General features: G+C 36.7%; 1 non-coding gene across 1 annotated transcript; it reads left to right on the plus strand.

Moving 5' to 3' along the window:
- The first annotated feature begins 40,605 nt into the window (after positions 1–40,605).
- LOC141709451 (small nucleolar RNA R71) lies at positions 40,606–40,712 on the plus strand. The gene has a single exon (XR_012570026.1). It is a non-coding gene; the product is annotated as a small nucleolar RNA R71 (small nucleolar RNA).
- The last annotated feature ends 31,377 nt before the right edge of the window (positions 40,713–72,089 follow it).

Raw genomic sequence — 72,089 nt, forward strand, 5'->3', positions numbered from 1 at the left:
AGAAGGTGCCACTAGAGTCTGTTTAAATCCCTTATTCAAATCTGTATCTTTTTGAGAAGATGCGGAAGTGACCAATTGAGTGGTCAGCTCTATTTTCTTCTTTTAGGCTTCTTGACCAAGTGACTCTCTCTCTCTCTATCAATAGCTCTCTCCCCACTCTCATTAATAACATTGAGGTTTACATGCTTTCTATTCTTTTTACTAACTTCACCCTTTTGAGAGGATAAAGCACTTGGTGTACTAGCATCTAAATATTTTGAAGACGTGATTTAAGGCAAACATTGTAAACTTATGAAAAAAAGTTTACTGACCCCTAGTCTCCAATGACATTGTGAGCCTTGTGCTTAGTGTACTCAGGATCAGACTCCCAACATCCAAGTGTCTGTCATAGGCCATTGAGAAGACAAGTTTTTGAACTACACTAGAAATGTTGTTAAACCCAGTCTAACCCAGTCTTTTTGCAGGTGAAAGCCCTACACTCAGTGTCAAACATAAATGACCATTCCTTCCTGAGATGTTTCTTGTTCAGTTTGGATATATCAACTTTATCTCCATAATTGATGAAATCCATGAATTCCATAATCTCCTGAGAGGTAGAAGCTGTAATATTGTTCTCTATGGATATCCCAAGAACAGTGTTTAAGTCAGCTGCACCAAATTCCACTTCTACCCCTATTATTTTGCAAGACACCATTACTCACATAGCTTGATTTTTATCTATTATGGTGGTGAGAATTTCACTCCCCCAGAATTCATTCAAGACTTCCCAGTACATAGTGGGGTTTGCAGTAAGAGCTCCTGCAAGATATGAGTCGAAGAATGTTAGGTATGAAATGCACAAGAGGGGGGAGGGGGTGAATGTGTAATTCTTGATTTTTCTTGATTAAAATAAAGTTATGTGTTTGACTTACTTTTGAACTTAACAAATTATTTAATATTTGTAGTGATAATTAATTTACCTGTAAAAGACACATAAAGAATTATCAAAACTTACTTGATCTTTATATTAAAAACCAAATATGTCATGCCATAAATATGTATTCTTAAATGTTTACTCAGCTACTTCTTGAGAGAATATAAGAAATCCTAGATCTGTTTGTTAATCCTGAACTAAAGACCCGTGACATATTTTATTGATCAACATGCACAGTTTAAAAAAATTGTACTAAAATAGAGTAACATATATTCTAAAGTCCTTTTGTCTAATTTTACTTTGAGTGCTACAAATCTGCACATAATCTTCTAGGTCTGTGATTCTCCTTTGTCCAATTCATCTTGGCCCTTGATCTTACACTCCTCAAGCTGTATTTGTAGACTACCCATTTCAATGATAAAATGTTTTATTGACTGATAATCTTGAATCTTCAGGGTTGATGCATTCTGTAATTTGAAGTTTTTATAATATTGTCTAGAGATGTCTGTATTGAGATGTAGAATTGCTTGTCGATATCTCCACTTCTCTACATATGTGAATGGCTTGTCAATATCTCCACTTCTCTGCATGTGTGAATGACTTGTCAATATCTCCACTTCTCTACATGGATTTTGACTTGTCAATATCTCCACTTCTCTACATGTATTTTAACTTTTCGATATCTCCACTTCCCTACATGTGTTTTGACTTGTCGATAGCTCCACTTCTCTATAGGTCAAAATGACTTCTCTATAAGAAAAGAGACTTCTCTACAAGTAAAGAGACTTCTCTATATACTTCTTGGCATTCCTTGATCTGTGACTTCTTAACATTTGACTTAGAACATTTTTCAACCTATAGCTTTATTCTTTACCAAGAAGTTTATCTTCATCCCGAGGCATGATCAGGCTTGATCTTCTTTCAAAGATTTATTCCTTGCTTGTTGGTTGTTTACTAAAAAATACTCCAGTCTAGTCTATAAAAAACATTTTTACAGACTCGAGAAATATAATTACAGATTACATAATATAACAAGTGAACTAAATATTATGATTGTCAAAGTGACTTAGTCTTGTTATGTTAAGACATGTCTTGCACAACAATCTCGCCTAATTTGTGAGAAGATCACTAGTCACAAATTCATGCCTGATAAAAACTAATCCCAAGTTAAAGTTGAAAGATAAACAGAAATACAAGGTACAAACTGTTATACATAAATTGTCACTTTAAAATTACAAGAAATGTTGAGCTTACATAATTAGCAAAAATCTTCATAACATGGCTGAGATCTAATCAAGTCCTTAAGCCTTAAAAGAAATTCCAGTTCTTCAATGATCTCAGTCCCTCTAAGTGCTTCCACAATGTTAGATATTGAGAAATACAACACATGGGGGGTGAATGTGTTTCTTGGATTTTATTTCTCTTTTGAAAGTGTTTGGATTAATTTGAACAAAAGAAAATATAAATTTGTAGAGATACATTGTTTGAAGGTAAACACAAGACAAGATATCAAAAACTCACTTTATTGTATTAATCAAATTTGTTTTGCTACAAATTTGTGTTATTAGAATTAAGAACTCAGCTACAAATCTCGAGAGAGAATACAAGATTTTTTATATTTTTTTATTCCATCTAAACTAAGGACCCGTGTATGCTTTATAGACTAACATCACGGGTTTACAAAACTTGCACTAAAATATACTAACACAGTTTCTAAAGCTATCTTATCTATTTCCTTTTCTGGTGTTACAAAATCTGTGTAGAATCTTGTAGGTCTGTGACATCCTTTGTCCAGTGAATCTTGGCCTTTAATCTTGTATTCTTCAAGATGCTTTTGTAGTCTTTCCAATTCAGTGAATGAATTATTTGTTGAATGATAATCTTGAATCTTGAACTTGTCTGTATTCTGAATTTGAGATAGTTTGTTGAGATCTCTTTTTGTTCTTGTTAGGAATATGTTGTGAACTTGATGATAAGTGAAATGAATCACCTTAGTAGATTTAACTTAGTGAATCTTGTAGTACTCGACGGATGATCTAATATAGTCCCGACGGATAAACTTTACAGTCCCGACGGATGACAGATTAACATCCATCGAGTGGGTAGCTTATGTAATAATAAGAACTGTAGCAGTATTAGTCAAGTAGGTTGCTAAGGGTTCTGTCTGTCATGTTGACTACTATATTGATATGCAGAATAGGTTGATTAATTGTAAATATGAGATGTCTTGTAATTCTGTATAAGTGAAATGGAGTCAAGTGACAAATAGACACCCGACGGATAATCTACAAGACTCCCGACGGATGAACAACAAAGCTTCCCGACGGATGACAAGCATAGACCCGACGGATGAACAAATTCAAATAGTTGTTGACAGTGACACCACAGTCACATACGTCGGGTGTTTGCAAAAGGAATGTGGCAGCCTAATAAGCATGAATTTGAGAACAAAGAAGCATTACCATTACCATACAATTGTGAAGATATTCAAAGATGCTGGAATAGAGTAGTGAAGTAGCATGAAGTTAGACTAGATATGTTTTGTTTTATTATCTAGTCTTATTGTCATGTAAAATTAGTGATATATAAACCAAGTGTAGCAAGTAGAATAATTAACTAAACAGATACATTCTCAGAGAAACATATCAAGCTATATCCTGTAAGCATTTCTCTGTAGTTTAGTTGTTCAAACTTGTAAGCAGCTATGAACTATCCAAGCTTCACAGGGTTCTCATTTGATATATATATATATATATATATATATATATATATATATCCGGTGGATACTTTCAAATCCACCAGAAAGTTTTAAAAGCTTTTGTTTTCATTACTTAGTGTTTTGATTTCCATCATCTTTTTATTCCACACAACTGCTAATCAAACACTGTTATATTTATCAAGTTACAACTATTTTAAAATCTGAAAAAGTAGCCAGAATTACATTCAACCCCCCTTCTGTAATTCTTGTTGTTTTGTTAGGGAATAACAATTGGTATCAGAGCAAGCTCTTGAAGTACAAAGAGTGTAAAGATCACAACAAACAGCAAAATGAAAAAGGAGGATGTTGGAGTAAAAAATCTATTTATGGACAAAGATAAATATCACCACTGGAAGGTGAAGATGCACCTACATCTTCTTTTATAAGATGAGGCCTATGTGGATTGCATAGAGAGAGGTCCTCATGTACCAATGAGAGCTGCAACTGGCAATGAGCCATATGTTCCAAAACCTAGGCATGAATGGCCAGACCCTGATATTGAGCAAGGCAGAAAGGATAAGAAGGCCATGAACATATTATTAAATGAAGTTGATGATGATATGTTTGATAACATAATTAACTGTAAAATAGCCAAAGAGGTTTGGGACACAATCCGGATTATTTGTGATGGTACTGAGCAAGTAAGGGAGAACAAGATGGAGCTACTAATTCAGCAATATGAGCATTTTCACTGTGAAGAAAGTGAGTCTCTCACTGATAGTTTTAGTAGATTTTAAAAGCTACTAAATGCTCTGAAGCTGCATGGAAGAGTCTATCAAACAAAAGACTATAACCTCAAGTTCCTTAGATCTCTTCCAAAGGAGTGGAAGCCAATGACAGTCTCATTGAGAAATTCACAGGATTACAAGGAGTTCACCTTGGAGAGACTATATGGCATCCTGAAAACTTATGAGGTTGAAATAGAGCAAGATGAGAGGATGGAGAAAGGAAGGAATAAAGGAGGGTCCATAGCATTGGTTGATGAATTAGAAAATGAGAAAGAGATGAAGGTAGAAGCTGTTGAGTCTACATCAAAGGTCTGTGAAAGCAAGGGTAATGGGCTGGTAGCTGAAAATGAAGATCACTTGAGCCAAGATGCCATGGATGATATTGATGAACATCTAGCATTCCTATCCAGAAGATTTGCCAAGCTCAAATTCAAAAAGAATTTTGGAGCAGCCAAGCCAAATAGAAACATGGTGGATAAATCCAAATTTAAATGTTTCAAATGTGGCTTGACAGGGCATTTTACCAGTGAGTGTAGAAAGTCTGATTCTAGCAAAAAGAAGTTTGAGCCTATTGATTATAAATAGAAATACTTTGAATTGCTCAAACAAAAGGAAAGGGCTTTCATCACACAGGAGAATGATTGGGCTGCAGATGGATTGGATGAAGATGAAGAACAAGCTACGTCAATCTAGCCCTAATGGCCAAATCTGATGAAATAAAAACAAGTTCTTCAAGCAATCAGGTAATCACCACTAACCTAGCACATTTATCTAAAGCTGAGTGTAATGATGCAATAAATGACATGTCCACAGAATTATATCATCTGCGTGTCACTCTTAAGTCCCTCACTAAGGAAAATGCTAAAATTAAAGAAAACAACTTATTTTTAAGTGAGAGGAATAATTTGTTAGAGTCTCAGTTCATTGAATTTGAAAAATTGAGAATTGAGTGTAAGATTGCTAAGGATGAATTAACCGAGTCCTTGAAGAAAGAAGAGATTTTAAAGAAGCAGCTTGAATGAGAACAGGAAGTGATTAAGGCATGGAAATCATCCAGAGATATCCATACTCAAATCACCAAAGTTCAAGGTATTGAGGCCTTTTGTGATGTAGCCTGGAAGAAGAGTAAAGAGAAGCTTGAGTCCAATTTGGTTGAAGGATTGCTTACAGATGTGGACTCGACGGATGATGAAAATCATCTGTCGGATAATCAAAAAGATTATCTGTCGAGTGATAAGGAGCCACATCCGTCGACTGTGAGTAAACCAGTTAGCAAAGTTAAGCTAGCTAAGTTAAATGAGAAATATGGATCAGTTTCTAAAAACTTTATTCCAGGAGAATCAAGTCAAGTCAGGAAGGAAAAGAAAGTTAATGTTGGTCATCTGTCTATCAAGCAATTGAATGACAGATTAGATAAGATTGAGGTTAAAACATGAACCAAAAAGAAAAACAATAGAAATGGGAAAGTAGGAATTAACAAACAAAACATTACATACCTGATAAATATGCTCCAAGAAAAATCTGTGTTAAGTGTGGTAGTGTTAATCATTTGTCTGTTAATTGCAAACTTGCCATGCCTACTCCTATGTCTTCACCCTCTTCTTTTCCCAACATGACTGCCATGCCTACCATGCCTATAAATGCTATGTCTGCTCAGAATATGAATGCACAATGTGCTAATATGCCATTTGCACCTAATCCTTATTATGCTGCATTTAGTATGCCTCAAATGCCATTTAGCATGCCTCACTGGAATTACATGTTTGCAAATAACACGCCTTTTCCTTTTAATCAAAATATGCATGATAATTCTATTTTAATGACTGGTTTCAAAGGTCCAACTCAGATGACTAAGGATGAATCGGAAATTCCCAAGTCAAATGAGATCAAACCTAAGAAACCAAAGAAGAAAGCTAACAAGGCAGGACCCAAAGAAACTTGGGGACCAAAATCAACTTGATTTGATTTTGATGTGTGCAGGGAAACATAAGGAATCTTTGGTATCAGGATAGTGATTGCTCAAGGCACATGACTGGAGATTCTACCCTACTCATTGAGTCAAGGAAAGAGCTGGCCCAAATATTACTTTTGGAGATGACAGCAAGGGTTATACTATAGGATATGGCTTGATTTTAAAAGACAATGTCATCATTGAAGAGGTTGCCCTAGTGGATGGTCTGAAGCATAATTTGTTGAGTATCGACCAACTTTGTGATAAGGGCAACTCAGTAACCTTCAATTCAGAAGCCTGTGTTGTGACAAATAAAAAAGAGCAACAAAGTGGCTCTCACTGGAGTGAGAAAAGGGAATGTGTATTTTGCTGACTTCGACTCATCAAATGCAGAATCTGTCACTTGTCTTCTCAGTAAAGCAAGTCAATATGAAAGTTGGCTATGACACTGTTAGGTCACACACACTGTAGAAGGAGGTTGAATACAGTGTTTATCACAATCAAATCGAATTAAAGAACCCAAGTAACATAAAATAGATTTTATTCAACACAATAAACTCTATTAAAATATGAAACTGTCCTCTCTCAGTGATGAACAACTTATCACGAGAGCTGCTAGGGTTACAATAAATAATAACTTTGATTATGATAACACATCTAGTGTAAACCCTATGTCTGTGTTTATATACTACACAGTTACAAGATAATCTCTAATTGATATTGAATATGATTCTGTATCCTAAAATATATCAATTAGATATCTTCTTTTCCAAGTCTTCTATTTTCCATAGAAATCTTCTCCATGCATATCTCTTCTTTATTTAGTCTTGATCTTCTTTCCTTTCAATCAGCCTTTCCTTAACTGTTCGTCCTCCCGTACTTAAGTTCTGATATCCATCTTCTAATATTTATCTCTTGATAATTTAAGTACTGATATCCTTAAGTTCTGACTTCCAGTAAGTGCTGATTTCAGTAAGTACTGATATTTCCTATTTGTTAAGATCTGAAAACTAAACATGAAACACATTAGACATGATATCTCAAATATATCTAACAATCTACCCCAACTTGTAAATTAGTATAATATACAAGTTCAATATATATTTGATGATATTAAAAACATTAAGTACAAATGCACATGAGAATTTGACTAAGAAACTACAACTTACAGTACTTGTAGATTTTACCATCCTTAAAGTCTGATATCAGCTTTAGCCTGTATGTTCTTCAGAATTTAGCAGTTACAGTCCCTGACTTGGCTTCATTATGTGATCCCTTTAATATCAGTTATTGTCCCGAGATAATTCTTCAAAAGACATCTCTCAGAATATGTAAGTTTATTCAACATCCTCCTTTTGGCTTCTTTTAGCTCAGCTGTATCTTCACTTATCTGAAAGATAGCAGCTCTGAGATCATTGATCTTTGCCTTTCTTATATCCTCATCAAGTCTGATATAATAGGCTTTGTCTGATTCTATGTTGAATTCAACAGCCCTATAACCCAGAAGGTAGTAACAATCTTTGTAGAGTTAGGCTTCATTTCAACAATTTTTCCATCATGAGCTCTGTACTTAGGATAGTATGAGCTGTCAGACTTTTTCCTGTAAAGTTTCCTCTGTCTCTCAATATTAGACCTTAAAAATTTTGCAGCATCTTCTGTAGACTTGTTCTTTACTTGAAGCAAATATAGCACATGTTCCAATTCTTCATAGTACTTCAAGTTAATAGCATCCTGCCTAATCTGGAATACCCTCCCATCTGTCATGAAATATAACATAACCTGTTCTTTTAGTGCAGAGTGGTAAACCATCTATATAGACTCCAATTGATCTAATCTTTCAGTAGTTGTGCCTATTCCTGGTTCAGACAGAGATGTAGGATCTAGAGTTGTGTTGCTTACTCTTCTTTCATTAGCATTTCCCAAACCATGTTACGACCGTCATTTTATGTAATATTATCTGTGGATTTTGTGTGATATTAAAGCCGTAAGTGAATATACTTAAGGGATGTACCTTGTATGAATGAAAAATTTCTGCATTTTAAATTTGCTTTATGTAGTATATGATTTTTCAAAGCAAGAGTTTATTTATTTCCTTTATTTTTATAAGGAATATTCTAAACCTTGGAGAAATCTTCTTTTAAAAGTTATTTTATTCACAAATTTCAAAAGTGATTTTATAAAATTTCTAAAAATCCAAGTTATTTTATGGTATAAATTTTATAATTTTTGAACTTGTATTTTATTTTATAAAAATAAATCTTTATAAATTTTATTTGTTATAATTATCAAATTACATAAGAGACCTTGCATGCAAATCACCCTTCTATTCTCTCAAAGGGCAAATAAGACTTTTCCAACTCCACTAACTCATTTGATTATTACCAAATTACTACATTAGCCTTGCATGCAAAATGGCCTAACTTTAGCTAAAGGACATTTTTGTAAGTTCTCACTTTCACTCATTATTTGTCAACCAAAAAGCATAAAACAAAAGTTTAAGTGGGAGAAGTCATTCCACTCATTCCACACTCCAACACCCCACAAATTTTTCTCCTCCCCCCTCCCACCCTTGCTCTCGGCGAAGGCCAAATTCCCCACCCCCTTCCATTTTTCAATTCATTCTTCATCTCCCCAAGTGTAAATCTTTTACCTACATTAATCTTATATACTTTCCAAGTGTTTTGTGACTTGGAAGTTGAAGTTCCATGGATGCATGTGTAGTTCTTATGTGATCTCCAAAGAGAAACTCTTGATTCTTGTGAATTCAAGAGCTCTCTATGAGATATATTATGTATATGTGCTAACTAAGTATTTTATGGAGATATCATGCTTTAAAATCCTTTGCATGCTACTGAAATTTCATTATATATTTATGTTTAGCCATGCATGCTAGTTTTAAGACATTAAAATGATGATCAACCATGTTTTACATGCTACTCTTTTCGAAATCATGTTGTTATGTTTAAAAAATCTATAAAGTCGAAATATGTGTGCTTAAAATAGATTGTTTCCATGAGAAATTTCTTATTAATAGTTAAAATAAGTTATATTTCATGATTATTAAGGATGAGTAATAGGTGCAAGTCGATTTTGCAAGCATTTAAAACTTTATGCCTAGCAGAAATCTTGTTATGTGTTTTCCATGAGTTGCATGTCATATTTTTAGTTGCATGTTGTTAATTTTTGGGCATGGATGATCTCCCCTCCTGTTGAGACACTATTTTAGGACATTAAGACACTAGGTTTGCTTTGGAAAGAGTTGGGTGCTTGGTTTTTAAGTGGGAGTTAAGGTGGAAAGGGATTAGTTGGTGTTTTCATTTTTCCAGATTTGATGCACTAGTTTTTGGGGAAGTTTTGAATGAGCATTTATTGTGCACTTTGAGGCCCAAGCTACCAGAAGTTAGTATTGGGAGTATATAAAAGGTTTTAGGAGTTGGTTGGAGGTTTGCATGTCGTTTGGTTAGGTGCACATGTAGAATCACAAAATCTGTCCAACAGGGGAGTGTTTTGTTGCAACTTAGAAATAGGGAGATTTGACCATGTAATGGGTAGGCCCTCATTAGGCCCTGTTGGGCCTTAGTTAGAGGGAGTGTCAGAGAAGTTTTTCCAGCCATAGTTCATAGGATATGAGTTAGAACCATGTGTCACAATTTAATTCAAGTCAGGGCATTTTCTGCCCAAGAAAACAGGGGAACCTTGGACTTTAAGCTTAGGCCCAAGAAGGCCCAAGCCAGGCCCTTGAGCCACATCAAGTTTGGGAGATGCCCTAAGGTCAGGAGAGTCTTGTGTAATAGTTTTGAAGGAAAACTTGTAGTTTAAGAATGTCTAATGCACTCAAGAAACCATAGTTGTAATTGTGAAATTAACACCAGTGAGCACTTTCACTTATCACATAGTTTTAGAACACTTAGGAGTGAGATTTAGGTTGACCACCATAGTTGTAAGATAGTATGTCAGTAGAACAAAAGGCCCAAGTGAGGGTCAATAGGTCTCGGATAGTTTAGTAAAGGCACATCGAGTTAGGAAGCCAAAATTAGAAGACTTTGTCTAGTTTAGCGACCAAGTGACTTGAGTTGGGGGATCGAGATCATCCAAGCCTAGTGTTGCATTATAGTGCATATGGTGTTATTTGGTATTAATATATGATATGTGAGTATATGTGGCTACGTGTGTGCAATTATATTTATAAGGTGAATATAAATTAAGTGCATATAGGCCTAAGTGCCATCCGTATTTAATTTTGGGTTGTAAATAGGTTAAGTTGGTTAGAATATATTATAATGAGGATTATTATTATTTATGTAGGATCTCGAGACGAGGGTAAACTTGCCATAAAGGTCGAGTGAAGCTTCCAGTTGCTCCTACCAGTCAGACCAGACCAGCCTTTCTCAAGGCAAGTGATTCAACCTATCTTCGTATTCACTGCAATTGTGTAACAAATATTTCATATATATTGACGCAACTATCCTGAGTCATTTTGATATATTTAAATCAACATATCTTATGTTCATCTTTGAATCATATAGAAATGCCATGAACCCTCGAGTACGTATTGCAAAGTAGTCTTATCATGATAGTATATTAAAGTAAGATGAATGCCATGATAAAATAAAGGGTTGTTATAATATTTCATTGATCCTCTTGATTAACATGCTCATAATTCCTAAAGTGTTAATATCTCACCTTGATGCTTGAACCCCTATAGAAACTTCACCTTGATACCTAAAAGCCAGATATTTATCAAAGTTGTTCCTCCTTGATTGATACCACTCTTTCTTATCCTAAAGCTTAACAATTCTGATATATCCTGAGTTAAAAATCATTCTTCATACCTTAATACCCTTAGTATTCATGAAGCTTATCTTCTTGATGATCTAGCACTTGCACCTTGACGAGAAACCATTGCTTTAAGCCCAGTTTGGCACTACCCCTTCATAATATCCAATAGCCTCACTAAACTTCCTTGTCCAAGTTTTATATATGAAATCCTTTCAGTTACCCTAATAGAGTAAAGATCAGTGGATCATGGCCCTGAGATTTAGTACCATATTTCCCGTGTTTTGAGTTAAACTATAATCCCTTGATAAAAATGTTTACTGTTAAAAGAGATTTTGGTCATAAATGGCCATCAGTTTTTGAAATAAATAAAATGTTGATTTTCAGTCCCAAAGGGGGATAAATGTTTTCTTTGAATAGTGGATCTGGACTGAGACGCGAGTCCTTTCCACACTTATATTAGGCTTAAAAGTTGCCTAGGGATCCCAGTAATGTTTTAGAACCCAGCGAGGTTCGGGATTACTTCGCGGCTGATCACCGGCTGTAATCCGTAGCGTCATAAAATGATTTTGATTAAGATATGATTTTGAAATTGTTTTGATACAAGCAAAATGATGCCATCACCCATAGTTTTATCTCTCGTTATCATTGGTTATGTCTTCCCATTGTCATTCTTTAATTTATATCTCGATTTATGTTTTGTATCGTACTGTTTAGCACTTGTTGAGCATTTGGCTCACTCCTTGATTTACCCTGATATTACAGCTAACAGCTATGGTTAGATTCAAGCAGACTGCCCGTAAGACCTGTGATGCTGATGCTTATGTTCGAGCTCAGGTAGAATAAGAGATAGTAGTTTTGTGTGAGGACTCGCTATTTAAAATCAGTTGTAATAGATGGTAGTGTTGGGCCGTTCCAAACCTTAAACTGTAAGATCTCGGAGTTGGTTATGTTTACTTCTTTTTTAAAAATGTTGTAGTAGTTATATTTAATTTGCTGTTTAAGTTGGGGGCATGACAGGTTTTGGTATCAGAGTAGCGGTTTAGAGTCCCTGGACAGCCCAATTAGGTTATAGGATATATGTGTAGGTTATAGATAATATGCGAGAGAGTAGGTTAAGTAAATTTATTATTTATACTCCTCTTATTGGTTTGTCAGCAAAGGGCGCATTCCTCATCATCCTCTGGGTCGGACGACACTATTGCTTTCTCCGTGTATGCTGAGTTGAGGCGCGAGTTCGACATGCTTCAGGGCAAGTACGACCGACTGATAGACCGACTGAAGAACGTGTACCCGGACAACCGAAACTATGAAGGGAAGCCCAAGGAGTAGATGACTGTGAGACTTAATTCCTTGGTTCAGTACATCAACACTAAGCTTGAGGAGATGCCAGCGCACCGGGACCGCACCAGCCAGTATGTCATTCAGATGGTGGCGGATGAGCTCCAGAGCATTGTGAAGACGCTTCGAGAGGAAAAGACTACCAAGCCCCGTTCAGATGGAGTGGAGCCTTAGTTCTTTCCATTTACCTTTCATGTTGTTGTACTATCAGACTCCGTAGAATCCCCAGTTATTTCTGTTGTTTCCTTTAAATATGCCTGTTGATCCTAGAATTAGACTTTGTCCTAATCCAGATGTATTGTGACCTTTAAATTTCAATAATCATGCACTATTGTTCCATTTGCTCTCAACTGTTATTTTACGCTTTTATATGCATCGCCATATCTGCTTAATTTAAAACTTGACCTCATATGTAAATAAGAATGCCACGCGATACCCTCGAATTATTTTATCATTCATATCTATTTTGATATAACTCTTATTTCAGGATCATGCCTCCCAAAAAGAAGAACCCAACAACCACATCTACCACAGACCCAAATATTTTTCGACTACTGGAAACTTTGCAACAGCAAACCAATGCTATAGCTCAACAACAACTAACTCTCCAACAACGAATTGAAAACCAAGATAACCGTGAACCACACCAACCACCTGAACCACCAGTACCACCTAGACAAGTTGTCACTTTCATGGCATTTCAGAATGTGAATCCACCTGCATTTCATGATACCACTGATCCAGTAATAGCTAACACATCGATTAAGGAGATGGAAAGGGCTTTTGAGTTGGTACAGTTAGGAGACGATCAGAAGATGCCATATGCTACTTACTTCTTGAAGGGCGAAGTCATCTATTGGTGGGAGTCAGTAAAAGCTATGGAAGCAACTCAGCAGGTTTCTTGGGAGAGATTTAAGAAGTTATTTTTGGACAAGTATTACTCTAAGTACATGCAGAATCAGATGAAGCTTAAATTTCTTGAGTTGAAGCAAGGGAACATGACTGTACTGGAGTATGAGAAGAAGTTTACTGAGTTATCAAGGTTTGTGACAAAGTATACCAGCACTGAGGAGGAAAAAGCAAAGAAATTTCAGCAAGGATTGGAGCCTTGGATCAGAGATAGGGTGGCTATGTTTGAACTTGAAACCTACGCGGGAGTAGTACAAAAAGCTGCTCTGATTGAGAATAATGGGATGCAGTCAAGGAAGGAAAGGGATAACAAGAAGAGGAAGGTTTCGTTTTATGGAGAAAAGTCTGAAGCAGGAAGTTCACAAGATCAGAATGTAAAGAGGATTGGATTCCATAAGGGCGGAAATTTTTAAAAGAAAGGAAATTTGGGCAAAAGGCAAGAATCGAAGGGGAACAATCAGGCAAGCCAAGGGCAAGTTGGAGAAAACAAGTTCCAGAGACCGGAATGCAAGCACTGTGGAAGAAGGCACCCTGGAGTATGTAATAAGCTGCGCATGACATGTTATAGGTGCAATCAGAAGGGACATTTGGCAAATGAGTGCAAGATACCAAGCCAGGAGTTACATGTTACAAGTGTGGGAAAACTGGACACATAGCTAGGGAGTGCAAGGCAACCGGACCAGTCAAAGCTCTGATGAACGTGGTAAGTACCGGTGCGAGCGTGCCAGCTGAGGTATTGGCATTACCTCCACCACCTACACCAACCCCGCAAGCAACAGCAAGGACATTTGATCTGAAGATGAAGGATGCTGTTCAGAATTCTGAGGTGATAGCAGGTACACTTTTACTCAATAATGTCAAAGCTAAAGTATTGATTGATTCGGGAGCAACAAGATCTTTCATATCAGAAACTTTTGTTGATAAGCTTCAATGTGATAAAATGATTTTGAGCGAGGTAGTAAATGTGGTAATTGCGAACCAAGAGAAGATTTCTGTGAATCAATTCTATCCGAAGTGTGAGATTGATATTTCGGGGTATAAGTTTTCAGCCAACTTGATACTCTTCAAGTTGGGAGAGTTTGATATAATTTTAGGTATGGATTGGTTAGGAGAGAATAACGCCCAAATTAATTGTAAGACCAAGAAAGTGTATTTAAAGGCGAAGAGTGGAGATAAGGTAGTATTTAAGGGGCAGAGGCAAGAGCAACTATTTCTTACAATCGTTCAGGCTAAGAAGCTACTTAGAAAAGGTTATTAGTCGTTCCTAGCGTATGTAGTGGATTCAAAAAAGGGCAACCCCAACATAGAAGATATCCCTGTAGTTAACGAGTTTCCCGATGTGTTTCCAGACGAACTACCAGGCTTACCACCAGATCGATAAATCGAGTTCGAGATCAACCTTGCTCCAGGCACGGAACCAGTTTCAAAGGCCCCATATAGAATGGCTCCAGCAGAAATGAAAGAGTTGGCGAGCCAGCTACATGAATTGTTGGATAAAGGAGTGATACGGCCAAGTACGTCGCCATGGGGATTACCTGTTCTATTTGTAAAGAAGAAAGATGGGAGTACGCGGCTATGCATAGATTATCGGGAGTTGAATAAGGTAACGATCAAGAACCGTTACCCGCTACCAAGAATAGATGACCTTTTTGACAAGCTGAAGGGAGCAAAATGCTTTTCAAAGATTGACTTGAGATCGGGATACCATCAATTAAAGATCAAAGAAGAAGATATTCCCAAGACAGCATTTTGGACCAAATATGGGCATTATGAATTCCTAGTAATGCCGTTTGGATTGACCAATGCCCCAGCCGCATTTATGGATATGATGAATCGAGTATTTAAGAAGTATTTGGACAAGTTTGTCGTGGTATTCATTGATGACATCCTTATTTATTCTAAGTCGGAATAAGAACATAAACAGCACCTCTGGATAGCATTGGAGATACTTCGTCAAGAAAAGTTGTATGCCAAGTTTACCAAATGTGAGTTTTGGTTAAAGGAAGTTCAATTTTTGGGGCATGTCATTGGAAATGAAGGAGTTAAAGTGGATCCGGCAAAGATTGAGGCAGTTATGAGTTGGGAGAGGCCAAAGACTCCTACGGAAGTGCGAAGTTTTCTAGGATTGGCAGGATACTATAGAAGGTTTGTCAAGGATTTTTCAAAAATCGCCACGCCATTGACCAAGTTAACCAGGAAGAATCAGAAGTTCGAATGGAGTACAGAATGTGAGGATAGCTTTCAAAAGTTGAAACAGAGATTGGTAACAGCTCCGGTGTTAGTACTACCAGATGACCAAGGAAACTTTGTGATATTCAGCAATGCTTCACATAAAGGATTGGGTTGTGTGTTAATGCAACACAGTAAGGTGATCGCGTATGCGTCAAGACAGTTGAAACCGCATGAGTTGAAGTACCCGACGCATGACTTGGAACTAGCCGCCATAGTATTCGCACTTAAGATTTGGAGACATTACCTCTACGGAGAGAAGTGTGAAATTTACACAGATCACAAGAGTTTAAAGTACATTTTCACTCAGAAGGAGCTCAATATGAGGCAAAGGAGATGGTTGGAATTGATCAAGGACTATGATTGCTCGATAAATTACCATCCCGGAAAGGCGAATGTTGTGGCCGATGCACTAAGCCAGAAAGGAGAGATTGAATATGATGGCAACACCAAAAGAATTGTCTGAAGAGATTAAGAAATTTGGATTAGAACTTTGTGATTGTGGAAAAGTTGAAGAAGTCTGTTGTGCAATGACTTTTCAGGCAACACTGGTGGAAAAGATAAGGAAATATCAGGAAGAAGTAATGGAGAAAGAGAAGAATCAGCTAACTGGAGAAGAGATTGGCACTCAAAGGGATGAACAAGGTATACTAAGGTTTTCCTCAAGAATTTGGATTCCTCATGTACCTGAATTAAAGAATGAGATCCTGCAAGAAGCCCATAATTCAAGATTTTCAATCCACCCGGGAAGCACCAAGATGTATCGGGACTTAAAGCAGAACTTTTGGTGGCAAAATATGAAGCGAGACGTGGCGGAATGGGTTGCGAAGTGTTATACTTGTCAGAAAGTGAAGGCAGAACATCAACGACCAAGCAGATTAATTCAGCCCCTAAAGGTTTCAGAATGGAAATGGGAAAATATTGCTATGGACTTTATAGTGGGACTACCGCGAACGAAATCCGGACATGACGCTATATGGGTTATAGTTGATCGTCTTACGAAGTCGGCGCATTTCCTTCCAATTAACGAGAAGTCCTCATTGGACAAATTGGTTCATGTTTATGTGTGCGAAATCGTACTAAGGCATGAAGTACCCGTATCAATAGTTTCAGACAGAGATCCCCGATTTAACTCGAGATTCTAGAAGCAATTTCAGGAATGTCTTGGCACGAAGTTGAATATGAGCATGGCATACCACCCGCAGACTGATGGTCAGAGGGAAAGGACAATTCAAACAATCGAAGATATGTTGCGCAGTTGTGCAATCGATTTTGCAGGAAGTTCGGACGACCACTTGTCGTTGATTGAATTCTCTTACAATAATAGCTATCATTCCAGTATCGATATGCCACCATACGAAGCTTTGTACGGGCGAAAATGTAGATCACCAACAAGTTGGGATGAAGTATGAGAAGGAAGAATTCTCGGCTCGGAATTGGTACAACAGTTGCATGACACAGTCAAGTTAATTCAGAAAAGGTTACTTGCTGCTCAAGATAGACAGAGGAAGTATGCGGATCCCGCGAGTAAGGATGTTCGATACCAAGTTGGTGAAGCTATTTTCTGAAGGTGTCACCAAGAAAAGGGTTGTCTAGATTTGGCAAGAAAGGGAAGTTAGCACCTAGATATATAGGTCCTTTTGAAATTTTGAGTCAAGTGGGGAAGGTGGCCTACGAGTTGGCCTTACCACCTCAGTATCAGTATGTGCATAATGTGTTCCATGTGTCGTTGCTTAAGAAGTACAATCCTGACGCTAGCCATGTGATAGAATATGAACCTGTAGAAATTCAGGTAGACCTGTCGTTTGTGGAGCAACCTGTCAAATTACTCGACTGGCAAGTAAAGAGTCTTAGGAATAAGTTGGTAAAGTTAGTGAAAGTACTTTGGAGGAACCCCAAGGTCGAAGAATCAACCTGGGAGTTAGAGTCTGATATGCGTTCTCGGTATCCTCATCTGTTCTCTTATATTCTGGGGACAGAATCCCTTAAGGGGGAGAGGATGTTACGGCCGGTATTTTATGTAATATTATCTGTGGATTTTGTGTGATATTAAAGCCGTAAGTGAATATACTTAAGGGATGTACCTTGTATGAATGAAAAATTTCTGCATTTTAAATTTGCTTTATGTAGTATATGATTTTTCAAAGCAAGAGTTTATTTATTTCCTTTATTTTTATAAGGAATATTCTAAACCTTGGAGAAATCTTCTTTTAAAAGTTATTTTATTCACAAATTTCAAAAGTGATTTGATAAAATTTCTAAAAATCCAAGTTATTTTATGGTATAAATTTTATAATTTTTGAACTTGTATTTTATTTTATAAAAATAAATCTTTATAAATTTTATTTGTTATAATTATCAAATTACATAAGAGACCTTGCATGCAAATCACCCTTCTATTCTCTCAAAGGGCAAATAAGACTTTTCCAACCCCACTAACTCATTTGATTATTACCAAATTACTACATTAGCCTTGCATGCAAAATGGCCTAACTTTAGCTAAAGGACATTTTTGTAAGTTCTCACTTCCACTCATTATTTGTCAACCAAAAAGCATAAAACAAAAGTTTAAGTGGGAGAAGTCATTCCACTCATTCCACACTCCAACACCCAACAAATTTTTCTCCTCCCCCCTCCCACCCTTGCTCTCGGCCGAAGGCCAAATTCCCCACCCCCCTTCCATTTTTCAATTCATTCTTCATCTTCCCAAGTGTAAATCTTTTACCTACATTAATCTTATATACTTTCCAAGTGTTTTGTGACTTGGAAGTTGAAGTTCCATGGATGCATGTGTAGTTCTTATGTGATATCCAAAGAGAAACTCTTGATTCTTGTGAATTCAAGAGCTCTCTATGAGATATATTATGTATATGTGCTAACTAACTGTTTTATGGAGATATCATGCTTTAAAATCCTTTGCATGCTACTGAAATTTCATTATATATTTATGTTTAGCCATGCATGCTAGTTTTAAGACATTAAAATGATGATGAACCATATTTTGCATGCTACTCTTTTCGAAATCATGTTGTTATGTTTAAAAAATCTATAAATTCGAAATATGTGTGCTTAAAATAGTTCCATGATAAATTTCTTATTAATAGTTAAAAGAAGTTATATTTCATGATTATTAAGGATGAGTAATAGGTGCAAGTCGATTTTGCAAGCATTTAAAACTTTATGCCTAGCCGAAATCTTGTTATGTGTTTTCCATGAGTTGCATGTCATATTTTTAGTTGCATGTTGTTAATTTTTGGGCATGAATGATCTCCCCTTCTGTTGAGACACTATTTTAGAACATTAAGACACTAGGTTTTCTTTGGAAAGAGTTGGGTGCTTGGTTTTTAAGTGGGAGTTAAGGTGGAAAGGAATTAGTTGGTGTTTTCTTTTTTCCAGATTTGATGCACTAGTTTTTGGGGAAGTTTTGAATGAGCATTTGTTGTGCACTTTGAGGCCCAAGCCACCAGAAGTTAGTATTGGGAGTATATAAAAGGTTTTAGGAGTTGGGAGGTTTGCATGTCGTTTGGTTAGGTGCACATGTAGAATCACAAAATCTGTCCAACAGGGGAGTGTTTTGTTGCAAATTAGAAATAGGGAGATTTGACCATGTAATGGGTAGGGCCTCATTAGGCCCTGTTGGGCCTTAGTTAGAGGGAGTGTCAGAGAAGTTTTTCCAGCCATAGTTCATAGGATATGAGTTAGAACCATGTGTCACAATTTAATTCAAGTCAGGGCGTTTTCTGCCCAGGAAAATAGGGGAACCTTGGACTTTAAGCTTAGGCCCAAGAAGGCCCAAGCCAGGCCCTTGAGCCACATCAAGTTTGGGAGATGCCCTAAGGTCAGGAGAGTCTTGTTAAGAGTTTTGAAGGAAAACTTGTAGTTTAAGAATGTCTAATGCACTCAAGAAACCATGGTTGTCATTCTGTAATTTACACCAGTGAGCACTTTCACTTATCACATAGTTTTAGAACACTTAGGAGTGAGATTTAGGTTGACCACCATAGTTGTAAGATAGTATAAGGTCAGTAGAAGAAAAGGACCAAGTGAGGGTCAATAGGTCTTGGATAGTTTAGTAAAGGCACATTGATTTAGGAAGCCAAAATTAGAAGACTTTGTCTAGTTTAGCGACCAAGTGACTTGAGTTGGGGGATCGAGATCATCAAAGCCTAGTGTTGCATTATGGTGCATATGGTGTTATTTGGTATTAATATATGATATGTGAGTATATGTGGCTACGTGTGTGCAATTATATTTATAAGGTGAATATAAAATTAAGTGCATATAGGCCTAAGTGCCATCCGTGTTTAATTTTGGGTTGTAAATAGGTTAAGTCGGTGAGAATATATTATAATGAGGATTATTATTATTTATGTAGGATCTCGAGATGAGGGTAAACTTGCCATAAAGGTCGAGTGAAGCTTCCAGTTGCTCCTACCAGTCAGACCAGACCAGCCTTTCTCAAGGCAAGTGATTCAACCTATCTTCGTATTCACTGTAATTGTGTAACAAATAGTTCATATATATTGACGCAACTATCCTGAGTCATTTTGATATATTTAAATCAACATATCTTTTGTTCATCTTTGAATTATATGGAAATGCCATGAACCCTCGAGTACGTATTGGAAAGTAGTCTTATCATGATAGTATATTAAAGTAAGATGAATACCATGATAAAATAAAGGGTTGTTATAATACTTGATTGATCCTCTTGATTAACATGCTCATGATTCCTAAAGTGTTGATATCTCACCTTGATGCTTGAACCCCTATAGAAACTTCACCTTCATACCTAAAAACCGATATTTATCAAAGTTGTTCCTCCTTGATTGATACCCCTCTTTCTTATCCTAAAGCTTAACAATTCTGATATATCCCGAGTTAAAGATCATTCTTCATACCTTAATACCCTTAGTATTCATGAAGCTTATCTTCTTGATGATCTAGCACTTGCACCTTGACGAGAAACCATTGCTTTAAGCCCAGTTTGGCACTACCCCTTCATAATATCTAATAGCCTCACTAAACTTCCTTGTCCAAGTTTTATATATGAAATCCTTTCAGTTACCCTAATAGAGTAAAGATTAGTGGATCATGGCCTTGAAATTTAGTACCAAATTTCTCGTGTTTCGAGTTGAACTATAATCCCTTGATAAAAATGTTTACTGTTAAAAGAGATTTTGGTCATAAATCGGCATCAATTTTTGAAATAAATAAAATGTGGATTTTCAGTCCCAAAGGGGGATACATGTTTTCTTTGAATAGTGGATCTGGACTGAGACGCAAGTCATTTCCACCCTTATATTAGGCTTAAAAGTTGCCTAGGGATCCCAGTAATGTTTTAGAACCCAGCGAGGTTCGGGATTACTTCGCGGCTGATCACCGGCTGTAATCCGTAGCGTCATAAAATGATTTTGATTAAGATATGATTTTGAAATTGTTTTGATACAAGCAAAATGATGCCATCACCCATAGTTTTATCTCTCGTTATCATTGGTTATGTCTTCCCATTGTCATTCTTTAATTTATATCTCGATTTGTGTTTTGTATCGTACTGTTTACCACTTGTTGAGCATTTGGCTCACTCCTTGATTTACCCTGATATTACAGCTAACAGCTATGGTTAGATTCAAGCAGACTGCCCGTAAGACCTGTGATGCTGATGCTTATGTTCGAGCTCAGGTAGAATAAGAGATAGTAGTTTTGTGTGAGGACTCGCTATTTAAAATCAGTTGTAATAGATGGTAGTGTTGGGCTGTTCCAAACCCTAAACTGTAAGATCTTGGAGTTGGTTATGTTTACTTCTTTTTTAAAAATGTTGTAGTAGTTAAATTTAATTTGCTGTTTAAGTTGGGGGCGTGACAAATCAGTTTTATCTCTTGCCTCCTTTCCTAGAAGCAATCTACTCTGAAAACCTCTTGATGTACTCTTCAGAGTTTGAGCAGATTTTTTAGCTTGGGTGAATCCTGGTAGAGTAGTTGAAGGTTTAACATGAGCAATGTCAGAGGTTATTCCCTTATCTCCTGATGTCAAGCTAACTTGAGCTGTGTCAGAGGTTGCTTGCTTCCTTGTAGCATCTGAATTTACTAACTCCTGACTTTGAACAACTTGAGCTCTGTCAGAGGTTGTTTGAGAATCTTTCTTGTTCTTCAAAATCAGATCAGTATCTTCATCAACATCTATTTGTTCATCCATAGTTGGCATGTAAACCCTTACAGGTTTATCAACTTTACCTTTGCCCTTAAACTTTAGATCATACTTCACTTGTGATTTGGCTTTAGATGCCTCAGCACTTGTTCTTTCTTTAATCACAATGCCTTTAGCCTGTGGAGGTTTCTTTGCTGTTGCAGAAGCTTTAGACTTAGATTATGACTTATCAATTGCTGCTTTCAGTCTAGTTTCTTCTTCTTCCAGCATTTCAAGATCCATCCCTGGATTTTCTTTAAGAAACAGCTTCTTTGAGATCTCTTCATCAAGATCTTCCGGATTAACTAGAACTTGTTTACCTGAGCTTGATTTCTTGCCAGCATCAGAACTTAGCCTTTGACTTGTAGTTCTGTCTTTCTGTAATGAAGAACCTTTGCTTTTTCTTTGACCTCCACCCTTTTCAGAGTTTCCCGAGTTTCCCTGATCTTCATTTTCATCATCTTTTTCTTTCTGTGAATTAGTAGACTTACATTTGGACTTAATTACTTTCTCCCGCTTTTTGGCATCATCAGGAAGAAGCAGGGAGACAAGCAATTCCATAGAATTTTGAAGTTCATTAAGCTGAACTTGTTGAGCAGCTTGATTTTATAAAAGATCAGAAATTTGAGCTTGCTGCTTGTCTTGAGACTTTTCAATATTTGCTAAACAATCAAAGTTAGGCTTGAAAAACTTCTGCTTCTCTACTTTGATCTTCTCCGCTTCCTCTTGCAATTTATTTCGAATTTTGTCCAGCTGGTCGTGAGTTGCTGAGTGTTGACCTTGAAGGTGCCTTGTACTCAGTGCTGTAACTCTAAGATGTGTCTTGAAATCATCATTGGCAAACATCTCACCAGCCTTTGTCAGATGTTCAGAAAGAACAGCTGCATTAGGAACAAATTCAACATTATTCTAGTCTTTGATCCACTCTTGCCCTCTTTGAGTCTCACTCCAAGGAACTGGAGGAGCCCTTTCTACAAACTTCTCGATAAAAGCAACCTTAACAGCTGGTGGTAGAGGAGCATGTCCAGAAGGACCAGGTGCATCAGCATCTACATTAACATCAGCTTCATCAGAATTTGCAGCAGGCAGTGCAACAGAAGTGGCAGAATCTTCACTATCATCATCTTCTAATAAAATGACTGTATGAGAAGCAATTGGAGATCCATCTCCATGATCATCAGAATTTAGCACTGGAGTGGCCAGAGAAGTGTGTTGAGAAAGTTGTGTAGTTGGTGCAGCTTCCAAATGCAAAACCTGAGGCACTTCCAAGTTATGGATGTCAATTTCATCACTTGGCCCCTGGTTATTAGCATGTACTGGAGATACTGGAGGTGTGGGAATATGAGTTGTTTCTGGCTCATGAAGTGGAGAGTGATGAGTTGCACGAAGGTCTGGATCAGCACTTGGAGAATTTTGAACTTCAATAGGGTCTTGTGAGATCAGAGATTCCTGACCCCCTTCCTTAGCTGCTGCTTCCATTCCTTTACCAGAATCTGCAGGCCTTTTTGCTAATGTTTTTAATCTTTTTGCTTTTGAAGAGACTGTAGGAGCTGCATCATCAGAATGAATTGTTCTAGGCCTTTTCAGGGATCTAGAACTCCCAGTCTCTGTATCTTTCTGAGAAGAGACTTTCGCAGCTGCGGGAACAACAGGTTATATAGGTTGAACCTGTGCCTCATCATCTGATTCATCTCTTAAGATGATCCTCCTTTTCTGCTGTGAAACTTTCTTAGATCTTGATGTTGTTGCTCTAGCAGAAGAAGGCTGCACTGTAGTATGTGCTGATGGGTAATGAGCATATTCTGATGTTTGTGTTTGAGGAGGGATAGGAGTAGGTTCTGATGGTTGTGGTCGAGGTTGTGGTTAATGTTGTGGTTGTGGTACATCAGGATAAATTACAGAGTATTTGGCAACATCAGCATTTACCAGGGCTTGTTTGACAACTAAAGGAATTCTAAGAGGTCTCAAAATTGCCTTTTTGTTATCAGCAGTTAGTAAATCAGTAAAAGCCCTTTTGGCTAGCTTAAAGGATTCTAACAGATCACTGGCTAAGATAGGTTCATCTTTTGTACAGTGACTATAAATTAATTGATAGAATCTAGCAAAATAGACAATATTCCTATCCTCTTTCATTCTGTCACCAATAAAGCATAGCACAGTTCTAGCAAAATCAAAAAGAGACTGATGGAGAAGAGCATACCCAATTTGTTGAGACAAGATTGGAATGGCATCAAAATTTGTACATTTGTTACCAAATGCCTTTGTGATGTAGTCAAAGAAAAAGGTCCATTCTCGGCACATGTGTGCACGTTTGAGTTGACCTTTTTTGCTAAACTTTCTTCATAGCCCAAATCAGCCATCATTTCCAGAAGCAGTGGTTCCTCAACAGCAGCACTAAATTGAACATTTTCTGGTAAATATAGAGCCCTGTGAACCACTGTCGGAGTAACAACATAATCCTCCTCATTTGCTGTAAAAACAATCCTAGGAGATCCACGCTTACCACCATCATCATAAACCCCTGTTCTCCAGAATGTCAGCACTTGTGATCTAGAAAAACTTGATGGTTGAGTCAAAGCGTATCCGATTTCACTATTAGCTAAGAAGTCCTGAACAAAGTGAAGTTCTGACGGAGCTTCTTGCGTGGTAAGTATGGCAGCATAGTTATTAGGAACAAACTTTGCTCCATTGAAGATAATATCTTTAGGTGCCATTGAAAAATCAGTGAAAAATTTGAGTGTCTGAAAGGTGTTCGAGAAAATGCTTGTGTGATAAATCGTCAGAAAATAGTGAGAGTATAAGTGTAAAAAGAGATAGAGTATAAAAGTGAATAGAAGATTTTACAATCTTTTCTCTCTTTTACTTATACATGGTAAAAGATAACCGTTGAGACCAATACGAAAGGTCTTTGGACACCTGTCAGGCATGCAGCAGTAAAAAATAATTAATGGGCACGGGTATTCAGTATCATTACCTATCACATGCAGTTTTTCAAGGAGAAAAACCATCCCATTAACCAAGTAATCCCATTAATCAAGTAATCCCATTTAAACAATTATTCTGATAAAATAATCCCATTTCAGAATAACCAAAAATAAACCAAGCAAATAAACACTACCACGTGAGCAGCACAACTTGATTATTATCAGAATATAAAGGGTCATCAGAATAAGAAACGACTCAGAGACAAAATCTTGCAATAAAGTAATATTTCATTAATATATCAAACTAATACATTTCATGAAATTTAAATTACATGCAGAATATTACAAGATTGCCCTATTCTAGAATCCCTAACATTAACAGCCTTAGTCCTAGTCTAAAAGACTGACAAAGCTGACAGTGAAGAGAAACAGGAGGATATCAATTAATTCTTCTTCCTATCTTCAATAAAAAGAATAGCAAGACGAATGATTCTCTCCTGCTGACGAAGAGAACGGAGATGAAGATCTCTTTGAACAGTCAACAAATCATTTTTAATGATTTCTGGAAATTAAATCCAGAGATTAGAAGGAAAGTTGTTGATAGGATAACGAATTGGAACTCCATTATTCCAAATAGTCACCTTGTCTGAGCCATAGCAGTAAAACCAACCAAACTGAGTCATTGTTTGAGAGAAGAAAGAATTGGTTTTTACTGAAGGATTATCGGTTAGTTATATAGACAAGGGAAGATCAAGGGATGCAGGGAATGTAAAATGAAAAGAAGTAAAGCTTTGTCTCCCTAGACCGATGAGTAATTATGGCAGCCATTAGAAGCTTAAAACAGGAGTTAATGAGCACACGAAATAAGTAAAAATTACTGTGCTTATACGAGCACCACTAACCCAAATTATTTTGACTGTTTATATCTCACCCAAACATATTCTGATTTCAAATATGACTATTTCAGATTTAACCACAAATAAGTCAAGTAAAGAATCAGGATTTTATATCAGAACTTAGACTTATATCAGAACTTAACAGTCATCAGAACATGGCTCCTTTACTCGAAAAGTGAATGTCTATTTATGTAATTCTTCACATAAATACTGATTTCGTTTCATCAGAGCTTAATCATCAGAACTTCCATCAGAACTTGTCCTCAGAATTTATGCAACTGACACTTAAACTGTTCATCTAAAATAACATTTATCACCACAGTAATTGTCATCATTTATATGGAGTGTATGTGTATGCAGTAAGCTAAATATCAGATAAATATTAAAGTCTGATTCACTTCAATACATCTTAGAAATAAGGCATAACTAAGAACTTTGCTCAAAATCTGTCATTATTCTGAAGTCTACTATAGAATGAGTTCATGCATGAGTCCACCTCAACTATTTTATGCTCATTTTATGCATCTTTTGAAATTCCATTTTACAGTGGCTTCTCAGTGTAAGTGAGTCACGACTGCTTATCAGAATTTATGCTATTATCAGTGTATTTCTCCAGTAATCAGAGAATGTGAAAAGTCACCAAGAAAATTTTATTTTGCTTTTCTATTGCATATAACTTAATACCAGCAATGCACTTGGGTCTTCCCTTCCATATTTTTACTCTAGATCTCAAAGGAGTGCCTGATTTTTATTTCTTTTCTTTTTTTTTTCTTTTGATAAGTGAGGCTTATCAGCACTTAGTACATCCATCAGATTTACCAACATTGGAATTTAACAGATAAGAAGCACTATTTTAGTTTTTGACTTGGTAACAAGATACACAAAGTAAATTTTAACTAAGCTCAATATCAGAATTTGCTTGTGTTAAAAGATTTCCACATAAACAATTACTTCAAACATGGGATCTTTAGTATATTAAAGACTACTAGGTCAGCATCTAGCACAGTTATCCTCATTGGATAGAATAGTCACAGAAACAGTCATATCACTATAAGAGTTTAGAAATTCACATCAGACAACAATCAACACTTAGAAAATTTCTAATTAAGCACATAATACACAAAGATAGTAATATCTGTAAATACTGATCATAAAGTCTGATATATCAGAACATAAACTAAGCAGATTTAGAGAAAGAACCTGAAACCATTCTAAGTTCATTTACCAATCTTGTAAAAGTAGCTTCACAGAGTGGTTTTGTGAAGAAATCTACTAGTTGTTGATCTGTTGGAACAAAATGCAATTCCACTGTACCTTCATCCACATGTTCCCTTATGAAGTGGTACCTAATGCTGATGTGCTTTGTCATTGAGTGTTGAACTGGATTACCTGTCATAGCAATAACACTTTGATTATCACAGTAAATAGGAATTTTAGAAAATTCTAACCCATAATCTAGTAACTGATTCTTCATCCAAAGAATCTGTGCACAACAGCTTCCTGCAGCAATGTATTCTGCTTCTGCAGTTGATGTGGAAATTGACTTCTGTTTCTTGCTAAACCAAGAAACTAATCTGCCTCCAAGAAATTGGCAGCTTCCACTTGTGCTTTTCCTGTCAATTTAGCATCATGCAAAATCTACATATAAGTAACCTATTAGCTTAAAGTATGATTCTCTAGGATACCACAATCCCAGGTCAGCTATACCCTTAAGGTACTTGAAAATTCTTTTCACAGCTGTTAAGTGAGGTTCTCTTGGATCTGCTTGATATCTTTCACAAAGACAGGTAGCATACATGATATCAGGTCTACTTGCAGTTAGATAGAGTAATGAGCCAATCATACCTCTGTAATCAGTAATAACTACTGATGTACCAGTATCCTTATCTAATTTTGTTACAGTGGCCATAAAAGTGGATGCACTTGAACAATCTTGCATTCCAAATTTCTTCAACAAATTTCTGGTGTACTTAGATTGACAAATAAAAGTTCCTTCTTCATTCTGCTTGACTTGAAGGCCCAAAAAGTAGCTAAGTTCTCTCATCATACTCATTTGATATCTTGACTGCATCAGCTTGGCAAACTTTTTACAAAGTCTGTCATTTGTAGAACCAAAAATGATATCATCAACATATATCTGCACCAAAAGTAAGTCCTTTCCATGGTTGAGATAAAATAATGTTTTGTCAATAGTCCCTCTGTTAAATCCACTTTCCAAAAGAAACTCTGCTAGTGTCTCATACCATGCTCTTGAAGCTTGCTTAAGGCCATAAAGTGCTTTGTCAAATCTGTAGACATGATTAGGAAATTTTGAATCTACAAAACCTGGAGGTTGTTCAACATATACTTCCTCTTCCAGTTCTCCATTGAGAAAAGCACTTTTCACATCCATTTGAAAGACTGTAAACTTTTTGTGAGCAGCATAAGCCAAAAATATCCTTATGGCTTCCAATCTAGCAACTGATGCAAATGTTTCATCATAATCAATTCCCTCCTGTTGAGAATATCCTTTTGGAACTAGCCTTGCTTTATTCCTTGTAATTATGCCATCACTATGAGTTTTGTTTCTGAACACCTACTTTGTACCTAACAACAGATCTGTTCTTTGGTCTTGGCACTAGGGTCCAGACTTTATTTCTTTTAAATTCATTTAACTCTTCCTGCATTGCTTGCACCCAATCAGCATCTTGAAGAGCTTCTTCCACTTTCTTTGGCCCAGTCTGAGAGAGAAAAGAATGATAAAGACATTCATTTGATGTAGATGTTCTAGTTTTGACACCTGCATCAGGATACCCAATAATTAAGTCAGGTGTATGTGCTTTAGTCCACTTCCTTGCAGATGGAAGATTTTCTCTAGAACTGGATGCTCCCCCATGATCCATGCTATCTTCATCAACATTTTCTGATGCTCCCCCTGAAATTATGCTCTCTGAGTTGGATCCTTCAGAATTTGAGTTTCCAGAATTATCAGAACTTGGCCCATCAGAACTTGATGAATCAGAACTTGAAGAGCCTGTTGTAGGTTCTGATACTTCTTGAGATGTGGTTGTATCTTCAGTATGCTCCCCCTGCACATGTGCATCTTCCTTTGGCGTAGTCACCACAGTTTCAATAATATCAGAGTTTGCAGTATCAGGATTTAGACTGTCTGGAGTTACAGTATCAGAATTTAAAACTTCATTCTCAAATCTCAGCTGATCATGATCATTGAAATCTTCAAGTCCTGTAATCTTCTTATCATCAAAAGAGACATTGATAGATTCCATGACAACCCTTGTTCTTAAATTGTAGACTCTGAAGGCTTTTGTAGAAAGTGGATATCCAACAAAAATTCCTTCATCAGCTTTTAGATCAAATTTGGATAGCTGTTCAGGATGAGTCTTAAGAACAAAATACTTGCATCCAAATATATGAAAATACTTCAGATTTGGCTTCTTTTTCTTCACCATCTCATATGGTGTTTTTCCATGCTTGTTAATAAGTGTTACATTCTGAGTAAAATAAACAGTCTGCACAGCTTCATCCCAAAAGTAGGTTGGCAACTTTCCTTCATCAAGCATAGTTCGTGCAACATAGTAAGAGTTCTATTCTTTCTTTCAACAACTCCATTTTGTTGTGGAGTTCCAGGAGCAGAAAATTCCTGCTTTATTCCATGGTCTTTGCAGAACTCTTCTATGATCAAATTCTTGAACTCAGTGCCATTATCACTTCTTATGATCTTCACGGAATCTTTGACCAATTTATCCAGTTGCTTGATATGATCAATCAAAATAGATGCAGTTTCACTTTTTGTGTGCAAGAAATACACCAATGTGTCTCTGGTGAACTCATCCACTATGACCATAGCATATTTCTTCTTTGCAATAGACATGACATTCACTGGACCAAATAGATCAACATGTAGTAGGTGATAAGGCTCAAGAAGTGAAGATTCAGTCTTGCTCTTGAATGAAGATTTTCTTTGTTTTGCCTTTTGACAGGAATCACAAAGACCATCAGGAGCAAATATTGATTTTGGTAAACCTCTCACAAGATCTTTCTTGACTAGTTCATTTATATTGTTGAAATTGAAATGAGAGAGTTTTTTGTGCCAATTCCATCTTTCTTCAATTGATGCTCTACTTAACAGACAGATTGCAGAACCATCAGTACTTGTTGAAAGCTTGGCTTCATAAATGTTACCATGCCTATATCCTTTCAGAACAACTTTGCCTGTAGATTTGCTTACAACTTCAAAGTGTTCTTCAAAGAAATCCACATGATAACCTCTGTCACAGATTTGACTAACACTGAGCAGATTGTGTTTAAGTCCTGAGACCAGAGCTACTTTTTCAATGATGACATTCCCCATATTGATATTGCCATATCCCAAAGTTTTTACCATGTTTCCATCTCCATAAGAAACACTTGGGCCAGCTTTCTCTACAAAGTCTGATAGCAAGTCTTTATTTCCAGTCATATGTCCTGAACATCCACCGTCCAGAACTAGGATGTTTTTCCTGTTGCCCTGCAATCACAACGACCACTAATGATTAGTTTTTTGGACCCAAACTTACTTGGATCCTTTGGCCTTATTAAGTTTGTTAACATTTACAGTGGATTTAGCATCAGAATTTATGTTAACAGTTTTCTTATCAGCATTTACAGTATCAGACTTTGCATCAGAACTTACACTAGAAGGAATAATGCTAACTTTCTTTAAAGAAGGTTTTATTTGATAATAATCATAGTACAAACTATGATATTCCTTACAAGTATAAATGGAATGCCATAAACTACCACAATGAAAACAAAGATTTTGTGGCCTATATCTAACAGACTGACTCTTAACTCCTGACTTTGAAGGTAAGGAGTTTATGTTCTTATTTTTCCTGCAAAAAGAAGCCAGATGGTTAGAACTTACACAGTTATAAAATTTCTTTCTAGGAGCATTAGGAACAGGCTTATAATCATTACTTTTATTCACACCTTCCTTTCCATTCCTATTTTTCCTAGGTGGCTTTACCTTGTTTACATTCTTAACATCTTTCAACTTATGCTTAAGCTGCTTCTTTGTCATTAAGCCTATGTTTACTTCAGTTGGCTTACCCTATTTTGGTTTGTCAGAAGTTAATTTCTCTTTAACTTATGATTTATCAATATCAGACTTTACAACTACAAACTTAACAGGATTTACCTTTGGCTTTTGTTGAACAATTATAGGCTCAATCTCTACAGTTCCCTTATCATTCTTATCATCTCCATAACCTCAGCCCTCTTTCCAGTTTCCACTACTAAGAATATCCTGAATTGCTTTACCAGAGTTAGTTCAAATCCTGATAATCTCTCTTTCCTTTTTAACTTAGTTTTTAGAGATTCATTCATTTTAAGTACTTCATCCCTAACATAGAAAGCATCATCTCTATCTTTCCGAGTTTGATGGAACATGACTAACTCTTTTTCTAAATAATCATTCCTCTTTTTATAAGCAAGATTTTCAAAAGTTAATCTTTCATATGTTAAAGTTTGATCTCTATAACTAATGAACATGGTTTTAAGATATCTTCTCAACTCATTAATATCATCAGTATGAAAGGCATAAGTAGTTTGAGGTACCTTTAACTCAGCAGCATCAGAACTGCTATCAGCATTTGCCATCAAGGCATAGTTCACCTCACTTTCAGAATCTGAAGTGTCTGTCCAGCTTTTCTTCTTTGTGACAAGAGCCTTGCCTTTGTCACTCCTCACTTTCTTGCAATCAGGAGATATGTGGCCTTTCTCACCACAGTTGTAGCATTTGACATTTGTGTAATCTCCTCTGTCATACTTTCTTCCTTTGCCTTCAGATTTTTTGAAACTCTTCTTATCAGAACTTGCACCTTTCCTGGAAAACTTCTTTCCCTTTCTGAATTTCCTGTATGCAATCCTTGTGATTCCTTTCACCATAAGGGCACACAGCTTCATCATCTCTTCATCAGGATCCATCTCAGGTAAGCTTTCAGTTTCTGAGTCATTGTTAGGGCAAAAACACAAGCTAATATCCACGCAAGTATACGCGTTCACAAGTAATATAGAATACTTTCTAGTTCGTTCCCACAGAGACTCAGACTAAATTATTGTCTAATTAAACTCACTCACCAATGTATGATTACTTCTCAATGCTAAGACACTAACACTTAGAATTATTAACTAAATATTAACTACAATTAACTACTTAATTAATCACTTAATTAACATTTCAATTTATCAATAATAAAACACTCATGAGATCACAACTTCATTACTACTTCCTTCAATAGTCATTGTTATTTCCTTTAGCATGTGACAGTGATGATATTAATCGAATAACACGAAACTGATAAAAGCCAACTTTCATTGTACTAATACCATTCTACCAATCATCCACAATTAAGATAGAAGTTGAATAATCATCAATTATGTTGAGTTCCTATATGTCTACAGAAATTGACAACACAACGATTTAAGCACAAGTTATTCCTTTTGATTACATAGGGCAAATAAAACTGTTAGAGTTACCCACTAATCATGCACAACGTACATGAACCTATGCTAGCATGGCAAGTTCTAAATCTCAAGATCTACCATCGCTTCACAAGAGATTAACACCCTATCTTATATGTTCGCGATGCACATAAAACGAATACGCACAACCAATACTAGATATCATACAATCATCACACACTAAAGTATTAAACAATTAACTAAAGAATTCCATAGTAAATCCGTTGCAACCCCATGATCACGATTAGCCCATAATAGCACTTATCGTCATCATGGGTTCATATGAAATCATGATAAACAAACACAAGAAAAGAATAACTAAACTAATTATATTAAATCAGAGTACGTCACAAGAGTAAATAGGTTCAAAGTAAGAAAACTAGCATCCAACGTTACAACGAAACAAGAATCATAAGAAAATATGCTTCCTCTTCGTTGCCGTGTACTAAAACAGTCTTCTTCCTTATCTCCTTCGCTCCTTGCGTAATACCACGATCATCTTCCTTAAAAACGTCTCCAAATCTACTTATATAATAGTCCCATAAAACTCAGATTACATAGAAGTGGAAGCCAAATAGAAATAGAAGTCCTAAAACAAATTATCTTTTTTTCCGACCCTGCGCGGCCGCTCAGCATAGCTGAGCGGGCGCTCAGCTTTCTGCGCGGCCGCTCAGCATTGCTGAGCGGGCGCTCAGGACCCTTCTGGAAAATTCCTGAGTTTGCTCCGTTCCTTCGCTGTAATCTGCCCATTTCTTCCCTCTCTCAATTATGAACACATGCCAAGGCTTATTCTTGATGATTACTCCTCCGAAATGCAACTAATACCCTGAAATGCATAAACACTAGAAAAACGCATGAAATACACAAAATACTTGATTTCAATGCACCAATTTAAGCCATTTTAAGATGTTCTAAATGGTTTAAAATGCCACTTATCACACCCCCAAATTTAAATCGATGTTTGTCCTCAAGCGTCACAGACTCAAAAACAAATAAAAACATGCATGAATGCAATCTATATGAAAATGCAGCGATCCCCCTTACTACGAACGAACCAACCAAATTGCAACATCTCAACAAATGCAGTTAGACGACTAAAGATCAATAAACTCATGCAAACGGACATACAGCCAGAAATGTGGTGTGTGCAAATGCTTAACAGATATGCTTCGGAACTAGACCAATTATTATGACTCGACTATCCTCAAGGCAATCAGATGATTATACAAAGAATAAAAATTCTAGGCACAAAGTGACATACAACACTACAAGAATTCTGGAGCTTATTACGGAATCATGATTTTTATTCACAACACAAATGCTTATTTGACCGTGTAATGAGTGAGGTCCACAAAAGACTTATACAATGGTATCCATGTAATGAGCGTTAGGTTAGCGGATCCCAGACTCTAAAAGCCTTAGGTCACTAGGCACAAAGTCCCCTAAGAACTTAATAACTCGAATACCAAAGAGCCCATTCCTGATCAATTATGCATAAACACCAACAATTTTTTTTTTTAAATTTCTGAGCAAGTGCGTTTCGCTCCATCTTGCTCAACCCTAGACTACTCGCACAACATGCGAGCCGGCTACTAGCCATTTGACGCCTAGCCACAACTAGCAACAAATTCCATTTTTACTCCAATTTTTTCTTTTTCATGCCTTTATCACTAAGAACCTATTATCGAATTCTAAGCATAATAAATAGATTAACCTCGAAAACAATCAAATCATAACAACAATCTAGCCCTTACGCATTCTCTAAGACTTAGTGGAATTACAGGTGCTTCTAGCATGCATATCAACCTACACGACTTAATATCACTTTAATGCTATCACTACACTCGCAACAATATCACAATTCAGTCGATAAATCATCGCAAAAGGGATCATGGTAAATGCATGAGCTACATGACATGATAAACAAATAAAGCTATATAAAAAAAACTATATAGAATAAATTATGCAACTATATAAACTAAACTATCATGAATATGCAGCTATATGACACATACACAGTACTCCTTAACTACCACCCTCAAACTTAAAATCTTCACTGTCCCCAGTGAAGGTAGTAGAAAGGATCACAGGGTATACCTACTCGGAGTCATCATCATCATCACCCTCAGTCGGTGGAGTATCAGGAGGCGGGTATGCAGAGTCCTCACCAAAAACTGGCCACTGGATATCAGCTCCAAGGCCCCGAAAAGCAGTCCCCAACGCAAGGGTGAGCTCCTGAGCAAATCTGCTTTGCGTCTCGTATATGGCATCCATCCGCCATGAAAGCCTCCTATACTGGGTATCAGCCATCCCACCACCCTCCTGAGCTCTCGAAGAACCAGCCTCATCATGCCCAGGCCTAGCCATAGTAGCACCTCGTGCTGGACGCCCTCCTGGAAGACGATAACCCAGCCCATGCTCCTTGGGCTCACCACCGGTCCACTCCTGCATCCCATTCAGAGTCCCAGAATCAATCGGAGCCACCGGCAACTGTAACTGCTCATGAGCCGGCCAGTTCACTCCTACTGCTTGGCACAGCTTCATAACCGTGGATGCATAAGGGATGTTCATATGCTTAGCTCCCCTCAAAAACTTCAGAATTCCTTGGTAGATAAACTCACCAAGGTCCACATAGTACTCCTCATTAAGAATTCCCCACAACAACTGTGCTCTCTCAACTGTGACCTGGTGTGCATGCGAAGAAGGCAAAATATTAGCACAAATAAATGCATTCTATGCACGGGCATACCTATTCATAGCGATCGCCGGGAAGTGACGATACTCATTAGTGCCGGTCTTGAAGGTCCAAACTGTGCCCGGCCTACAGAGAGTCGCACAAATCAAATTCAAGTCAAAATCCTCAGCAGTCTTCTCATTCTAGTTTTCCTCCTCGGGCTTCCTCTCTCGCTGTCCAATCACACGGCGAATCGCCGCAGGGTGATAATCCACCGTCAGCCCTCGGACCACAGAAAACCCATTCTTTTCGGCCTTCGCGTTCGCATAGAACTCGCGAACCACGCTCATCGGCACTGCTTCGGGCGATTCACAAAAAGCTATCCACTCCTTCTCTACAATCATAGGTAGCAACTCACCATCCCTCCCCGATGGTAAAAACCCTCTCTCCTTCAGAATCGGCTTCCCCAAAAGCCTAGTGTACTCCTCTTCCGCAGCTCTGTCAGTCAACCGAGGCCTTGTAGCAGTACCCCTTGATGAATCAGCAGTAGGGACTGTGCTGCTGCTATCGATAGTTCGTGCTCTCTTGGGTGCCATTGATTCTCCAATAAAAGTGTTTAAGAACTGAGTTTTGGTGCTTGGGAGAGAGTTTAAGTGTAGGAAGTTTGTGGGAGATATGTAGGATATGTGTATGTATATATAGGGTGTGGAATAGGTTAAATTAGATTAGGGTTTGGGGATTAAGGGTTAAAATGATGGGGTAGTGGGAACAAATCGTGGGTTTATGGGCTAAAATATGTTTTTTTATTTTTTTTTATGCACTTAAATTTTTTTTTCTGGCAGTCGACCCCTGAGCGGTCGCTCAGCAAAGCTGCGCGGGCGCTCAGCTTGCTGAGCGGTCGCTCAGCAAAGCTGAGCGGGCACTCAGGGGGTCACTGAATTTTTTTTTTTCAGCCCCGTTTTTCTGATTTTTTTGTGTTTTTGGATAGGTTATTAACTTCTAAGGGTTCCTGTAACAACAAATCATGGGTTGCCTCCCACGCATCACTTCTTTTTCATCATTAGCTTGATGTTGCGTACCTTTCTCAAGTAGTCAACAAGATGGCACTAACCACTTCTCGGTTTGCCATGTCCCCATAGTAGTGCTTCAAACGCTGACCGTTAACCTTGAATGCTTGGTCCGGATCATTCTCAAAAATTTCCACCGCTCCATGTGGAAACACAGTTTTGATAATAAAAGGTCCAGACCATCTCGATTTTAACTTCCCAGGAAAAAGTCGGAGACGAGAGTTGAATAAGAGAACTTGTTGCCCCGACACGAATAACTTAGGATGTAGCTTCCTATCGTGCCACCTCTTCACCTTTTCCTTATACATTTTGTTATTCTCGTACGCTTGAAGTCGAAATTCATCAAGTTCATTAAGCTGAAGCATTCTTTTCTTACCAGCTGCATCCAAATCCAGGTTCAACTTTTTCAATGCCCAGTAGGCCTTATGCTCAAGCTCCGCAGGTAGATGACATCCCTTACCGTACACCAACTGAAATGGGGACATACCAAGTGGAGTTTTGTATGCTGTTCTGTAAGCCCAAACAGCTTCATCGAGCTTTAAAGACCAATCCTTCCTTGACGGACAAACAACCTTCTCTAGAATGCGCTTGATCTCTCTGTTTGACACTTTCGCTTGACCATTTGTTTGTGGATGATAGGCAGTAGCCACTCGATGATTCACATTATAACGCTGCATCATAGAAGTGAACTTACAGTTGCAGAAATGCGACCCTTCATCACTTATGATTACCCGAGGTGTTCCAAACCTTGTGAAAATCTGCTTATGAAGAAAATTTAGCACTGCCTTTGCATCATTTGTCGGTAAAGCTTTGACTTCTACCCATTTTTATACGTAATCGACTGCCAGCAAGATGTACTGATTATTGCAAGACGAGACAAAAGGCCCCATGAAATCGATTCCCCAAACATCAAAGACCTCGACTTCAAGCATCACATTTAACCGCATCTCATCCTTTCTCGTCAAATTTCCCACTCTTTGGCAACGATCACACCTTAAAACAAACTGATGAGCATCCTTAAACAAAGTAGGCCAGAAAAAACCTGCTTGCAGAATACGAGCTGCCATCTTCTCACCACCATAGTGTCCACCATAAACCGTGGAGTGGCAGTCTCGTAATATCCCCTCCATCTCACAGAACGGGATACATCTCCTAATGATCTGGTCAGCTCCCTGTCTAAATAAATATGGTTCATCCCACATATACCACTTCACCTCATGCAGAAACTTCTTCTTTTGAGCCGAGGTCAATTTAGGAGGCATTACATTGCTGACGAGATAGTTTACAATATCTGCAAACCATGGTTCTTCCTCCTGAACTGCAAACAACTGCTCATCCGGAAAAGATTCATTGATTAATGTCCTATCTTGTGAAGTAGAATCGGGATTCTCCAACCTAAAGAGATGGTCAGCTACTTGATTCTCAGTACCTTTTCTATCCTTGATCTCTAACTCAAATTCCTGAAGTAAAAGCACCCAACGAATGAGTCTCGGCTTCGAATCCTTCTTGGAAACCAGATAGCGAATGGCCGCATGATCAGTGAATACTGTTACTTTAGTACCAAGTAGATAGGATCGAAATTTCTCGAAACCAAAGACTATAACCAAGAGCTCCTTCTCAGTAGTGGTGTAGTTCATTTGGGCCCCATTGAAAGTCTTACTTGCATAGTAGACCACATGGAAGAGATTTTTCTTGCGCTGTCCCAGAACTGCACCTCCCGCATAATCACTCGCATCACACATCATCTCAAACGGTTCTTTCCAATCTGGTGCTGTAATAATTGGTGCAGTGATCAAACTCTTCTTGAGAGTCTCGAATGCTGCCAAACATTCATCATCAAATTTGAAAGGCACATCTTTCTCAAGCAAATTGCACAACGGCTTAGATATCTTTGAAAAGTCCTTGATGAATCACCGATAAAAACCCGCATGACCAAGAAAACTACGGATTCCTTTCACAGAATTAGGTGGTGGAAGATTTTCAATGACTCCCACCTTGGCCTTGTCCACCTCCAGACCCTTGTTAGAGACCTTATGCCCAAGAATAATGCCTTCACGCACCATAAAATGACATTTCTCCCAATTGAGCACCAAATTAGTTTCCACGCACCTTTTGAGTACGGCGCGAAGATTATTCAAACATTCATCATATGAATGTCCAAAGACGGAGAAGTCGTCCATGAACACTTCGACATTATTTCCAATCATGTCAGAGAATATAGCCATCATACATCTCTGAAAAGTGACCGGTGCGCCACATAACCCAAAAGAAACTCTGCGAAAAGCAAACTTGCCAAATGGACAAGTGAAGGTAGTCTTTTCCTGATCCTCTGGTGCAATACAAATCTGATTATACCCTGAATAGCCATCCAGAAGACAAAAATACTCATGACCAGCCAACCTGTCAAGCATCTGATCAATAAACGGAAGAGGGAAGTGATCCTTCCTTGTGGCTTGGTTCAATTTTCGATAATCCATGCATACTCTCCATCCTATAACTGTTCAAGTGGGGATGAGCTCATTCTTTTCATTTGCTACCACAGTGATACCTCCTTTCTTAGGTACACATTGTACGGGGCTCACCCACGAACTATCAGAAATAGGATAAATGATGCCTGCATCCAGCCATTTCATAATTTCTTTCTTCACCACCTCCTTCATGATAGGATTCAATCTGCGCTGCTGTTCAACAGTCGGCTTACTACCTTCCTCTAGCAGAATTTTATGCATACAATATGAAGGACTTATCCCCTTGATGTCTGCTATGGTCCATCCAATAGCCGATTTGAATTCTCTCAAAATCCTTAAGAGCTTGTCTTCTTCACTACCTGAAAGGTCAGATGAAATAATAACAGGTAAAGTAGATGCAACACCTAAAAAAGCATACCTCAAGTGTTCAGGTAATGGCTTGAGCTCCAAGGTAGGTGCTTCCTCTATTGATGGTTTGAGCTTTCCTTCAGCATTCTTGAGGTCAGAAGTACCAAGAGATTCAAACGGCATGTCCAGCTTTCGCTTCCAGGGAGAAGCGTTCAGATATTATAATTGCTCATTGCCATCTTCATCATCGCTGTCAAAATCCCCCACTAACGCCTTTTCCAATGCATCAGACATTAGCATGCGATCGAGTTCCGAAGTAACCGCAGAATCAATCACATCCACTTTTAAGCATTCCTCATCTTCTGTAGGGAATTTCATTGCCTTGAAGACGTTGAAGGTCACATCCTGATCTTGTACCCGCATAGTAAGTTCACCTTTTTGCACATCTATCAAGGTACGACCAGTAGCCAAGAAAGGTCTTCCCAAGATTATGGGAATCTTCTTATCTTCCTCAAAATCCAGAATAACAAAATCTGCAGGGAAGAAGAGCTTATCCACCTTGACTAGCACATCCTCCACTATGCCCCTTGGGTAAGTAATGGAACGATCATCCAATTGTAGAGACATGTATGTGGGTTTTGGATCCGACAAATCCAACTTTTTAAAGATCGACAACGGCATCAGATTAATGCTTGCTCCCAAATCACAAAGGCACTTGTCAAAAGTCAACTTGCCAATGGTGCAAGGAATGGTCAAGCTACCTGGATCTTTCAGTTTTGGCGGTAACTTTTGCTGCAGAACAGCGCTACATTCTTCCGTGAGAGCAACGGTCTCAAGGTCATCCAATTTCACCTTCCTTGAAAGAATACTCTTCATAAACTTCGCATAACTAGGCATTTGCTCCAGAGTCTCAGCGAAAGGTATATTGATGTGAAATTTCTTGAACACCTCCAGAAACTTACCGAACTGTCTATCCAGCTTTTGTTGCTGCAATCTCTTAGGAAAAGGTGGTGGAGGATAGAGCTGTTTCTCCCCTGTATTACCCTCAGGAAGAGTGTGTTCAACAGTAGTCTTCCTTGGTTCCGCCGCTTTCTCCTTTTGCTTAGCTTCTTCATCTCTAATTTCAGCTTCTCCTTCTTTTGTTTTTTCAGCATCAGCAACTTTTCCAGACCTTAAGGTAATAGCCTTGACTTGCTCTTTAGCTTTCTTCCTGCCTGGTACTTCTGTGTCACTAGGAAGAGTGCCAGGTTGACGATTGAGCACTGCATTGGTTAATTGACCGATTTGATTTTCCAAGGTCTTGATAGAAACCGCCTGACTCTTGCATAACAGCTTAAGTTCCTCAAAATCAGCACTAGTAGGTGCAGCTGCACTCCCCTGTTGAGGATATGATTGCCTTTGAGCATACTGCTGTGGTTGCTGGAATCCAGGTGGGTTAAACTGTTTACTCACTCCTTGCTGATATGGTGGCTGAATAGCATTCTGATTATTCCCCCAGCTGAAATTTGGATGAGTTTTGTTATTAGGATGATAGATCGCTGGCACAGGCTGCTGTTGTCGCTGATAATTATTCACATAATAAACAGATTCGTTGACAAGAGAACACTGATCCGTAGCATGAGAACCTGCACAAAGCTCACAAACCATAGCTATTTGATTAACTCCATATGTAGCCAGAGAATCAACCTTCATTGACAGCGCTTGAAGCTGTGCTGCAATAGCGGTGGCTGCATCAACTTCCAGAATACCTGCTACCTTACCAGGCATCATCCTCTGAATTGGGTTTTCATGCTCATTTGCAGCCATAGTCTCGATAAGATTATAAGCCTCAGTATAGCTTTTAGCCCATAAAGCGCCTCCAGCTGCTGCATCGAGCATGGGCCGAGATTGGGCCCCTAAACCATTATAGAAACCCGTGATCACCATCCAATCAAGCATTCCATGATGTGGACACTTTCTCAACATTTCCTTGTAGCGTTCCCAAGCTTCGCACATAGATTCTGTAGGTTGCTGCGCAAACTGAGTAAGAGCACTCCTCATAGCAGCAGTCTTTGACATTGGATAAAACTTCACCAGAAACTTTTGCGCAAGATCTTGCCACGTAGTGATTGACCCAGCTGGTTCAGAATGTAACCAGTCCTTAGCTTTGTCCCTTAGTGAGAATGGGAAAAGCCTCAGCTTGATAGCCTCATCAGTCACGCCATTATACTTAAAAGTGCTGCAGATCTCGACAAAATTCCTTATGTGCATGTTGGGGTCTTCAGTCGCCGCTCCTCCAAAAGAAACAGAATTCTGCACCATCTGAATAGTGCCCGGCTTGATTTCAAAGGTGTTAGCTTGAATGGCCGGATGAAGAATGCTTGACTGAATGTCATCAATTTTTGGTCGAGAAAAGTCCATAAGAGCTGGATCAGCTTGAACAATACGATCACCCATGTTTACTGGTTCTTTCCACTCAGTTCCTGAATCCGAATCTTCAAAATCTAACTTCTCCGGAATATCAAGAACTTCGTCTGTCTCCTCAGCTGTATCTAAAGTCCTCTTGCGAGTACGGGAACGAGTTTGCATAAACGCTCGCTAAAGTACCTAAAACACAACCGGAAATAATAAGTAACTACTACGTCCTAATCACTGAGTCCTAATGACCAATGATGGTAAGTACATAAACTAAACAAATACACCGAGTCCCCGGCAGCGGCGCCAAAAACTTGTTAGGGCGAAAACACACGCTAATATTCATGCAAGTATACGCATTCGCAAGTAATATAGAATACTTTCTAGTTCGTTCCCACAGAGACTCAGACTAAATTATTGTCTAATTAAACTCACTCACCAATGTATGATTACTTCTCAATGTTAAGACACTAACACTTAGAATTATTAACTAAATATTAACTACAATTAACTACTTAATTAATCACTTAATTAACACTTCAATTTATCAATAATAAAATACTCATGACATCACAACTTTATTACTACTTCCTTCAATAGTCATTGTTATTTCCTTTAGCATGTGACAGTGATGATATTAATCGAATAACACGAAACTGATAAAAGCCAACTTTCATTGTACTAATACCATTTTACCAATCATCCACAATTATGATAGAAGTTGAATAGTCATCAATTATGTTGAGTTCCTATATGTCTACAGAAATTGACAACACAACGATTTAAGCACAAGTTATTCCTTTTGATTACATAGGGCAGATAAAACTGTTAGAGTTACCCACTAATCATGCACAACGTACATGAACCTATGCTAGCATGGCAAGTTCTAAATCTCAAGATCCACCGTCGCTTCACAAGAGATTAACACCCTATCTTATATGTTTGCGACGCACATAAAACGAATACGCACAACCAATACTAGATATCATACAATCATCACACACTAAAGTATTAAACAATTAACTAAAGAATTCCATAGTAAATCCGTTGCAACCCCATGATCACGATTATCCCATAATAGCACTTATCGTCATCATGGGTTCATATGAAATCATGATAAACAAACACAAGAAAGGAATAACTAAACTAATTAAATTAAATCAGAGTACGTCACAAGAGTAAATAGGTTCAAAGTAACAAAACTAGCATCCAACGTTACAATGAAACAAGAATCACAAGAAAATATGCTTCCTCTTCGTTGCCGTGTACTAAAACGGTCTTCTTCCTTATCTCCTTCGCTCCTTGCGTAATACCACGATCCTCTTCCTTAAAAACGTCTCCAAATCTACTTATATATTAGTCCCATAAAACTCAGATTACATAGAAGTGGAAGCCAAACAGAAATAGAAGTCCCTAAACAAATTATCTTTTTTTCCGACCCTGCGCGGCCTCTCAGCATAGCGGGTGCTCAGCTTTCTGTGCGGCCGCTCAGCATTGCTGAGCGGGCGCTCAGGATCCTTCTGAAAAATTCCTGAGTTTGCTCCGTTCCTTCGCTGTAATCTGCCCATTTCTTCCCTCTGTCAATGATGAACACATGCCAAGGCTTATTCTTGATGATTACTCCTCCGAAATGCAACTAATACCCTGAAATGCATAAACACTAGAAAAACGCATCAAATACACAAAATACTTGATTTCAATGCACCAATTTAAGCCATTTTAAGATGTTCTAAACGGTTTAAAATGCCACTTATCAGTCATCATCAGTATCAGAACTTGATGATTCAGTATCAGACTTTGTGATGAGAGCTTTTCCCTTGCCTTTCCTTGATGCAGCTGTTTTGGGGGATTCCTCCTCAGCATTAAGAGCAACAGTCCTTGACTTTCTTCCATGCCTCTTGCTTTTTTGTTCCATCTCAAGTTCATGAGTCTTGAGCATCCCATAAATTTCATCAAAAGTTGTTTCTTCAAGAGCATAGGTGTCTCTTATAGCGGTGGTCTTCAAATCCCAATATTCAGGAAGAGCTAATAGGAATTTAAGATTTGAATCTTCAAGATCATATTCCTTGTCAACTAGTGACAAATCATTCAAGAGTTTGACAAATCTGTCATACAAACCAGTTAATGACTCATCAGGATTTGAGTCAAAGTGTTCATACTCTTGAGTAAGTATAGTCTTCCTGTTCTTCTTAATTGAATCAGTTCCCTGGCATCTTGTCTCCAAGGCATCCCATATGTCCTTTGCAGTCTTGCAGTTAATTATCCTGTTTGACATTATATTATCAATGGCACTATACAGCAAGTGTCGTACCTTAGCATCCTTAACAATTGATGAGATATCTTCAGCAGTGTAATCACTCTTCTCCTTTGGTACAGACTTTGCTGGTTCACCTGCAACTACAACAGAGAGTTTGGTTGGCTTGTGTGGTCCTTCATTGATTCTGTCAAGGTATTCTGGATCAGTAGTTTCCAGAAACATAGACATCCTCACCTTCCATATGGGATATTCAGATGGTTTCAGTATGGGAACTCTAATAGTCTCATATCAACTATGGATCTGAGTCTTTGGAGGTTCTTCAATTTTGGTGGGCTTAGTTGGAGTTTGTTCTTCTTTAGACATGATTGTTTTTGGATCTTAAACTATTTGTGTGTTAACAGATTGCTCTGATACCACTTGTTAGGTCACACACACTATAGAAGGGGGTTGAATATAGTGTTTATCACAATCAAATCGAATTAAAGAACTCAAGTAACAGAAAATATATTTTATTCAACACAATAAACTCTGTTACAATATGGAACTGTCCTCTCTCAGTGATAAACAACTTATCACGAGAGCTGCCAGGGTTACAATAAATAATAACTTCGATTATGATAACACATCTAGTGTAAACCCTATGTCTGTGTTTATATACTACACAGTTACAAGATAATCTCTAACTGATATTGAATATGATTCTGTATCCTAAAATATATCAATTAGATATCTTCTTTTCCAAGTAATCTATTTTCCATAGAAATCTTCTCCATGCATATCTCTTCTTTATTTAGTCTTGATCTTCTTTCCTTTCAATCAGCCTTTCCTTTACTGTTCGTCCTCCCGCACTTAAATTCTGATATCCATCTTCTAATAATTATCTCCTGATAATTTAAGTACTGATATCCTTAAGTTCTGACTTCTAGTAAGTGCTGATTTCATTAAGTACTGATATTTTCTGTTTGTTAAGATCTGAAAACTAAACATGAAACACATTAAACATGACATCTCAAATATATCTAACAGACACAAGAAGTTATCCCATCTAAACTTCAAGACTATGAATGAGCTTGTCAAGAAAGAACTGGTTAGAGGTATTCCTCAAGTGGAGTTTACTAAAGATGGATTGTGTGATGCCTGCCAAAAAGGAAAGCAGATCAAAGCATCATTCAAGAAGAAGCTTGATTCAACAATTGAAGAATCTTTGCAATTGTTATACATGGATTTGTTTGGACTAGTCAATGTGTTGCCCATATCAAGAAAAAGATTTTGCCTAGTAATTGTGGATGATTTCTCAAAGTTCTCTTGGACATATTTCCTAAAGTCCAAAGATGAAGCTAGTGAAATAATCAGCAATCACATAAAGCAAGCCAACAATCGCCCTGACTTTAAAGTAAGAAGAATCAGGAGTGATAATGGAACTGAGTTCAAGAATTCTGTGATGAGATCATTTTGTGAAGAGAATGGGATTATGCATGAGTTTTCTGCAGCAAGAACTCCACAACAAAATGAAGTGGTGGAAAGGAAGAACAGATCACTTATTGAAGCTGCAAGGACAATGCTTGAAGAATCAAAGTTACCAACATATTTTTGGGCCGAAGCTGTGAATACTGCCTGCTACACTCAGAATAGCTCTTTAGTTAATCAAGAAAAGCGCTTAACTCCCTACCAATTGTTCAAGAACAGGAAGCCACGCTCTAAATTTTCTTCATGTCTTTGGCTGCAAATGTTATATCTTAAGGAATCAAACTGATCAACATGGGAAGTTTGATGCTAAAGCATATGAAGGAATTTATGTTGGATATGCTGTGGGAAAGGCATATAGAGTCTATAATCTAAAAACCAAGATTGTTATGAAATCAATACATGTAATGTTTGATGATAAAAAGATTGAAGGACTGCAAGATGGAGATTTCCATGAAAGCCTCAAATTTGATAATATGGAGATGGTCAGTGATGACAGTGATGATGAAAGTGATCAAGAAACAGTGAATAAGGATAATGCAGAAAAATCTACAACTAATGAAGCATATAATTCAACATCTATTGAGTCACAAAATTCTTCATACATCGGGAGACAATCTGCCATATCCGTCGGGAGACAATCAGCTTCATCCGTCAGAACACAAAGTGCATCATCCATCGGAATATCAAGAGAAGCTGAAAGTCAGAATAGATCACCTACAGAAAGTTCCCCTTTCTCAAATCAAAGATTCACAAACTCAGGGGGAGTTTCTCATAATCGAAACTCAGTCAAACATCAAGACAACAATGAGGCCTCTTCATCTAGAGCTAATGTAATGTTCGGGAAATATTGTGTAATTATTTTTATCAACAGATTATTATTATGTGATTATTATGCGAATTTTGGTGAATTATTTGATGATTGATATTAATATTTGGGTGTTGATATTTGATAAAATTAGGATATTTTAAATTCTAATTATCCAGAATTAGATATAGATAATTTTGGTATTTTTCTCAAAATTTTTGGATTATTATGTGATTTTATAAGGATTATAGAATTAATAATGATTATTTTTACGTAACTATAAAGTTACTTTTAAAATCAGAAATCATCCCCCTTCAACCGTTTTTGCGTTTTTACAACCCGAAACTCTTCTGAAATCTCCTTCCTAACCTAATCTGATAATTCTGAACATTTTTCGTGTTTTGACTTTCTTGATCCGGGGTATGGTTTGACCTGTACGAGTCATGGCATAAAAATTTTGATACGCTAATTATTTATAGATCGATAAAACCCGTATTCTCGAAAGGCGAGGTGTTATTACCCTATTTTTATATAAAGTGTTTTATAAGGGTGCTTTGTGTTGATAATTATCCAAATCTGGTATAAATCATATCGTTATATAGTTACTTAGCGGTTAAGTAATCTATTTTCGGATCTGATATGTAAATGTAATTATTAAATAAATAAAATATGTGAGGGTTCTGTCAGTTATATGTTGCTATAGTATTAATTGTGTTTGATTGGTTGGGTGCGGATATTAATTGTATAATTAATTATCGAGCTGTATGAATTTGATTTGTTTTTAAAAGTGATTTTATTGAATATTTATTCTTATAAATGCTAAAATTGTTTCTAAAATTATTTTTCTTACCTTATAATTTTATTTATTATTTTTAGGAGTTTATAATATTTGGAAAGCAATATTTTATTGATTATTTATCTCTAAATGTTTTTCTAATTGCATTTAATTATAAAATCAGTACTTAATTCCAGAATGCTTCAAAAATCATGAAAATTTTATTTTATTAAGTTTGGAATATTTTGAGAATTTTAAAATTCTTTTGAAATTTTTTGAGATTAAATTGACCCGCGCATTGTTTCGTTTAATCCTCAAATGCGGGTAAAAGTTACGCTCCAGAAATGATGTAAAAATTTCAAGAATTTAATATCATTAGGTTTAAATTATTTTGGGGATGTTAAAACTATTTTGGTGACTTTTCGAATTAATGTTACACGTTAAATGCTTGTTGAATCGGCAAATTGCGACACAAAATTAAGTTCTCAGGACAGTTAATTAGATAAGGACTATAATTTTTATCAATTCATTTTCATCTCTCTCTCCTCTTCCTTTCACACAACAGTCTCTTTCCTTTTTTCTTCTTTCTCAATCAATCTCTCTTTTCCTCCTCACTCTCTCTCGTCTTCCCTCTCGTTCTTTCTATTCCCCCGACTTCCCCTCCCTGTGTGTCTCATTTGCTTTTATCCGGTAAGCCGCCGCCGGAGTTCCGGCCGGCTTTGGTTTTCGGGTGTGTCCTGTACTTGTTTGTATGTATATATGCTTGGTATATATATATGTATGGGTTGTGCTATGTTATCTTCTGCTTATTCTTTCGTTGTCGTCGCCGGACCTTTTTAGTTTCCGGTGACCTCGTCACCGCCGCCCGCGCGTGTGGCGCGTGTTGGTGGCGTGAGGTTTCCGGTAGTTGTCTACTGTTGTATGCGCGTATCCTGTGTTGTGTGTTGGTTCGATCGTTTAGTCCATTTTACTGATTAAATTTTTATTTCTGCAGAAAAATAATTGATTAATATCTGTGAAATAAAAGATTCTGCGTTGCAGGAATTAATTTAATCAGTGAATAATCGCGTTGGAACCCCAATTTGTATGGGTACCCGCGAATTTTTACCGCCGTCGGTGATGAACTTCGGCGAGCTGGCGTGGACGGTGATGATCTAATTTTGAGTCCTAATATGAATAAATTATAAAAATACGAATAAAAATATAAAAATGCGAATTATAATAATAACTAATTGAAATTGTGTGGTTGTTTGGGAATTACGAATTGTGGTTGTGGATTGTTGTTATTGATTGTAATTGACGTCGAATCGATTCGACGGGTAGGCCGATAAACAAAGAAAACGCTGCCCGATTTTCGGGAAATTAATTCCAAAAATACGGGAACGTAACCTATAATTATCGGGGATGTGGAACGAGGATATATATATATATAAATATATTATATGAAACCAAATTATGAGCCGTGACAAAATATTTTACAAATAATCGATTACCCTATTTTATCAAAACAACAAGTATACGTACTTTCCAAAAACAAATACCGATCGAGTTTCAAAGATGCGAACCATAATTGGTATGTGTATTTCAATAATACATATAAATACGAGTCATGTTTTGATATCAACTGGGTAGATTTGATAACAAGAACATGTTAAGCATAAACGATTATCTGAATTAGGGTATATCAACCCTGTAGGTCCTAGTCGGAAGACCCGGGGATTGACATCGGACTAAGAATGATCTAGTGGTTAGCCGTCGAGCTTAGCGAGGTTCCAATCGAGGACGTGAGTGTTGGGATCATATCCAGAATATGATAGTGGTTTGACGGTAAAGTTGAACGTCCAAGTCGAACCAAAGTCAACCAGTAATAGCAATTAAAGCTTATGTTAGTCCCTACCAATGCAACAAGAATTACAGAAAGGTGGTTTAATGGAATTTTTGAACCTTTTTGAAAAATTATAAAATGGTCTATCTTAATAATATATAAGTGTTTGATTTGCAAAGTGCGGAATGAGAAGTTAGTGAAATCAAAACAAAAGTAATTAAAAACACAAGTCTTTAAAAACTTTCTGGTGGATTTGAATGTATCCACAAGAGATATATATTATATCAAGAGAACTCTGTGTAGCAAGATTAGCTCACAGCTGCTTACAAATATAAATAACTAAGTTTACAGAGAAATGCTAAGAATACAACTTACAAATGTTTCTCTGAGAATTTTCTTGCTTAGAGTTCTTGTTGTTCTATTTTCTACTTCTTGGTTTATATATCACAAAGATTACAAAGTAATAAGACAAGATAATAAAACAAAACCTATCAAGTCTAATACTATGCTGCTTCATTACTCTGTTCCAACAGCTTCGAATATCTTCATAACAGCATGGAAATGGCAATGCTTCTTTGTTCTCTAAAACCCAGTTGAATAGGCTTCCACATTCCTTTTTCATACACTCAACGCATGTGACTGTATTGTTACTGTCAACTGATGTTTGAATTGATTATCTGTCGGGTACATGATCATCCGTCGGGTTGCCTTGTTGATCATCCTTCGAGTGGCATTGTTGTTTATCCGTCGGGTAGCTATCTGGCACTCGACTTCATTTCATTTATGCAGAATTACAAGACATCATCTATGTATAATTAATCAACCTATTCTGCATATCTAATTAAAGTCAACATGACTTGAGTGCTACTACAGAAACTAAACAAGGTGTATGCAGAAATGTGCTACAGACTCATTACTACACAAATTACTCACTCGATGGATAATCGATCATCATCCGTCGGGACTATATTCCTTATCCGTCGAGTGCTACATTTTTCACTAAGTAAAATCTACTAAGACATTTTGTTAATGAAATCATCAAGTTCACAACATATTCACAATAGCTTATTAAGGCAAGTATTCCTAAACTTCTTTTAAAATACTGTAAATATCTCTTCATTCCTATTCTAAGTTCAGAATAGTTAACTATTTTATATTTCACTGCAATTACTCTTAATTATGCAAGTCCCTTTCATTATTGTTCTTATATTATCGATTGCTCTCTTGAGCAAATACCCATTCTTTCAGGTTATTTGCGAACCCTGAATTGGGATGTATTGAAATCAAAATGATTTGACATCAAAATACTTTACGGGCTGGACGGTTATTATGATGACCAGTGATGAGCTGGATCCTATGGGTCGGGGATGGATCGGACCCTTGGGCCATAGTGCGTGGGTACCCTATATGTTGGTGGGTCTATGCAGTTGGGTATAGATCCGCACTGTATCGTGACTGATCAGCAGGGTATAGTGCATATGTTGGTTCTAGTGTCCAGTCTAATTTATTGTTAATAGCCATTAAAGACATTCTCTCTCGAAAAGTTTTATGATTCCAAAACCGGACAAAACCCTGATTCAGGAGATGAATCTGGGAATTTCTTATCACTTTTGATTTATAATTAAGGGCTGATAACAACCAATGTTTATTCGCTCAACTCCCTCAAATAATAGAATTGTTTAAAATAATTTAAAAATTTTGTCCGAAAATTTTCATTTAATGTTGATGTTTGGAACTCAATTATATACTTGCTGGGCATTTTTGACTCACTCTTGCTTTGTGAATTCTTATTTCTTTCAGAAACAGATAAGGATAAAGTGACTAGCTTTTGATAGACAGCAGAAGTTAAAGAGATCTCCACTGCAAGAGAATGAAGATGTTAGGAAAATAAGAGAAGGGCATTAGTGTGAAGGTAGTTAAATTTGTATTCTAGTTGTTGTGAATTATAGAAGGTTAGATTCTTGTTTCATACCATAACCCGTAATCGATCCGGATTGAATAGGGTCATTTGTATATAATTTTATGTCAGGTAAAGATTGTTTAGTGACACCAAATATTGACCCCGAATTTGGGCTGTTACAGCTAATCTACCTCAACAAAGGAAATGGACTAAAGATCACCCTTTTGAGCTCATCATTGGTGATGCATTTTCTGGAGTTCAAACAAGGAGAGCAACTCAAGAAGAATGTCTATATAGCAGCTTCCAATCTAAGGAAGAACCAAAGAAGATAGAAGAAGCTTTGTTGGATCCTGATTGGATTTTAGCTATACAGGAGGAGCTAAACCAATTTGAAAGGAACAAGGTATGGAAGCTGGTACCCAAACCTAAAGGAAAGAATCCAATTGACACCAAGTGGGTATTCAGAAACAAGATGGATGAATGGCATAGTGGTCAGGAACAAAGTTAGATTGGTTGCTAAGGGCTACTGTCAACAAGAAGGAATAAATTTTGATGAAATTTTTGCTCCTGTTGCAAGACTTAAAGCCATCAGAATTTTCTTAGCCTATGCAGCTCATGCTAATTTCAAGGTCTATAAAATGGATGTCAAAAGTGCATTTCTAAATGGAGATTGGAGGAGGAAGTCTATGTCAGTCAACCTCCTAGTTTTGAAGATTCAAATTTTCCAGATTATGTCTACTATCTTTTGAAAGCACTTTATGGACTGAAGCAAGCACTTAGAGCCTGGTATGATACTTTATCAAAGTTTCTTTTGGAAAATCACTTCACAAGAGGTACTGTTGATAAAACTTTATTTTTTAGAAATGTTAATGGCTCTAGTATACTTGTTCAAATCTATGTAAATGATATTATATTTGGCTCTACAGATGAAAAACTTTGCAAAAAGTTTACCAAATTGATGCAAAGTAAGTATGAAATGAGCATGATGGGAGAACTAACTTAGTTTCTTGGTTTACAAGTTAAGAAAGTTAGTGATGGAATATTCATTAGTCAAACTAAATACATTCATGATCTTTTAAAGAAGTTTGATCTAATGGATTGCACATCTTCAAAAACTCCCATGACCACTATAACTAAGCTTAAACTAAACACTAATGAAAAGTCTGTGGATATCTCAAGCTATAGGGGCATGGTTGGCTCACTTTTGTACTTAACAACTAGTCGGCTAGATATAATATTTGCTACTTGTCTTTGTGCTAGAATTCAGGCTGATCCGAGAGAATCTCACTTAGTAGCTATCAAGAGAATTTTCAGATATCTCAAGGGAACACCAAAATTTGGCATTTGGTACCCTAGAGATTCTGGTTTTGATCTAACTGGTTATTCAGATCAGATTATGCAGGTTGTAAAATAGACAGAAAAAGTATAACATGAACGATTCAATTCCTAGAGAACAAGCTTGTGTCCTGGTTCAGTAAAAAGCAAAATTAAGTTTCCACTTCTACAGCTGAAGCTGAATATATTGTTGCTGGTAGTTGTTGTGCACAGATTTATGGATGAAAAACCAATTGTTGGACTATGGTGTATAAGTGGATATAATTCCCATTTTCAGTGATAACACAAGTGCAATTGCCATCACTGAAAATCCAGTACAGCATTCAAGAACAAAGCACATAGACATCAAGTACCACTTCATTAGGGAACATATGATGAATGGTACTGCGGAACTTTATTTTGTTCCAAGTGAATAGAAGCTTGCAGATATATTTAACAAGCCACTTGATGAATCCACCTTTTCAAGGTTGGTAAGTGAGTTAGGTATGCTTAATTATTCTTGAGTTATTTCAGATATTTTTGCAAGTTATAATGCAACCAGAAACTTAATTAATTTTTCTGTTTTAGATGAAATTTTGGCTAAGTCAAAATTTACACCCCGACGGATCCTCATTATCCATCGAGTTTGATCATTCATCGGAATATTATTTGTTAATAAAAATCAGTTACTTTTCAGGATTATTCTATAACCGACGGATAATTGGTTTATTCTCATCCGTCGAATTGTCTCAATCTTAGCCGTTAAAACTCTGAATGTTATCCATCAGGTATACTTACATTTTGTAAGTATAACATGACGGATAATTGACAAAAAATTTACAGTTTAGTTATTTTTAAACGGCTATTTTGGTCTATTTTGTTTGGTTACTTTATTTCACTTTATTATTTTTGACAGTTTATTTCTGAGATAGTATAAAAGCAGAATTCATTTTTATTCTATTCTTTTATCATTCTCAAATTAATTGCTCTAACTTCCTTTCTTCTCCAAAGCAAATATTCTCTCTACAAATTTTTCATTCTCTAACAATGGCACCAGTAGTCAAAATCATGTCTCAATCTGGATTTATCTATGAAAAGAACAACTTTGTAGCTCTTGTGAACAAGGAGATTCCACAGTCTGGAGAATTTCACAAGATGATAGATTTCGTGAAGAGCTGTAAACTCAGTTATGCTATGCTGGAATCACCCACAATCTACTGTGAAGTTATGAAGAAGATATGGAAAACTGCCGTGTACAACTCTACTAACAAGACCATAACTTTCACTCTTAAAGGTAAGCAGTTTTGCATTAATAGTGACATTATCAAAGCATGCTTTAGAATTCCAGATAACACCTCTACTGTTCCACACATAGATACTGATATATTTAACATGTTAAATTCTATGGGCTATGCACTTTTAACTTCTAAGTTAAGTGAAATTAGGAGGCTAGGTCTTAGAAAGGAATGGAGCTATCTGTGTGATGGAGTGACTAAGATATTTTCTGGTAAAATAAGCAATTTTGATTCTATTAACATCTGTATGCCTAACATGCTTTATATGCTAGTTACTGATAAGTACTTTAACTTCAGTGACTTGATCATGTTTGAGTTAGGTTATAAGTTAGGAGAACTTAATAAGAGAGGTAAAACTGTCTATTATGTTAGATTCTTTATGATTCTTGCTAACCATCTTATTGAGAATATTGTTGTTGAGAACCCAACCAACAAACTGAATTGTTGGGTTCAAGAAAGGAGAGACATTGCTGATCTCAACAGGGCAAGTCACCACAAAGAGGTGCCCCTGTTCTACTTTTCAATCATGGGGGGACCCCAGGTAAGTGAGGTAAACACCACTGTCTCCACTCTTCCAACCTCACACATTTCTTTACCTTCAAGTGTAGCTATGGCATCTGTGTCAATAACCCAACAGATGCCTTCCCAAGATACCAAAATAAAAATTTCAAAATCCAAAGCTAAGAAAGCCCCCTCTGGTTTCTTTCAAAGAAATCAGTTGCAAAATATACTAAACACAAAGAAGGGAGTGTGAAGGAGAGTGATCAAGGTGAGGGACAGGGTGAAAATAAAGAAACCCTAAAGATAAGGCTAGTGAGATTAGTGTACCTAAGCCTAGCCACACCACAGTTTCCCAACAAACTGTGATTGTTAACAAGGATATTAGCTCAATTCTAGTTTCATCCTCCCAAAAGGATGTTACTATTGAAACAAGCTCCCAACCAGGAGCACAAGCCAAGAGGGTTAGGGACACACGTTCACCACAGACTTATGCAAGAAAGAAAAGATCTAAAACCCTTGGGGATGCACAGGAAACACATAAAATACAAACTGGTGCTAAAGACCCAGTCACTGCACCATCTCAATGTCAGATTGTTGTGGCTCCAATAAATGTGGAGTCACATCCAAAATCATTAATAATTGAAGCTCCTGAAATAATAAATTCACCCACACACTCACTGGAAGTAGACATGATTCATACATCACTTCCAAATTCTCCATCTTTAACTCTATTGGAAAAGTCAAAATCCAAGCAAGTGAGCATCATTTTTTAGATGATTTGTTGGCTCACTTGCCAATTCTTTCTGAGTCTGTTGAGACATCTGTGCCCAATTTTTTATCAATCTGCACAGAGTCTACAATAGTCTCCACTCCAAGATCATTCATTTATCCTATCCCGATGGATATTGTTTATCCGTCGAGTAGTGATTGTATCCTGACGGATGTGCCTAACAGCAGTCATCCGTCGGATAGCCAAACTACTATCACGATGGGTATTCCTCATCCGTCGTGAGTCTCTGCACAACTTCAAATTCCTACAATCGTCACAAGTGCAGATGACTTAGTAGTAGTACAATTACTCTTAGGACTGAGGGAAGGGAGTGAATTGTGTGAGAGGCTGGGTTGCTCCCAGGAAAAAGGAAAGAAAATGAGTAACCAATACAGACCATTTCTTCAGGTCTGGAAAAAGTGAGTGAAAGGAGTCCTACCTTAGATGGTGAAGGTGAGGGTGTGAGGGTGGGAAGCCAAGGGGAGCCCTTGATGCAACAAAAGAGAGATTATGAGAGAAATGCAGGTACTTGAGTGATAAGGGTGAACACCATTGCTAGTGAGACAATGAATGTCAGTGATGCAGAAAGGGAGAGATTATTTCAGCAAGAATATCAAGGAGTCATAGATTCTATCTCCCTAGATGCTGAGATATTTACTCATCCTGTTACAGCTTATCAAACTCTAACTGTACAGGGCAATGAGGAGGCTGAAAAGATGCTCAATCTAGTGTACACAACTGCTTCTCTACAAAGAGCAAATGATGCAATCACTGTTATGCCATCCAATACTGGTAGTGATTTTGAACTGACTGAAGACTCTTTTGGGGATGCTGGTGGGGATGATGAGGAAGACAACATGAGCATAGGGGGAGATGCAGACATTCCTTCCTGGATGCTAACCAAAGAATGTTCATACTTACATCTCCGATCCACATTATTCAAGCTCATTCATGACACCCAAACAGCCATTCAATCATCCACAAATGCTAGCACAAAGAGATTATTTATAGCACATCTTGAAGCTCTACAATTGCACAAAATTCAAGCTCTCCAACACAGTCAAAGTGTTGATGAAATAAATCAAGAAGTTTCTGAAGTCAAACAGGATTTCATTGCAGGGTTGGATGCTAGACTTCCTGAAACCACCATGACTGAGATAGCTCAGAAACTGAGGAAGGAAGCTGATCTAAATAGAAAGGTTGAGGCCATGGACTCTAGATTATCTGATATGGAGAAGTCAATGGCCAAGATACTTGCTAATCAGGAGACTCATACTGCTCTACTCCAACAATTGGTGGATGTTCAACTCCCTTCCACTCAACAACTTGATGCTAACAAAAAGGGGGAGAATGGTTCATCAAGCGAAGGGGAGAAACAACTCAACATTCAAGTTAGCAAAGTAATTGTGCCAACAATTGCTTTCACTAAGCCACCAACCATGGACAGCATTGACATCATCAATCTGGCAGCAGCAAAACTGGAATCAAATGTCAAACTGCTAATGATTGATGTAGCAGCAGCTGAGTAGGAACTAAAAGAAAAATGGAGAAAAATAGATGCAGAAATTCAACAGAAATTTGGGCCAATTTAGAAACCAGACAAAATCTTTAATCATCACTCTTAAGTAAGCAGATTTCTGTGAATTAAATGAGTTTGAATTATCTAGAAAAGGGTCAAACTTCTTGCATAAAGTCTCCAAAGGCAAATCTGGTCTTGAAGCCTAAAAGAAACTACTCAAAGTTTTCTGAAAAAAATCCTATGGATACTGTGTATGAGTCACCTAGGTCAGATGAGAAGAAGCTGTTGGCTAGGTCAATTGCATTTTTCAAGGATCCAGCTAATTCAGTACTTAAAAGAAGAATTGCCAAGATTTACAGAAATGGTAAGGAAATCTGTGTGGTGGCTGGACACCATCAGTTTGTGGAACCTAAAAAGGAAGAGAAAGAAAGGATTAGGCAAGAAAAAAAGAAAGCTGCCTTAGATGCTAAGAAGCTCAAACAAAAGAAGGAGCAAGCTGCTATCTTGGCCAAACTTCAATCTGTGAAGACTACAACTGAGATTTCTGCACAACCATCGGTGATTGCTGAACCTCAAGATCAGAAAATGCAACAAGAACCATAACAGAAAAGAAGATTCAGAAACAAGATCCCCTCCAAAAGAAAATTGGACTTTAGTGATGAGGAAATGGAAGACTAAATTCCCAAAAAGTCTACAACTTCAACTCAAACATCCAAACCCTTAGTGGTATTTGAAGAATTCAAGGTGGTGGATCCAACTAGGAATATTTATGGTGAGCCCATAATTCCAAAGGATGAGCCAGTAGACTGGGATAGTTTTCCAATTCCTGAACTAAACTTTCCTATCTTTAACAAGCCAAAGAAAACAAACACTAGAGCAATCAAGAAAGTGAAGCCTGTGACTCTTAGATCCAAGACCCTAACCAAATCTCAACCAACAGTCAATAAGGAAGATCTCTTATACATCTGTGACATCAAGGAGTTCTCTGAAATAAACCTCTACTTGGAAGAATTGGAAGAAGTAAGAGGGATTGATGCTTACAGAAATCTCCCTGAAAGGCTAGTGTTCCAATACAAGGGAGGGAAAGAGATCACATGGCCACTTCACAGTATTCTTCAAAAAAGCCAATATGTACTGATAAAGGTCTATTCATCCTTCAAGAAGAACTTTGGATTTAATATGACCGCAAGGAGAATAGTCCTAAAGAAAATAGAGGAGCTAAGGAGTAATAGAGCCAAAAATGCACTTCTAAAAACTCTGTTTATTCCCTTCACAGGAAAGTGAGTTCATTTCAGGACTTATTGGCTCATAGAATTCATGGATGATAAGGGAGTTAGAAGATTCTTCAGACTAGATGACCAACTGAGTATCTCTAGCAATGAGACTCTTTTGGAAATGCAAGAAATGTTGGATTTATCTAAAGCTGATGAACTTGAATTTCACAGACAACTCCAGAATCAAATAGAAGAGAACAACAGGAGGCTTGGGAAGAAATCCAGACAATCAAGAAAATAGATTTATCTGCTCAGACTAGAGGAGCACCTTGATAATGATTGTGAGCAACTCTTTGTACACTTTGCTTTGTTCAATTTTCAATTAATATTATAGCACTTATCAATTTTATCTACTACTTTTTAATCTATATCTTTAGGGTGTTTTGTTATCATCAAGTTTCTCTTCATTTATGGCTACAATTCCAGTAGACATAAATTAGGGGAGATTGTTAGGAATATGTTGTGAACTTGATGATAAGTTAAACAAATCACCTTAGTAGATTTACCTTAGTGAATCTTGTAGCACTCGATGGATGATCTAATATAGTCCCGATGGATAAACTTTACAGTCCCGATGGATGACATATTAACATCCATCGAGTGAGTAGCTTATGTAATAATAAGAACTATAACACATTTATGTAAACAAAATGTATTAGTCAAGTAGGTTGCTAAGGGTTCTGTAAGTCATGTTAACTACTAGATTGGTATGCAGAATAGGTTGATTAATTATAAATATGAGATGTCTTGTAATTCTGTATAAGTGAAATGGAGTCAAGTGATAAATAGACACCCGACGGATAATCTACAAGACTCCCGACGGATGAACGACAAAGCTTCCTGATGGATGACAAGCATAGACCCGAAGGATGATCAAATTCAAATAGCTGTTGACAGTGACAACACAGTCACATGCGTCGGGTGTTTGTAAAAGGAATGTGGAAGCCTGATAAGCAGGAATTTGAGAACAAAGAAGCATTACCATTTCCATGCAATTGTAAAGATATTCAAAGATGCCGGAATATAGTAGTAAAGTAGCATGAAGTTAGACTAAATAAGTTTTTTTTATTATCTTGTCTTATTGTCATGTAAACTTGGTGATATATAAACCAAGTGTAGCAAGTAGAATAATTAACTAAGCAGATACATTCTCAGAGAAACATATCAAGCTATATCACGTAAGCATTTCTCTGTAGTTTAGTTGTTCAAACTTGTAAGCAGTTGTGAACTATCTAAGCTTCACAAGGTTCTCATTTGATATATATATATATCTATATATCTCTGGTGGATACTTTCAAATCCACCAGAAAGTTTTAAAAGCTTTTGTTTTCATTACTTAGTGTTTTGATTTCCATCATCTTTTTATTCCACACAACTGCTAATCAAACACTGTTATATTATCAAGTTAGAACTATTTTAAAATCTGAAAAAGTAGCCAGAATTATATTCAACCCCCTTCTGTAATTCTTGTTGTATTGTTAAAGAATAACAGTTCTTTAGAGAGGTGATATATCGTAAGTAAAATGACTTATCGATATCTTGAGTTCTCTATATGTGTATTTGAGTTGTCGAGGTCTCTAGTTCTCTACATGTAGAATAACTTGTCGACATCTTCAATTCTCTATATGGGCTTTTGACTTGTCGACATCTTGAGTTCTCAACATGAAGATTTTGACTTATCGATATCTCTAGTTCTCCATATAAAGAAATGAATTTTCGATATCTCCAGTTCTTTACATGGGCTTTTGACTTGTCGACATCTTGAGTTCTCTATATGAAGATTTTGACTTGTCAATATCTCTAGATCTCTACATGAAGAAATGACTTGTCGATACATATACATCTTGACTTGTCGAAATCTGAGATCTCTACATGTATGTTGACTTGTCGATATCTCTTGGGACTTCTCTATAAGTCATTTTGGACATCTCGACAGACTTCTCAATATCCCTTGATCTGTGACTTGTCGATATCTGACTCTGAACATTTATCCTAGACCAATATTATTCAAATCCAATCTGCTACACTTCTCTCTGAGGCATGATCAGGAATTGATCTTCTTCTAGAGTTTATTTTTTAGCTTGAAAGGTTTTTCACAGAAAAGGCCTCCAGCCTAATCTACTAAACATTTTTACAGACTCAAGGAATATAATTACAAAATACAAATATAGATTATCATACAACTTATTCTTAGGGCTGTCAATATGACTTGGTCTTGTTATTTACAGGATCGTCTTGCACAATAATCTCCCCCATTTTGTGAGAAGATCACTTATCACAAATTCATTCTTGATAACAAGACTAACCCCAAACTAATATCATTATAATGAGACTGACAAATTTACAAAGTAGATTTTTATATAATTTGCAGTTACATCAGTACATAGTTACAAAGCTTAACTAAATTTCTTATAACCAGGTTCTTTTCTAATAAGGTCCTTGAGTTTAACTAATACTTCAAGTTCTTCAATAATCTCAGTCCCTCTTAGAGCTTCCACCAATTTGAGCCATTCAGCTAATGAGTAACTCTTTAGCAAATAAATCTTGTACCTTGCAAACTTGTTGGTCTTTATGTTCAGAAAGTGTCCATCTTTAGATACTCTACTCAACCCCCTTACCTTTAGCTCATTTGATCTTTTCTCAAACATTTCAATCTCTTCAGCATATTTCCTTTCTCTTTTCTCCCTTTCAGCCTTTTACCTTGCATGCCTTATGTTCCTTTCTCTCAACCTATCATCCAATACCTTCTTCCTCATTCTTGTACTTGAATCCCTTGAATTCATCAAACTAATCACTCTCTTCAATTCTGCAGTTTAAAATATCTTAATTATTTTTTTGAGTGAGGTTTGGCTAGCTGTGATAGGTATTTTGAGTAGGGAATGAGTAATTGGCTTGTACAGGTACTTAGGCTTTTGGGTTTGGATTGATTTTGTATTTTTTTGATAGGTTTTTGGGTTTGAGTTGGTAGAGTTTTTGATACTTGAGCTTCTTGAACATTATGTTTCTTTTCTCCTCCTTCTCCATCCTTCTTCTTTGTCTTCCCATTATCATTTCCTTTCTTATCCTCCTTCCCCTTCTTCTTTTCATCCACTTTGCTACCACTAGTTTTGCTAGAGTGACTTGGATTTGAACCAGAAGATTTATGCTCATCTTTCTTCTGCATATAATCAAACAAATCATCTTTTGTGTTGATTTGTGTTCTAGGTAGCAATATGTCTGTATCCTTCAAGTATTTTTTCTCATAATTTTGATCGTTTCCACATCCTCAAAAATCTTGATCTTCTTCGTCTTCAATGATGTCTCCAAGATCATTATTAGCTTCTTGTTCCCTATGACACATTGTTTTGGAATTTAAAGTATTTACATTTCTTGGTGTTTGGCTAGATTAGGCCATTCCCTTGCTTGGCTGAAGGTAGGCTTTAGGAAATGCACCTATTTGACCCTTTTTGAGCTCATCAAGTAGGAGAGTGTCCTCTGGAATCACCACCTTTACTCTGTTGATAAAGATATCCAACTTAGATGCTCTTCTTGATTGTAAGAAAGAGAGAGACACCTGCATGCATCTGTCCACACCTGAGTTATTTATGTTGATCACTATTCCCTTTTCCCTGAAATTTGTTCCAGTCATCATCACCACCTTTAGGAAATTGATATTTTTATCCACAACCTTCTTGTAGGAGAAATGATTGAAATTTAGAGAGACTCTCAGGGCTTCTAGAAATTGATCAAGTTCCTTGTCAGGGCAAGGTCCCTCAGCTGCCATCTTGAGTCTATCCAATCCCACACTTTCCTCATTTTTGCTAGAGACTTGGATGGATTTTAGCTTAGACTCTCGTCCTTGGTCTTGGTGACGGGCATAGTGGAATGTGGAGGGATTTGGGTCTTTAATTGTTGAGTTGTTTCCCGAATGGGGAAGTTTAATGCACTCATAATAGCTCTCAAGGACACTGAGGTCTGCATCTATAAGTACTTCTGGGAGTCTATTAGAGATTTGATATCTTGTTGTTGATTGGAGACAAGGGATGTGAGCTATGAGACTTGAGTTGATAGAGAAGTGATGGAGGCTTGAAGATATGTAACTTGTGCTTGAAGACTTTGGATTTGGAGGTATGTGGATGTGAAAGGTATAAATTGTGGACTAGATGCAGACATGGTACCAAGTGAATTCTGGACATCATTCTTGATCTTCTTCATTACCAAAGCTGATGGTTCATATTTAGCCTTGTACAAATGATCCATCTTGACCTTGGAGTCATTATTCTAAGTAATTTGATTCTGGATCACCTCATGAAAGGCTATGAAAGATTCCCTCAATTTGGATACATTTTCTTCAACTGGTGCAAGAGAGAGAGCTTGAAGTCTGTCTGAGAATTTGTTGAATTTTGTCTTCATGTCCGAGAAGGTTGGCATGAGTTCATAAATCCTTTGATTTATCAACTTCTTCATTTCATTCTAATGTCCATCTAAATGTTTCTCCACTACTCTTCCAATATAATGAAATACTTTTAATTGAGCTTTGTACACTTCAGTGATGGCATCATACACTTTTTGAGGAGTGAGGACCTTGGCATTACTCCATAAAATGGTGACATAGTCTTCTCTAAATGGATGCAAAGCTTATTTGGCTAATAAAAAGGATGTGGAGAAAGAACCCCTTGAATACAATTATGTGGTTAAAGAATTCCCGGATGTATTTCCAGATAAATAACCTGGACTACCTCCGGATCGAGAAATCGAATTCACGTTTGATTTGACTCCAGGAATGGAACCAGTTTTAAAGGCTCCCTATCAGATGGCGCTTGTAGAGATGAAGGAATTAGCCACACAATTGCATGAATTATTATATAAAGGAGTTATTCGACCGAGTGTATCCCCGTGGGGTGCACCGATGTTGTTTGTGAAAAAGAAAGATGGAAGTGTGAGGTTATGTATCGATTATCGCGAACTCAATAAGTTTGTTATTCCCAAACAATCTAACAAAGAATTACAGAAGGGGGCTTGAATGTAATTCTGGTTCCTTTTTTTATTTCAAAAAATACCCTATCTCAAATATATAACAGTATTGGATTAAGCAAAAGTGCGAAATAAAAATGTTGAAGTAATGAAACACAAAATAATTAAACACAAGTATTTAAAAACTTTCTGCTGGATTTAACTTTTTCACCAGAGATATATATAAGATCGAGAACTCTGTAATGCAAGGTTTGCACACATCTGCTTACAAGTAGAATTACAAGGAACATAGAATTTTCACAGATATAGCTTTTTCTATTTCTCTTTTTGATTGCTTAATTTCCTAATAGCTACTCTTAGTTTATATATTACCAAGATACAAGTGAATAAGACAAACTAGTAAAACAATATGTGTCTTTGTCTAATCACATGCTTCTTCATTTCTCCATCCAGTATCTTTGATTTTCTTCAAGTAAGCATGGAAATGGAAATGCTTCTTTGTTCTCTAAAACCTGTAAATAGGCTACCACATTCCATTTGCATCTAATTAACCCATGTGACTGTCAAGTCACTATCAACTATAATTTGAATTAGAACATCAGTTGAAACTTTATTAGATCATCCATTGAAACTGTGTGGGATCATCCGTTGAAACTTAATTAGATCATCTGTTGAATGTGATTGGATCATCCGTTGAAACCTTGTAGAGTTAGCCGTTGAAAGTCTTCCATAGAAGTTAACTCTATTTCACTTATGCAAAATTACAAGGTAACTAATATATACAATTGGCCATCCTATTTTGCATATCAATCTAGTAGTCAACATGACTTTTAATATCCTACAACTTATAGATCTCTAAGGTGTTGTAGTATGTAGGAATGTGTTACAAAACTTATTAAGATATAAGATACTCTCTCATCGGATGTTAAAGAAAGTCATCCGTTGAGAGCTGTAAACACACTAAATTAAATCTACAAAGGTGTTTTGGTGAACTTATCATCAAGCCTATGACATATTCCTAACAATCTCCCCCAATTTATGTCTACTGGAATTGTAGGCATAAATTAAGAGAAACTTGATGATAACAAAACACTTTATAAATACAGACTGATTAATAGCAGATAAAATTGATAAGTGCCGCAGTTTATTGAAAATTATACAGAGAAAGGTTCATAGAAAATCTCACAAGCCATTTTCAAGGTGCTCCTTTAAACTGAGCAAATTTATCTTATTTCCTTGAATGTCTACTCCTCTCTCCCAGTTTCTCATTGTTCTCTTCAATCTGATGTTGAAGTTTCCTATAGAATTCAGATTCATCTTCATTATTCTGATCCAACATCTCTTCAATTTCCATGAGAGTTTCATTTCTTGAAATCTTTAGCTGATCTTCTAATCTGAAGAATCTTCTGGTGTTCTTCTCATCTCCATCATCCCGTATGGCCTCAAATATACTTTATCTCCATTATAGGGAATAGTTAAGACTCTTGGGAGTGCATTTGGGTCTCTCTAGCTATTTCTTATCTTTTCAATTTTGTTCAATATCTCTCTTTTGGCAACAACGTTAAACCCAAAGTTCTTCTTTATTGAGGAGAATATCTTCACTAAGAAAGAATAGCCTTCATTGAGAATTCTGTAGAGAGGCCAAGTTAGCTCTTTTTCACCCTTGTACCTGAACATTAATCTCCCTGGAAGCTTCTTGTGAGCATCAATAGCTCTTACTTCATCTAGCACATCCAAATAGAGATTTAGGTATGAGAACTCCTTGATGTCACAGATGTAGAGTTGATCTCCCTTGTTGACAGTTGGTTTGGGTTTGGCTAAGGCTTTGGATTGAAGTCTGACAGGTTTGGCTTGTTTGACTACTCTTTTCTTTATTTTTCTTGGTTTGGTTGGGATTATGATGCTTAGATCAGGGATAGGTAGGCTTTCACAATCTATGGGTTCATCCTTGGGAATTATGGGTTCACCATGGAAATTTATATCAGAATAAACCTTAAATTTAGCCTGCTCCATTGTGGGCAAGGCTGGTTGACTTTTAGTGGTAGATTGGATTAACATGTACTTTTCCTTTTCTTCATCAAAATCCAGCTTCCTCTCTGCTCTAAATTTCTATCTTGAAACTTTTATCTGCTTTGGTTCCTCTTGCTTTTCTTCACTCACAGGCTCATCTATCACATCAGGCTTTTCGGGTTATGTGGTTGCAGGCTTCTTAGCTTGGTTCTTGGAATCTAAGGCAACTTGCCTTTTTAGTTGTTTGAGCCTCACCTTTTCTTCTTTCTTAGCTTCTGCAAATTGTGGATGTCCAGCCATCACACAGATCAATTTTCCATGCCTGTAGACTTTAGAAATTCTCTTCTTTAAGACTGAGTCTCTTGGATCTTTGTGATAAACAATAGATCTATTAAGTAGCTTCTCTTCATCAGGCTTGGGAGTTGCATAGACTAGGTCTAATGGATTTTTCCTTGAATCCTTTGAGTAGTTTTTCTTTGGCTGTAAAATCACATTGGCCTGTAGAAGTCTTATTGCTGAGGGTTGACCCTTTTCCAAATTCCCTAAGCTCATTTCATTGATTGAAATTAGTCTCAATTGAGTGAAGTGTTTCTAGTTTATCAGGTTTTACAATTTGACCAAAATTCTTCTCAATCTTCTTGTGGTTACTTTAATTGCACTATAGGTGTCATGAATTAACTTAAAAAGTGTGGTTTAGAGATGTGAGTAAGTGCATTCCTTGTGCATCATCCATGATGGAATTTCTACATCTCCCCTAATGGCCATGCCATCTCCTTCATCATCCTCACCATCATCCCCAAAAGAATCTTCAGAAACACCAGAGGGATACTCAGAATCATCACCAGCTGTGGAGGGCATGGCATTGATTGCATCCTTAGCCCTTAGCATATATGTTGTGTGCTCCAAATTCAGAATCTGCTCAGCAGCCTCATTACCATGTTCAGCAAGAACTTGATATGCTGGATTATGGTGAGTAAACGTCTCAGCATCATAAGTGACATAATCTAAAAAAACTTGATATTCTTGCTGAATTAGCTGTCTCTTTTCAGCCTAATTAACATCCATTAATTCACTAACAATGGGCATTTCCCATTCAGCTGTACCTGCTTTTCTCTCATTTTCTCTCTGTTTTTACATCAAGGGCTCCCCTTGGCTTCCCACCCTCACACCCTCACTTTCACCATCTAAGGTGGGACTCCTCTCACTCTCTTTTGCCAAGCTGGAAGAAATACCTTGCTTTTGTTCACTCTTTTCCTCTCCTTTTTCCTGAGAGAAACTCAGCCTCTCACTATGTTCACTCCCTTCCCTCAATCTTAATAGTGATTGTACAAATACTAGATCATTTGCACTTGTAACAATTTTGGAAATTTCAAGTAATGCAGTGACTTTTAACGAATGAGCAACATCCGTCGAAGTAGTAGTTTATAAATTCAACAGATAATTACTGTTAAGCACATTCGTCGAGATACAATCACTCGTCGACGGATGAACAATATCCATCAAAATAGTGTAAATAAATGAATTTGGAGTTGAAATTATTGTAGAATCTATGGTGATTGATTTCAGATTGTCCACAAATTTCTCAATATTTTCAGAAAGAAATGGCAAGTGAGCCAATAAATCATCTAAAAGATGATGCCCACTTGCTTGATATTTTGGCTCCTCCAAGAGAGTTAAAGATGGAGAATCAGAAAATGATGTATGAATCATGTCCACATCTAGAGAGTTAGTGGGTGAGTATTGTGTGTGAGGTGCTTCAATAGTACTAGATTTTGGTTGTGACTCCATATTTATTGGAGCCACATTAATCTGAATTTGAGAAGGTGCTATAACTGAGTCTTTGACTGCAGTTTGCACAATGTGTGCACCCTATGTACCCCCAGTGTATTTATATTTCTTCTTTCTTGTGTAAGTTTGAGGTTGGTCTGTGTCCCTAAAGCTTTTGTCCTGTGCTCTTGGTTGAGAGCTATGTTCAATAGTCAATCCTGTTGGGATGATCAAATTAGTAATGCGCTTGATTCCTTATTAATCACTACAGTTTGTTGGAAAAAAGAAGTGTGGCTAGGCTGGGTTACACACACCTCTCTTTCTTATTCTTAGGGCTTCTTAGATGTTCACTCTGTCCCTCACCAGCCTCACTTCCCTTCACACTCCCCTCTATAGTTTTGGTAGTTTTTGAAACTAGTCCCTTTTTAGAGGAACTAGAGTGGGCTCTTTGAGACTTGGATTTAGAAACTTTTGTTTTAGTGGCTTGGGTAGGCATTTGTTGGGTCAAACTCACAGATGCCATAACCACACTTGTCTGCAAAGGGGTTTGTGGTAGGGGTGAACGGGGGTCGGGTTAGGCGGTTTAGAGGTAACAAATCGAACCAACCCAATTAATTCGGTTTGTTTAAATAATGGACCCGTTAATCAAAAAAATTATTTTCAACCCAACCCTACCCTTTATATATTGGGTCGGATTGGTTTGGGTTAAAACTCGAATAAAACTGTTTAAATATTTTTAGGAGTCAAAATTACAAATAATTTTAATCAAAAGTTGAAGTGTACCCCATAATTTAACAGAAGATAAAAATTATTGGATACTATGGGCCTGTTTGGCAGCCCACTTATAAGCCACTTATGGCTTATAAGCCCATACCAACTTATAGACGAGTGTTTGTCGACCTAACTTATAAGCTGAATTTATAACTTATAAGCTGATAAGTTGAATGTTAGTAACGACGTACTTTTTCTCAACTTATTTTGATTTTTTACTTATTTATTAACCTCAATTTTAAAATTTATATTTTTAAATGTTAATCTAACTTAAAATTTAAGAATTTAGATAATTATATTTAATAATTATGTATTTTTGTTCATTTAAGAGAAAAATATTTCTAACTTATAAGTAAAATTATCCAAACACTTAATTAACTTGTAAGTATTCTTTTACTTATCACTTATAATTCACTTATTCATTTTAAGTCGTAAGTTACTTATTTTCAGATTTCCCAAACGGGAAATATATATACCGTGTATTCTTCTAGTTTAAAGTCAATAACTTATGTTGTGTTACCTATAAAATAATTATTTTATTTTAAATATATTATTTATTACAATAAATTCATAAATTAAAATTTCAAATAATAACACTGTAATAAAAAAATCGGGTTTGAACCTTGACCCAACCAATTAAATTCGTGTTGACAAAAAATTAAACCAATTAATATTCGGGTTTTGGATAGTTCAGCTGCGTCGGCCGAAATACGGGGCGGGTTGGGTCGGTTTTGCAGTTTGGTCAATTTTTTGTTCACCCTTAGTTTGTGGTAGAGAAGTAGTAGAGACAGTGGAACTTATCTCACTTACTTGAAGCCCCTCCATGATTGGCAAGTAAATTAGAGGAACCTCACTGAGATTATTTGCCTTGTTCAAATCAGATATAACTCTTCTCTCTTGGACCCAACAATCTAACTTGTTTGTTGGGTTCACAAATGAGAGATCTTTAGAAACATGATTAGCTATCATGATAAAAAATCTAGCATAATAGATGTTCTTATTTCTCTTCTTGATATCTCCTAATTTATAACCTAACTCATACAGAACAGAATCACTAAAGTTATAATACTTATCACTAAGTAGCATGTAGAACATATTAACAAGTGAGTAAGTTACTGCATCAAAATTGCTTATTTTTCCAAAAAAGACCTTAATGAAAGAATCACAGAGAAAGCTCCATTCCTTTCTAAGGCCTTTCCTCGTAACCTCACTAAGCTTGGTAGGGTCAAGAGAATAGCCCATAGAAATAAGCATAGAACTTACATATGTATCTGTGTGTGGAACTAGTGTATTATTCTCAAGCAATTGAAAACATGCTTGAATTTCGTCACTATTTATGCAGAAATTATTATCATTTAGAGTGAAGGAAATAGTTTTGTCCTTTGAGTTGTACACTGTTGTGGTCCATATCTCTTCCACAATCTCACAGTAGATTACTGGTGATGCCTACATAGCATAGCTCAATTTGCAACCTTGAATGAAGTCCATTATCTTGTGATAGGCCTCAGAAGCAGTGATACTTTTGTTGACAAGTGCTACAAAATTGTTCATTTCATATACGAAACCATTTTGAGACATGATCTTTACAACAAGTGCCATTAAAGTGATGAAAGCAGTTATAGAGAAATGTTTTGAGTTTTGGAGATGAAGAGAGAGTAGAAATTGCTTGAGAAAGATAAAAGTAAAAATGAAAAAGAAATAATCTTTTATACTTTCTCAGAATCGAACGGTTAAAAATTAAAAAGTAAAAATAAAGTAACCAATGAAATTTGCCCAAAACAGCCGTTTAAAAATGAATAAACTATCGACATTCTAATGATTATCCATCGAAATATACTTATAGGCTGTAAGTAAATTCGACAGATGATACATAGAATTAATGGCTATGATTAAAGCAATTCGACGGATGAGGATTACACAGATATCCGTCGAGATAAAAAGTACAGAATAATATTTGATTATTTAATAAATATTGAAATTCAACAGATATTCATTTTTGACGGATAATGAACATCCGTCGAGATGTAAATTTTGATTTAACCAAAATTTCATCTTTGATAACAAACATCAAATTTAATTATGGCTGCATTTCAAATTGCATAGACAACAAAACAAATTTATGAATAATTAAGCATACCTAACTCACTTACCAACCTAGTAAAGGTGGATTCATCTAGTGGCTTGGTAAAGATGCCTGCAAGTTGCTTCTCACTTGAAACAAAATAAAGTTCCATAGTACCATTCATGACATGTTCTCTAATAAAGTGGTACTTGATGTCAATGTGCTTTGTCCTTGAATGTTGTATTGGATTTTCAGTAATTTCAACGGCACTGGTGTTATCACAGAAAATAGGAATCTTATCCACCTGTAGACCATAGTCCAACAGTTGGTTTTTCATCCATATAATATATGCACAAAAACTGCCAGCAACAATATATTCAGCCTCAACTATAGAAGTAGAGACTAAATTTTATTTTTTACTGAACCAGGATACCAGCTTATTTTCTAGAAATTGACAGGTTCTTGTTATACTTTTTCTATCAATTTTAAAACCTGCATAATCTGCATCTGAATAACCAGTTACATCAAAACCAGAATCTCTAGGGTACCAAATGCCAAGTTTTGGTGTTCCTTTAAGATATCTGAAAATTCTCTTAATAGCTACTAAATGAGATTCTCCAGGATTAACCTGAAATCTAGCATAAAGACAAGTAGCAAACATTATATCTGGCCTACTGGCTGTTAAATATAAAAGTGAGCCAACCATGCCTCTATAACTTGAAATGTCCACAGACTTTTCAGTAGTGTTTAATTCAAGTTTAGTTGCAGTGGCCATGGGAGTTTTTGCAGATGTGCAATCCATTAAGTCAAACTTCTTTAAAAGATCATAAATATATTTGGTTTGACTAATAAATATTCCATCACTAACTTGCTTAACTTGTAAACCAAGAAAGTAAGTTAGTTCTCCCATCATGCTCATTTCATATTTACTTTGCTTCAATTTGGAAAACATTTTGCAAAGTTTCTCATCTGTAAAGACAAATATAATATCATCTACATAAATTTGAACAAGTATATTAGAGCCATTAACATTTCTAAAGAATAAAGTTTTATCAACAGTGCCTCTTGTGAAATGATTTTCTAAGAGAAACCTTGACAAAGTGTCATACCAGGCTCTAGGTGCTTGCTTCAAAAAATAGTAGACATATTCTGGAAAGTTGGGGTCTTCAAAACTAGGAGGTTGACTGACATAGACTTCCTCCTCCAAATCTCCATTCACAAAAGCATTTTTGACATCCATTTGATAGATTTTGAAATTGGCATGGGTTGCATAGGCTAGAAAAATTCTGATGGCTTCAAGTCTTGCAACAAAAGAAAATGTTTCATCAAAATCTATTCCTTCTTGTTGACAATAGCCCTTAACAACCAATCTAGCTTTGTTCCTGACTACTACGCCATTTTCATTCATCTTGTTTCTGAATACCCATTTGGTGTCAATAGGATTTTTGCCTTTAGGTTTGGGTACCAGCTTCCAAACTTTATTTCTTTCAAATTGGTTTAGCTCTTCCTGCATAGCTAAGTCCCAATCAGGATCCAACAAAGCTTCTTCTACCTTCTTTGGTTCTTCCTGAGATAGGAAGCTGTTATATAGGCATTCTTCTTGAGTTGCTTTCCTAGTATGCACTCTTGAGGATGCATCATCAATAATTAATTCAAATGGGTGATCTCTAGTCCATTTTCTTTATTGAGGTAGATTAGCTCTAGATGAAGAGCCTCATAATTGTCTTGATTTGTGACTGAGTTTTGATGAGAAGAAACTCCCCCAGAGTTTGTGGATCTTCGACTTGAAGTTCGGGTCCTTTCTAAGTGTGATCTGTATTGATTTTCAATTCCTATTGATGGCTCAACGGATGTTGATCTTTGCCTCTCGACGAATGATGCAGATTGTCTCTCAACGGATGATGCACTTTGTCTCTCAACGGATAATGAATTATGTGCTTCATTTGTTGTAGATTTTTCTGCATTATCCTTAGATTTTATTTCTTGATCACTTTCATCATCACTGTCATCCCATGTTATCTCAACATTATCAAATTTGAGGCTATCATGGAAACCTTCATCTTGCCGTCCTTTAATATTTTTATCATCAAACACAACATGTACAGATTCTATAACAACGTTGGTTATGAGATTGTAGACTCGGTATGTTTTTCCAACAACATACCCAAAAAAAATATATTCATCTACTTTGGCATCAAACTTTCCATGCTGCTCAGTTTAATTCCTTAGAACATAATATTTATATCCAAAGACATGAAGAAAGTTTAGTGTTGGCTTCCTGTTCTTGAACAATTGATAGGGAGTCATGCATTTTGCTTGATTGACCAAGGAAATATTTTGATTGCAGCATGCAGTATTTACAACTTCTGCCTAAAAATATGTAGGTAACTTTGATTCTTCCAGCATTGTCCTTGTAGCTTCAATAAGAGATCTATTCTTTCTTTCCACCACTCTATTTTGTTATGGAGTTCTTGCTGCTGAAAACTCATGCATGATCCCATTTTCTTCAGAAAACAATCTCATCACAGAATGTTATGGTTTATACTGAACTATTCATTTGAAGTATATATTATTATAATAATCATTTAAGAATCTTGAATGCATGTTTTCACATTGTCTGTATATTATATATTATAGACAATCTAGTATCAAATGGGATAACAGAAGATTAGATTATCAAGCTCCTTATATAATATAATAAAGGTTCATAGTCTAAGTGGTGTTAGACAAACCATTAGAAGGGCTGAAGTATTATTTAGAAATAATATATCTTTACTATTTAATAATGCTTGTATACTTTGTGTATATTTAACGAGATTAAAATAGTAGAATAATTCCTTCTTTTATTCTGACAATAAAGAAGAACTAAGATTCTATGATATTATTATTGCTTAGGTTCTTAATCCGGATATAGTGATTGACACTTGTATTTAATGCACATGCCTTGATTCTTACATTAAGTAATTTATTTTAAATTGCGAATTTATGTATTGGGCAATGACATTATATACATAGTGAGATATTGACTATAAAAGGAAATTGTGTCCGAAAAATATATTCAGGTGATGATGTCCTCTTAAAAGCTCATAAAGATAATTGTGCTTTAATCCTGCAGGCAGATTTTTCTTGCACAATTGTAAGGTTGAGTGTATGATTAGGGATAAAAGATATTGATTAAATTAATTGTCAGAAATTAATTTAATTGATGGATAGGCGATATCTTAAAAATGGGGAATTTAATAAGCAAATAATATGGGATCCGAATTAAATAATTAATTAACGGCATTAGGAAAGGTAGTGCAAATATTAATTCTTTAGTGGATTGAATTAATATTTAATGACACTGGGCATGGCCCAGAATGTCATTGGGAGGCCCGACCTAATTGTCCATGATCCCTACTATAGCCTATAAATATTCCGATTCTCCCGAAGCTAGAGGTGTGCGTGAACTTGAGAAGATGAGAACACAGAAATGAAATAAGATCCTAGGGTTTGAGAGAGGCAGCCATTTTTCTCAAAGAGCCAACTAGGGTTTTGGATTTTCGGAGCTTCAAGGAGAGGTACACCTTGGGAGATCGAAGCCCACACTTTGTTCATGAAGAATCAGGGAATACAATAGAAGACATGGATTTCAATCGCTTGCGCCATAGCGATTAAAGTTAATGTTCTGTTTGCACTCTTTAGAGACATATCATAAAATGCAGGGCCGAGCTCATATTATCCCAACAATTGGCATCAGAGTCTGGTTTTTGGTTTTGCGTT

This window comes from Apium graveolens, chromosome 2, assembly GCF_009905375.1.
Source record: "Apium graveolens cultivar Ventura chromosome 2, ASM990537v1, whole genome shotgun sequence".
In the NCBI taxonomy this organism is placed as follows: Eukaryota; Viridiplantae; Streptophyta; class Magnoliopsida; order Apiales; family Apiaceae; genus Apium; species Apium graveolens.